Source organism: Scyliorhinus torazame, chromosome 5, assembly GCF_047496885.1.
Source record: "Scyliorhinus torazame isolate Kashiwa2021f chromosome 5, sScyTor2.1, whole genome shotgun sequence".
Lineage (NCBI taxonomy): Eukaryota > Metazoa > Chordata > Chondrichthyes > Carcharhiniformes > Scyliorhinidae > Scyliorhinus > Scyliorhinus torazame.
The window spans coordinates 276,837,912-276,910,000 of NC_092711.1; positions in this window are offsets into that span (position 1 = coordinate 276,837,912).

Here is a 72,089-nt window from a genome sequence, read left to right on the forward strand (position 1 = left end):
GGGACAATAATAGAAAGATAGTTCTGTGCAGAAGCACACAATTTAGATGGCTGAGCTTGGAAAGACTGACATTGTCCCATTGCAGGAAGTGGGAGGGCCTGTTAAACCTGTGACAGTAGTGTCAAGCATGATGTGTCGAGGGCATGGTGATGACTCACGCAAGTAGATTTTGGTGGTGTCTGGCTTTATACTGGGCCACACATGGCATAATTACACTTCGGGAAGGCATCTGCAGCCTTTAGATGGGAAAGAGATAAGGGGCAGTATTCTCCAATCCCGTGGCACAGAGAGTCCACGCCGTCGTAAACGCTGTCGCATTTTACGACAGCGTGAATGGGCCGCTCCCACGACTAAGTCTGGCCCCAACAGGGGGCCAGCACGGTGCTGGAGCGGTTCGCGCCGCTTCAGCTGCAGATACGGCGCGAACTGTGTGCCGCGGGATCCACCCATGCGCAGTTGCGCCTGTGCCAACGAGGACATGCGCAGTGGCGTCGGCACCAACGCGCGCGTGTGCAGTGGCCTCCTTCAATGCGCGGGCCCCGACGCAACATGGCGCAGGACTGCAGGGGCCGGAGAATTTGGAGACTTCACTGTATTAGCACTCTCATGCGAGGCTAATTCATAATTGGGCCATTAAATGGTCTCCTTGCCAAAACTCTTTGTCCAACTCTTGGCAAATCCTGGGTGGGACTCCTAGTGGCTGACAAACTCTTGTCGATCCAAGTGCCTGTCCAAAATACAAAGCACTGTCGTTGTAGTCGCATCTATTGGCTGGGCGGGGCGGGGTAGAGCTTCAGGTGATCCTGAAGTCTGTAACAGCACTGCCAAGGGACTACTTGGGATGTAATGGCGATAATGGGACAAGATGCAAGAGAATTTACGTTGCATCTATCCATATAGTTTATTTATTCATCTGACCTTGGCATTTCATTTGCGGTTTAATCACTATTAGAACATAGAACATGCAGAGCAGAAGGAAGCCATTCAGCCCATCGAGTCTGCCCCGACCCACTTAAGCCCTCACTTCCACCCTATCCTTGTAACCCAATCGCCCTCCTAACCTTTTTGGTCACTAAGGGCAATTTATCATGGCCAATCCACCTAACCTGCACGTCTTTGGACTGTGGGAGGAAACCGGAGCACCCGGAGGAAACCCACACAGACACGGGGAGAACGTGCAGACTCCACACAGACAGTGACCCAGCGGGGAATCGAACCTGGGACCCTGGCGCTGTGAAGCCACAGTGCTATCCACTTGTGCTACCGTGCTGCCCAAGACGATGGTGGTGAGCCGTTTTCTTAAACCATTGGAGTCCGCATAATAAAGGCACATCCAAAGGGAATCCCAGGCATTTGACCCAGTAATGATGAAGGAACGATGATATATTTCCAAGTCAGGATGTTGTATGACTTGGAGGTGTACTTGGAGGTGATGCAGTCCCTGTGTAATTTCTGTCCTCCCAGCGGTAGAGGTCGCAGGTTTTGGGAGGTGCTGTTGAATTGCGTCTGCAATCAAAAACATTGCGACGGTTCCAATAATCTATATGGTAGTGCTGGTTTTTCACTGCAGTATCTTCCTTCAGCAGCTTCCTCAGGTATTTCTCTTACAGTCTGTAACATATAGCAATTGTTGATCTTGTGAACAAAAGCAAAACTTTTTTTTTAGTTCAATTCGATTTTCAATTCAGCATTGTAATTCCAAACTTACATTTCTTGGGGCAACCAATATGGCTGCTTCAGATAAGAAATGTATAAAATATTAACTAACAAACCTGGGGCAATGGATAAATTGATCTTGGGCAGTGGTGCAAAATGGGCAATAGCAAATTGACACTTAACTTTTAAAATGGCGGCTGGTTCATTTTGTTTTCTGTGCTGCAAACCCCACAATTATTTCACCTCCAGATAATCTCTTTTTCCCTGAATGGAAATGAGTCGAACTGCCAATATAAGTCATCATAATAATAAAGATAGTTGTAGATGGATTTTTGGATTAGTGTGGCAGGAAACCTGCCATCTGTCAATTTTGGAAAATATTTTCTGTAACTGTGTTATATGAGTGGCACAATATCAAATTGTTTGTTGTATGAGTGACATAATACAAATTGTTTGTTTAATGAATTACAGGAGCGAAAGGAATGCAGTGGAAAACAACCTGAAATCTAACCACCTCACAGATTAGAGTTTCTAAGGTGATGATATTGATGTGTTATAGATTGTCAGCACCTCACCGTATCCTATAGCTCACTGATTATAGAGTTCCCTGTGTATGCTTTTGCATCTTGAATATAAATTACCAGATATAGTTGAGTAGCTAGCTGATGTTTCTCATGAAGAGGGGAAATGTTAAGGAATACTAGTCGATAAGGCATTAATACACCTCCTAAAAACCCTTCTCCCAGTGAATTGACACTGGAACACTGTCACTGTGGTGTAGGCACTGTGGTGTAGGCAATGTGACCAGCTTGAGTTTTAAAACTTTCGAAATAAAAAATGGCCACAGCTACCCAAGCACTATTAGAACTCCTGCAAGTGCAGAAGCATTCGACTCATCGGCCGGGATTCCCCGCCGGCGAGATTCTCCGTTATGGCGGCGCCCGGCGGTTTCCCGACGGCGTGGGGATGCCCCACAATAGGAAATCCCATTGACCGGCCGGCGTAACGGAGAATCCCGCCAGCCGGTATGGGCAGAAATGTGGCGTGGCGGGGCGGAGAATCCCGCCCTTCGAGTCTGCACCGTCCCACGAAAGAGCACCCTACCTAGCTCACCCACCCGCCCTGCCCTGTCCCCGTAACCCCATAACCCCATCTAATCTGCACATATTTTGCCTCTCGTGGCTGGGAGACCAGTCAACTGCTTCTGGTCAATGGCCAGAGGTAGATATAATCTTCGTTATCAGGGGATGGATGGGGAATATGGAACTCAACACAAACAGATCAGGCAAGATCTTATTGAAAAAGTGGAGAAGGATCAACGAGCCAAATGGCCTACTTCTGTCCCTATTCTGTACGATTGTATCGTCCAGCCTCCAGGAAAATGGAGGGTGGAAATTTTCAACTCACGTTTTCTGCATTATTAGTCCAACCATCTGGATTATTAGGTTAACATGCACTCACCTGTCCCTGGTCCCACCATAATAGCCTCCGAGAATCCTGCCTTAAGAGTCCAAAGCCTCGGCAGTCATATGCAGATTGGTAGATTGACATCTGGTGTGAGCTGACCACAACACTCCCAGTGGAAACATGACAAGAGTGTCAGCTACATGAGGTTCACAAGGGACATGGGTTCCTTTGAATGTAATGCTATTTTGAAAGCATGTTATAAGCAGCTTCTTAGCTTTCACTTTTTAAGTGATTAATTAGAAACTAAAATTTTCTACAGCAGCTGAAATTTTCTGCTGCTTTAACTTTGAGAGGGTGGGGGGGGGAGGTTGGGGTGGTAGGGGGGATCCATAACCCTCTCGTCAATTGCTTGTTCAGCTCCTTGAAGAACTGCAGAACTTCAGTCTTCACTATAGAAGACATAAGAAACATCCCAGAAATAGCTGTCCATCAGGAAATGGAAGGAAGAGAGGACGTCATGAACACTACAATCACCAGGGAAGTGGTAACGAGCCAATTGTTGGAGCTGTGGGCTGATAAGTCCAAGGACTTCATCCTCGGGTCTCAAAAGAAGTAACTCTTCCAGTGAAATACTTGATGCGTTAGTTTTCATTTTCCAAAATTCCCTAGATTTGGGGAAGTTCCATTAGATATGAAAATAACAAATGTAACTCCTTTGTTTAAAAGCGGGGGCGGGGGGGGGGGGGCGGTGGAGAGTAAAATCAGAAAGCTACAGGTCAATTAGCTTCGCATCTGTAATAGGAAAAATGTTAGAAACTATTATTAAAGATGGCCTAGCAGGGTACTTCAAAAAGTTTAAGGCAATCAGCCTAAGTCAATATTATTTTGTGAAAGGCAAAACATGTTTAACCAATTTATTGGAGAATTTTGAAAAAGTAATATACTCTCTGGAGAAAGGGGAACTGGTGGATGTACAGTACGTAGATTTCCACAAAGCATTTGATCAGGTGCCACAGCAAAGGTTATTGTTGAAAATAAAAGCACATGATGTAGGGGGTAACATATCAGCATGGATGGAAGATTGGCCAGCTAACAGGAATCAGAGAGTGGGTGTAAATGGGTCATTGGGGCGGCAGGGTAGCACAATGATTAGCACTGTTGCTTCACAGTGCCAGGGACCCCGGGTTCGATTCCCGGCTTGGGTCACTGTCTGTGCTGAGTCTGCATGTTCTCCCCATATCTGCATGAGTTTCTTCTGGGTGCTCCGGTTTTCCCCCACAAGTTCCGAAAGACTTGCTTGTTAGGTGAATTGGACATTCGGAATTCTCCCTCTGTGTACCCGAACAGGTGTCTTTGATAAGGTCCCACACGGAAGGCCTGTCCAAAAGGTTAGAGCTTGTGGGATATAAGGCAAGTTGGATTCAAAATTGGCTTATTAATAGGAGGAAAATGGTGATGGTGGATAGGGTGCTTTTGTGATTTGAAGCCTGTGACCAGGAATCGCTGCTGACACCCTTGCTGTTTGTTATCTATATTAATGACTTGTAGAATGTAGAAGGTATAATTAGTAAGTTTGCAGATAACATGAAAATTGGTGGTGTCATTGATAATGAGGAGGATAGTCTGAGGCTTCAGATTGATATTAATCAGCTGGTAAGTCGGGCAGAGTAATGGCAGATGGAATTTAATCCTGATAAATGTGAGGTGATATATTTTGGGAGATCTAATAAGGGTAAGATATACACAATGAACTGTGGGTCCCTAGAGAGTATCGAGGAACTCTGGTTAGGCCCTCAGATGGAATACTGTGTGCAGTACTGGTCATCACACCATTGGAGGGACGTGATTGCACTGGAGAGGGTGCAGAAGAGATTCACCAGCATGTTGCCTGGGATGGAATATTTCAGCAAGAGGAGAGACTAGACCAGCTGGGTTTGTTTTTCCTGGAGCAGAGGAGGCTGAGGCGAGGATCTGATAGAAGTATGCAAAATTATGAGGGGCAAAATAAGGTCGATCGTGAGGATCTTTTCCCCATGGCAGAGATGTCTAAGACCAGAGGGCATAGGTTTAAGGTGAGGATTAAATGATTTAGAGGGGACCTGAAGAAACATTTTTTCACCCAGAGAGTGAGTTACCTAAACAAGCATTTAAATCGCCAAGGCATAGTAGGCTATGGCCCAAGTCCAGGTAAAAGGGATTATTATGGATTGATATTTGATTGGTTGGCATAGAGATGGTGGGCCGAAGGGACTGTTTCTGTGCTGTCTGACTCGATGACTCTCTTGAGAGCTGCAACATTACACTTGCAGCAGAATTCCGTCAATTGATCTGATACGTTTTGTGTTACGGGAAGTTTCTACACTGCTGTGGAAAACTATCATTCAAGGATGGTCTGATTCAATTCAACTTGTCCACGAGCACATTGGTTTGACCATAGACACACAAAGGCACAATGGTGAAGCATAACCGAGGACAAATTAGATCCATTCTAGCTACTCAGCCACCGTACAGTCCTACAGTATCTAGGATGAGATCCCAAATGCAACCAGGACTGGCATCCGCGGATGACAACCCCACAGGTTACTGTGAGAAATTTAAGTCACCTCCAGACATGATTACCATTGAAGATCTGGGTGTAGTAGTAGGTTACCTCTACATTTTAGCAACTCATAGATTCATCAGTTCTATGCACTTCTGGTAACTAAACATAATCATAAAGGGGGATGGATCATTAAAAGATAGGGAGCTGTTGCAGTGTGCATTTAAGGGATAACAGCATGACATCTCTAGAATGGAATTGTGTCCTATGATCCAGTCCTATTTTCACTTTTGCTTTCAGCACAGCATCCACACAGTTCTGATGTCTTCAAATTCTCTACCTATGTGTACCTGTTCTCAGGGGCCTAGTCTCGATGAATGAACCCACAACATAATCTGCAGAGGAACGTGGAATCCCTGATGAGCAATTAGGTATTATGTGATTATCATAACATGACACCCGTGACCCCACCTGCCATCACTCACCTTTGGCCTGGGGTTCCATCACAATCCTGGGTCTCTGGTGCATTGCTATCAGGGGTTTTCATTCCTGCCAGCACTGGCAGCAATGATGAACTGCCAGTCTCTAATTTTCCAGCTGGTGGGACTCCCACTCAGTTGGCTAGACGGTTGGTTTGGATCAGGTTAATGCCAACAACATAGGGTTCGATCCCCTTTCCAGCAGAGTGGGGATCTGCCTCCTTGTCCTAGCCATGGTGAAGGTCATCTTGGAGCCAGGCCTGCCTTTGGGAAGGGAACTGAAGACACAGAAGAAGACACCATGACAAATTGAAATTAATTTGGAATCTTGCTTTGCTGACTTCCATAGACGGTTAATGGCGAATTGACATTCCCTCTCATGTACATTGGGCACCCCTTTTGCATCTCATGAATGCTGATTAAAATCCCAACAGACTGGAGCCTTGTTCACCCATTTCATTTTCCGTCGCAGCAGTGGGGGTTTAGACTGTTTAATTTCACAACTCAGCATAATTGGTGTGAACCTGGCAAGGGAGACTTTCAAAACTTGCTAGGAACTCAACACTGTCTACATTATCCCCAATAGCAGCTCTTGGGTTCTGGAGAAATGCTGGAGATGGTATGCATGGGAAGAGGGGAGTTCAGGGCACAAAGTGGAAGTGGAAATCTGCAGAGGAACGTGGAAGGCACAAACGGGGGTGGAAGTCGACAAGGGATAGTGGAAGGCGCAAATCGGGGTGGAATTCTGCAAGGGGTATGGAGAGCACAGCATGTGGATGTGGAAATCTGCAAGGGAGGGGCAGCGTCTAGAAGGGGATGGAAGGCTGGTAGGGAGTGTAGTGTCCGGGTGAGAAGGGTGAGTGTAGTATAGGGTGGTTGGGATAGGGTGGGATTTTCCTGCATGTTATAAAATCTCCAACATATGTCCAAGGGCCGGTTACAGATACTCATCATTTGAATTGGACTCTGTCGGAGTATGTTCTCCAGCAGTTCTCTGACACTTTCACTGCATCCGGCTGCTGCTGCGAACACTGGTGAGTGACGCCGGGCCTATTCTTCTTGAACTATGACACACCAATGTGTGCGTTTATGCACTAGTAAGCAGGTCAACGTTGTGATGGTTCTGCTGGTGTAAAAGGGTCTTCTTCCCTCCAGGTGGCCTGGGAGCTGGGAATTTCTTTTGTGGAGTACGCTGTCTTCCTGCTGGCACCTGGAATGAGTGACTGCCTCGGCTGGTTGAAGTTGTCTCTGCTTCCTCACTGGGAATGGCCGATTTTGCCATCCTCTGCCCTCTCCTGCTGGCTCTGCAGCCTGCTGCTCAGATTGGTGAGGTTTCCAACTCTGGCATTTCACTTACATCCACCCTCTCTCTTCTGCCATGGGACATCTTGTCCTGTTTGTAGACAGGTGGATTGAGTGTGAGCACGTAAGATGAACAAGCAGGTCAGAGGTTACAAATCCAATCTACATTAACTTGCCTCTTGACCCACCTGCCCCCAAAGCCTGTGCAGCATCTACAAGGCGTAAGTTAGCAGTGTGATGGATTACGCTCCACATGCCAGGATGAGTGCAGCTCCAACAACAATGAAGAAGTGGTCACCATCCGGAACCAATTTTCCTGCTTGAATGGCACCCTCTCCGCTACCTTCAACATTAACTCCCTTCATTACAGTCGAGCACATACAAGATGCACTGCAGCAACTCACTTAGGTTCCTTTGATAGCACGTTGAAAGCTGCAAGGACATGGGAACATGGGAATACTACGACTTGCAAATCACACATCATGACTTGAGGCTGCTCCGCTGCTTGTGGACCACAATCCTAGCACTCCCTCCCTAATAGCACTGTGGTTGCACCTAGTCACATGGACTTCAAGAATACAGCACATTCTCACGTTCTTAAGGGCAATTAGGGATGGGCAACAGAAATGCTGGCCCAGCCAGCGATGTCTACATTCCATGAAAGATGAACAAAAAACATTGCTGATGTGAGTTTAGAGATTAGAAAGTTCACATGCCCTTGTGGAGTGGATGAGATCAGTCATCCATTTCCTGCACTGCAGGTCAGTCCTCTATTAGACCCTATTAGGCTCTGACCACTCTGGCAATCTCCCCCCAGAACACTGCGACCAGAGGGAAAGGGATTTCTGCTCCCATCCCTTGGGAAGGCGACCTCCCACCTGTGCTCAACGGCTTGGAGGAGACTCTCCGGGGAGGCATCAGTGAAGGGTGAGGCCAGAGCTTCTACCTGACAGTTTTGGCCGATGAAGGTCTTGGCTCAATGACTGACAGTCCAGGTGACTTTTAAATATGGTGCCGAGACCTGGCCTGAGATGCAATGTGACACGAACCTCACGGCTGCATAATGTATCTGGTGAACAGCATGTGATTCGGCACGCACACACCCACCCTGCTCTCCAGAGCACGTCCCGCTCCTGCCACCAGGCTTGGGGAAAATTCTGATCCCTTGCTTCCCATGGCACACGCTCCCTAATCTTGGTTTTTTTAAATCAATTCCTGCTAAACAATTTTTTACTGACTCTTTTTCAACTTATTGTTGCCCTACACAATTTATTTCAATATCATTTTTGTTTTAAAAAAAATTTCTAGCCTCTGGTCAGGTGATTTGTAGTCCTTCTGTCCTTCACATCTATCGCCACCTTGAAAAGAATATATCCTTAAAGGGAGCCAAAAGGTCAGGAAGTGTAAGTTGCTGATAAGTGACTTTCATCGTTTTGCTCTTCAAAGTCAGTAAGACAAATGGACTCGGCCAGCAAATGTTATTCAAAAGAGCATTGGTTTTATAGTTTATTTTAAAATTACATGATGAGGATTCCTTTCCATGCATTGGTTCAGTGCATTGCATTGGTTAGATGAAAACCCTGGGGCCCTATTAACCATGACAGAAAATAGACGAGAAACTGACAAATTAATGTCCATGTAAATTACCCAGACAGCCCTTTAGAAATGCATTAATTCTGAAAGGTTAGATGTACACTTCCTTCCATGACAGTGCCATTATATTCTGGACTTCTCATTTGTCTTTGTGTCAGTTTGGTGCCTGGGATAACATTGTATGGATGGCACCCTCCTTCAGAGTGGTTTCATTTTCTGCAATCATTTCAGAATACATTTTCAAACAATTAGGACCAGAAATGCAAAGCCATTGTCAAAATCTGAAACAGAAAAGACAGCTGAACAATTTCAGTGAAGAACTTTCAATGGTACATAATCTTCAATTACATTTTATTTTTTCAAAAGAGCATCATAAGAAGTCATAGCAAGAGTAGATCATGCAACCCAGTGAGCCTCTTCCACCATTCAATAAGTTCATGGCTGATCTGAGTATGGCTGAGTTCACTTGGCCCCCTTGTTGATCTAAAGTTCAAATCAAACTTGAACATATTCAATGACCCAGCCTCCGCTGCTCTCTGTGGAAGAGAGGTCCAAAGACTAACAGCCTTCCGAGAGAAGAAATTCCTCCTCATCTCCATCGTAAATAGTAGACCGTTTATTTTCAGAATGAAACCTGTTTCTAAATTGTCAAGCACCTTAATAATAATATAATAATAGCTTATTGTCACAAGTAGACTTCAATGAAGGTACTGTGAAAAGCCCCTAGTCGCCTTGTTGCTAACTTTCTCCTTGGTTCAATTGCTCTGTTTTATTACCTTTGCTCTCGAATCGCCAGGTATCTTTATGATACCGCCATGAGGTTCAAGTCCGAGTAATGATCAATGACCCAATACACCGATTAGTAAGATTCAAATCAAAGGACATTTATTATACACAGTAATCGCTACTCATGCACAAATTCTACGTCTAAGCTACTTCTACAACTAACAGGCCTATACTTAACTTCGGACTGGCCCACCAGGTCAGGGGAACAAATGGCCTTTCGTTTGGGTTCTGAGTCTGCGGGATTCGAAGTTGGTACGGATTGGTAACTAGGAGCGCCTATCTTGAAGCGAGCGTTGAATTTAGACTTACTTTGTTCGGTGGTCACTGCACCGGTCACTGTTAATGTTGGTTCGTGTTCCTGGGTGACCCGGGCAGGACGCAGAGGTGAAGAGAGTGATTTGAACTTGGGGCTTAACTCTTATAGTCCCCAGGGGCTTCCCGCCTTTCGGGGCGGACCCTGTACCTGGTCCCAAGTGATTGGACTTTGTCCCAATCGCTTGGTTCGATTTCTCCAATACTGGAGCAGTTCCCTGATCGATGGGCGGTCTTGAGGTGCTCGTTCACCTCCTTTGTGTTGGCTCCTGCTGGCGCCGAGGAGTCTGGCTTTGCTTTGTGTGTCCAAAATTTTACTTATTGTTCCCGGGGATTGCTCATCAGTATGCAGATGGCTGCTATATTGTTATGCTCATGGTCGCTGGTATCGATGTTGTCTGGCCTTTGCAGAGGTAAATACACAGCAAACCTGCACCTGCCAGTTTCTGTCTATGTTGTCTGACTTTCCCATCAGCCTTTGCCGTTCTCCATTTTAAATCGGGAGTTGGCCAATTTAGGTGGCTACAGCCTGTTCGGGGAGGCCGGTACAGGAATTGAACACACACTGCTGGCCTTGTTCTGCATTACAAGCCAGCTGTTTAGCCCACTGTGCAAAACCAGCCCCTAGGAATCTTGGGTGGGATTCTCCATCCCACCGTACCAGTTTTATGGTGCCGCATGCCCCCACTGGCAGCGGGAATCACCGTCCCACCAGCCAGTCAATGGGATTTCGCATTGTGGGCAGCCCCACACCGTCGTGAAATCCCCGGATATGGGTGCGTTGCAGACGCAACGGAGAATCCCGACAGCGAAGATTCCAGCCCCTTATGTTTCAATAAGATCACCTCTTACTCTTCGAAACATCAATAGGTATAGGCCCAATCTGCTCAACCTTTGCCCATAAGACAACGCCTTGATCCCATGAATCAGCCCATTGAACCTTCCCTCTAATGCAAGTATATCTCTCCATAGGTATGATGACCAAAACTGTACACAGTGCTCCATGTGCAATCTCAGCAATACCCTGTCAGCTGTAGCAAGACTCGATGGGCTGAATGGCCTCCTTCTGCACTGATAATTCTATGATATAGCTCTGCCAATCCCCTGCTTCCTCTGCAGTGGGGCTGTGCTTCTGAAGAGTGCCAACACCTGGTGGGCTAGTGATTGAACTTGGCTACACCCATCCCCCTGCTGATCCTACTGGAATATGAGGGTGTCCAGTGGGGCGGCCTGGGTGGGCTCTCATATCCCCAGAGGCTCTCGGAACATTTATGGGACAAGGTGAGGACTCAGCAGTGTGAGCGGCCAGGAACCTGGAAGTGGCACGAGAGGGGTGTGTTTAAAACACAGATTGCAGCAATGACGGTCTGAGCCACGCCATCCCGATCCCAATGGGGGGCACTTTGTACCAAGTCATTCTCTGCTACTCCCCATGGCCCAGGCAGCCACCCTCCTGCAAGCCTGACAATATTTGAGAGATTTCGAGAGTTCTTTTAGCCTCTCGTTTCCCCTCATTAGCCATAGCATCCAATCCCCTGTTGTAAATACTTGCACCAATTTGCGCGTACGTGACTTATAGAATCATAGAATTTACAGTGAAGAAGGAGGCCCTTCAGCCCATTGAGTCTGCACTGGCCCTTGGAAAGAGCACCCTACTTAACCCCACACCGCCACCCTATCCCCGTAAACCAGTAACCCCACCCAACCTTTTTGGACACAGGGAGAAAGTGCAAACTCCACACAGACAGACCTCTGTCTGAGAGAGGTGGAGCATCGCCGAGTGGTGGGGCATGAAGTGTCCAACCCACGAATGAGATTTAAATCCATACAAATGATGGTTTTGCATGGACCTGTGGGGTGTAAACATCGTTCATGCCACCAGCAGGGGACTGGAGCATGGCATTGGAATCGGCGGGGGCACAGATCGCAAAGTTTCACTTGCATACTGTTTTCCGGCCGATCGCAATTCCCGCTGCTGACAGCAGGAGGCGGAGAAATCATCCCAGTACATCCATCTATACCTATCAATTTGCACACTTCGAAATTCATTCTTTTACACTGACAAATAAAGATGTAGTCATTAGTCAACATGTACATACCCACTTCCTCTCAACATAAGGTGCAGAGAAGCACCGACAGAGCAAGAAGGGAAAGAACAATGCATTGCTGACCAAGCTATATTGAATCATCCAAATTCAGTTGTCCAGCTCATTATCATGATATGCAGACATGCAGATAATGATATACAGACAGGCACAGACAGGCAGCTAATGAACACAGAGAACAGGACATGACCAATGAGCAGGCAGGACACTCAGGGGTGGTATCTCACTATAAAAGGCACGAGGCACTCACACTCTGCTTCTTTCCACTGATGAACATCTACAGAGGGAGTCAGGGTGTATGTACAGTATCACACCTCCAGCACGTAGCTAAGAGCCAGTCTGGTTCAGTCAGAGTAACCACACTTAGGTTAGCAGAGAGTGGAACTCATAGAGAACTGTGTGACTGGTTCAATAAATCAGATTGAACTAACTTCAAGGTCTGGAGTATCTTTTGGTTATAGCTGTATCCAGTTGCAGCCTGCGTTATCCCAGAGTACATGATCTCATTATCCAAGAACGAAACACTAGCAATGATCATTATTTTCAATGGACACTGTACATTTTGAGTAATGTTGTTACTATCATACATACTGCGGGCTGCATTGAAAGAAAGCTGCACAATTGAATGTTTGAGCTGAATTGTTGGAAGTTTCAATCTTCAGCTATTCCCAACTTGATGAGGCTGTTTTTTTTTTTAGGAGAATGTACTCAGGTTTTGTTTTTAATTGAAGCTGTCTGAAGTTATTAAAATTAGCCCATGGGAAAGGACTGTTACTTTTGAAATGAGTGTTGCCAATTACTGTTCTATCCCTCTAAGCATTTCAGATGCATTGTGATTGCTGTTTTTAAATTCCAGAATATGCGAAGTGCCTCCTCACTAATCCTGACCTCCCCACGCTTTTAGAGGTGGGAATTGTGGGCTGTGTCAGCAGATCCGTCTCCGTATCAGTGGTGCCTGCACACACTGTTTTCACTCTGGAGACGTGGGGGTCCGATTGAGCCGGGTCTGCCAACCCCAGAAACATTTCAGACGCATCCATGGAGGCGGCTGAGGTGGACTGTTTAGGTCTGCGGGGGCGGAGAATCCAATTTCACGCCAAAATCAGGCCCGGCGCCGGTCCAACGATTCTCCAGGACCCCAGAATCGGTGTGATCGCGGAGTACTCCGCACGGCTGTGGCCCCATTGACAGATGCCAGCCCAGCCGCATGGAACTAAGCTGCTATTGCCGGTTGGGATGCTCGCGTGGCGGTTGCGGACTCTGGGGAGATCGGATACCGGGGGGCAGGCCATTGAGTATAAGAATTGGCAAGTCATGTTGCAGCTGTACAGAACCTTAGTTAGGCCACACTTGGAGTATAGTGTTCAATTCTGGTCGCCACACTACCAGAAGGATGTGGAGGCTTTAGAGAGGGTGCAGAAGAGATTTACCAGAATGTTGCCTGGTATGGAGGGCATAAGCTATGAGGAGCGATTGAATAAACTCGGTTTGTTCTCACTGGAACGAAGGAGGTTGAGGGGTGACCTGATAGAGGTATACAAAATTACGAGGGGCATAGACAGAGTGGATAGTCAGAGGCTTTTCCCCAGGGTAGAGGGGTCAATTACTAGGGGGCATAGGTTTAAGGTGAGAGGGCAAGGTTTAGAGTAGATGTACGAGGCAAGTTTTTTACGCAGAGGGTAGTGGGTGCCTGGAACTCACTACCGGAGGAGGTGGTGGAAGCAGGTACGATAGGGACATTCAAGGGGCATCTTGACAAATATATGAATAGGATGGGAATAGAAGGATACGGACCCAGGAAGTGTGGAAGATTGTAGTTTAGTCGGGCAGTATGGTCGGCACGGGCTTGGAGGGCCGAAGGGCCTGTTCCTGTGCTGTACATTTCTTTGTTCTTTGTTCTTTGTTGTTCTAGGCGGCCAGGGTTAATATCCATGCGGTCAGATCTTTGGCCGATCCGGGGCGGTGTCTAAATTTTATGTCCGCGGTCCGAGTCCGCCATGGTGTTCGGCGCGGCCGCTGGTGGCCGCCGCCATGCGCAAGCGTGGACTCAAAACTGGAAGTGTGTGGGGGCCCGTATCGGCAGTTAAAGCTGCGTGAATTACTCTGGGTCCCTGCTCGCCCCCTGCAGGGCATAGAATTAGCTGATCTTTTTTGCAGGAATCTCCAGAGTAACTCCCCAGCATTTTTACGCCAGCGTGGGGACAGAGTCCCATTTTGGGAAAATCCAGTCCCTGGCATTTGAAGATGAGTAGTCTGACCTTGATCACTCATGAGGGGTGGGATTCTCCTCTAACGAGCGGGGCGGACCGTACCGGCGCCGAGGGGTGGCGTGAACCACTCCGGCGTCGGGCCGCCTGGAAGGTGCGGATTCCTCCGCATCTTCAGGGGCTAGGCCGGCGCCGGCAGGGTTGGCGCCATGCCAACCGGCGGCGAAGGGCCTCCGCTGGCCGGCGCGAGATGGCGCATGCGCGGGAGCGCCAGCGTGTGCTGGCGTGATCCCAGCGCATGCGCAGGGGGGTTCTTCTCTGCGCCGGCCATGGCGGACCGTTACAGCGGCCAGAGCGGAGGGAAAGAGTGCCCCCACCACATAGGCTCGCCCGTGGATCGGTGGGCCCCGATCGCAGGCCAGGCCACCGTGGGGGCATCCCCCGGGGCCAGATCCCCCCCCCCGAGGACTCCGCAGGCCGCCCGCAGAGCGAGGTCCCACCAGTAAGGACCTTGTTTGATTTACGCTGGAGGGACTGGCTGAAAACAGGGGGCCACTCGGCCCATCGCGGAGTGGAGGAGCGCCGGGGTGGCCACTGCCAATGGCCCCCGACCGGTGCAACGGGATTCCCGGCCCCGCAGAGAATCTGGCAGCCTGCATCGAGGCGGCGGGGCGGGATTCACGCCACCCCCCGGTGATTCTCAGGCCCAGCGGGGGTTCGGAGAATCGCGCCCCACGTCCTTAAACCTGGAGTTAGAAGTTATGGGGTGGGATTCTCCGTTTCTGAGACTATGATACCGGTGCAGAATTCATGGAGTTCCACGACAGCAAAACTAGTGCTTCACCTGGACCGATTCAGCTACTTTTAAGAGGCTAGCACCGGGACCACATCGAACACAATCAATTCCAACGAGAAACGGTGCTGGAGGCTGATGAGTTGCAGCCGTATATTCACACTTCACTCCCCCCACACACCATCCCAGCCAACAAGATGGCAGCAAGACACGAGGTCCCATGCTTCACGGATTCCGAGCTGGAGACCCTCCTGGACGCAGTAGAGGAGAGGAGGGTGACCCTCTACCCCGACCTGGAGAAGAGGCTACCAGCGCTGCCATCGCCGTGCCTGGGCGCAGGTGGCAGAGGTAAGAAGCGCCATGGGCAACACCATCTGGACTAGCCAACAGTGCCGGAAGACACTCCACGACCTCCTCAGAGCGAGCAGGGTGAGTAGGCAGCACTGTGCCCCTCGCACTAACCACCCAACCACACACCCGTAACCCTCCCCCCCTCCCAACCCGGAGGGCGGCAGGCCCCATCCTGCATGACATGCCGACACCCATACCGGCTGCCATGGCCAGCTGCCCTGGCCACTGAGACCACCTGCTGCCCAAGCACTGTCTAACACTGTTATTTTCCGTTCCCTGCACACCCCCCCCCCCACCTCTTTGAGAAGGCAGCCTGATGCACGATCAATTGCACAAAGACGAGAGGTGAATACAACTGAGGCTTTATTACACTAAGATGTGTCGCCTCCTACAGAAGCTGGCGAAATGGCTGCTGTATGGGGAGCACACATATTTACACTCCGCCTACTGGGTGGAGCCAGCAGGCAGGGAATACCCCCGTACCTGTAGTACAGGGCCTTACCACACATCTCCTAATATATACAACAGTGGTGATTACCACACAGCCCACAAACACCGGGAGTGGAAGAAGACTGGAGGGAGACCGCTGAACTTGCGGCCCCTCAACATGGCAGAGCAGAGGGCCCTGAACATGGTCAGCGGCCCGGAGGAAAGAAAGGGAGGTCACCGGGGTGGAGTTCAGCTGTAGGCGAGGAAGTGAGACCCTGCTGATTTGCAGTGTCCCGTGACTTGTGTGTCAACATCCCCAACTCACCCCCACACCTCCTCATCCACACCACCCTCACCCCACACCACCCTCACCCCACACCACCATCATCCCCACACCACACTCACCCCCACCCCTGGTCCCCGGCCCGCGGTCTAATCATGCATCTTGTCTTGTGTCTTGCAGGACCTACTGGAGATGGGGCGGGTACATTTGGTGTCCCCCACCCTCAGCCAATGCCATTGCCAAAGTCCGCCCTGTAAGCTGAGCACCGACGCTGGGAGCAGCTTGCACGCCAGCCCTCCATCCAAGAAGCAGGAAACCCTGGACGTCCCAGCACAGCGGTCTCCAAAACCCTCCGCCATTCTAGTGACACTCACCTCGGTTGTCAACTCAGTGAAGAGGCTCCTGGGACACTATCTGGTGCGCACCACACAGCTGATCCATTACAGCGGATGGAGGTAGGAACACACAGGGGTTGATGATCGTAGGGGAGGCCTACCCCAGGGACTAGCTGCCATCCAGACTTCTGAAAGGGAACGTCCCATTGATTGTGGAGATGAAGTCGCAGAGCAAGGGACGACATGAGGGGTTGTCGGCGAGCATCCAAGAAGTCCAACCACGTGCAGAAGCAGGAGGTGGTGCTAAATATGCATGCCACCCAGGCCAACACCGCATGGGTGGCGTCCGTGGTGGAGGCATTGGGGGAGTCGGTTTTGGCTATGGATCAGCATGTCCAAGCCCAGGGCTGGAATTCTGTGCAGATGCTGGCCAAGGCCCAGGACAGGGTTTCCGCCTCAAAAGCAGCCATGCGCCAGAGCCACTTGGAAATTGCAGAAGCGCTCTTGAGCGTGGCCCAGTCACAGCAGGCCATGACTGGGAACATCGGCGGCATTGCCCAGGTGCAGGCACAGAGGGAGATGGCTCAGTCACTGGCTGATGTGACACAACCCAGAAGGTGGCACAGTCAATGGGTGATGTGGCACAGTCCCAGACGGAGATGGGTCACTCCCTGTGCTCCATGGCCACAAGCATGCAGACCCTGATAGAAACCATTAGAGATTGGGCCTCCAGGATCGGCAGCACAATGTGTCAGGCATCCTCAGGGGATGGCTCCGCTCGCAACCCCACACCCCCACCCCATGGAATAGCCCGGGAGACCATTGGGCAGCCCGAGGGAGCAGGAGGTGATGGGGCCTGTGCCGGTGGCTCCCGCAGAAGAGATGCTGGAACACCACAGCACCTCGCCCCCCCCCCCCCCCCCCCCCCCCCGTCCCTGGTGCATCTGTGGGCTGTGGGCAGAACGGGGCAGCACCTTGCCACCTGGGATGCCCAAGCAGCAGCTGGGCACATCAAGGCCCGGGCACCCCAGAAGATGGCCGCTAACGGGGACCCTCGTCGCAGGGCAGGAATCACAGCGGGCTGCCTCCACTCCTGCTGTACCATCTGGGCATCCACCAAGACATAGTTTTAGAGATCATAAGACCAGAAAGTTAAGTTGGCATGGGTGAAGGGCACAGTTTAGTTATAGGGGCTAGGGCACAAATCTGTATATACGTTGTCACGTTAAACACCTGTTACCACTGTTACAACTGTCTCGGTGTTCTGTCAGATGTGTGTGGGGGGTGGGCTGGCCTGGTCTGGGCAGCCAGGGAGGGGGGAGGGGGAGAATAGCCAGATGCTGTCAGTGGCCTGGGCTCCCTCCCCCCACATCCTCCCATCTGCCCTCACCCCTTCACCCAGGAATTCAATGACACCATGTGATGGAATGGCCAGATCGCATGCAGGGATCACCCAGGTGGATGGTGGAAAGCGCTACCGTGGGCAGGAGTCAGACGTTGTCAAATGATGTGCAGCTCGAGAGCTCATCACAGAGCGGGTTGTCACCATCTTCCATACCATGGACCAGACCCATGGTGTACTGTCAAATCAGCGCCCGCACCGTAGTGCGGCGTATATATCACATAGGGGGTTGCAGGCCAGTTCCTCGCCGCCTTCCAAGTGGGTGAACCTTTTGGCAATCAGAGCGTCCCTTGCACGTTGGCCCACACGCACACCCTTGCCTCCCTGGGCTCCATGTCTCCACCCTCCCCCTCTACCGCAACCTCCTCGTCGGACAAGGCCTGGAATTCCTCCTCCTCCAGCACATCGCGCCTCTGCTGCAGATATTTTGCAGGACACAGCAGGCCGCCACGATGCGGGCAACAATCTCAGCATCATACTGGAGGAGCCCTCCAGAGCGGTCCAGGCACCTGAACCACATCTTCAGGAGGCCAAAGCACCGCTCGATCACGTTGCTGTAGGAGCATCGTTGTAGCGGGTCTCGGCATCGGTTTGTTGCCTCCGGATAGGTGTCAGCAGCCACGGCCGCAGTGAATAAGTCCTGTCACCCAGGAGCCAAACCCCCAGCTGCGGGGAGAAGTCTCAAACATGTCAGGAATCGTCGAGCGTTCACGGCGCCGAGGACCTGGGTTTGATCCCGGCCCTGGGTCACTGTCCATGTGGAGTTTGCAGATTCACCCCAAATCTGCTCACCCTCTCAACCCAAAGATGTACAGGTGGATTGGCTAAGCTAAATTGCCCTTAATTGGGTACCCTAAGTTTATTAAAAAAAAAGAAAAGAAACCGTCAAGTGTGCTAGGATGAAGGCGTCGTGCACACTGCCCGGGTATCGGGCAAAGACGTGGATGATGCGTAGCTGATGGTCACATATCAGTTACATGTTCATTGAGTGAAACCCCTTTCAGTTGGTGTTGAGCGGCTTGTCATCTGCAGGTGCTCCAAGGGGGACATGCATCCCGTTGATCACCCCCTGGACCCAGGGCATCTCCTCGATGGCTGCAAACCCTGCTGCTCAGGCATCCTGGTGGGATGTCATCACCCTACCCCTACACCCATCCCACCCTCCCTGCACCCTGCCAATCCATCCCCCCCCCCCCCACCATCCCCTCTATACCCCCACCCCCACCACCGAACACACACTCCAATGGTGCCACCTTCACCACCACCCGCCACCCCAACCCAACGTGGTCCAATCATGCGTCATGCCTTGTGTGTTGCAGGATCTCCTGCCGATGAGGCGGGCTCTTCTGGTGCCCCCGACACCAAGCACAACCCCAGAAGGAGAGCAGCAATGAGAAGGAGGAGGATACATTCAGCGATGGAGCCCTTGACCCGCAGCTAGAGACACCCCAGAGCACCAGTCCGGGGATGACACAGAATTTGAGTCACAGTTGGCTCCAAAACCCTCCACCATCCCGGAGACACTCACCTCGGTTGGGCACTTTAGTGAAGAGTCTCCTGGGGCATTATCTGGTGTGCACCTCGCACGTGCTGCAGTACATCAGGTGGAGGTAGGAACCCTCGAGGGGCAGATTGTCGGAGAGTGGCCCAAACCCAGGGATGAGCAGCCTTGCGGACGGGATTTGGGCCTCCAGAAAGGACGTCCCATCTATAGTGGAGATGCAGTCGCAGAGGTAGGAATAAGGGGTGCCAGCAACCATCCAGCACCCATCGGTGCAGTTGGAGGAATCCAACCGCCTGCAAAAACAGAAGGTCATGCCGGCCATGCGTGGTATGCATTCCAGCACCGCATGGGTGGCGTCTGCGGTGGTGGCCTGGGGGGTGAAGGTTTTGGCCTTTGGTCAGGATGTTCAAGGCCTGGTGCATTCTGTGAGGGCGGTGGCCAAGGCCCAGGGCAGGGCTGCCCTATCAAAGGCAGCCATGTGCCAGGACCTGGACATTGCAGCGGCGCTGCAGAGCATGGCTCAGTCAAAGCGGGTCAAGGCTGAGGGCATCAGCAGCATTGCCAGGGTGCTGGCTGATGTGGTACAGACCCAGATGGAGGTGGCGCAGTCACTGGCTAATGTAGCATAGACTCAGTAGATGGTAGCACATAACAATGAGCTATGGCACAATCCCAGAGGAGGTGGTCTACCCCCTGTGCTCCTTGGCCGTGAGCATCAAGACCCTGGTTGGTGCAGGTGTGGGCTTCCAGGACTGGCAAAGCCAGGTGGCAAGGGAGCCTCAGGGGTTAGCTGTGCTCATACTCCTGCCCCATGGAGTAGCTCAGGGGACATCCGGCACCCTGAGGGAGAAGGAGGTGATGGGACCCATGCCAGTGATTCCCACAGGAGAGGTGCCTGAATGCCACAGCGCATCGGACTCTTCCCCCCCACCCCGTCTCATCCCTGACGCAACTGATGGGCACCAGGCAGAACAGGGCAGCGCCATGCCACCTGGGACACATGAGCGCCAGCCCGGCCTATCCAGGCCCGGTCGCCCCAGAAGGCAGCTGCCAAAGGAGACCTTTGGATTCCATGAGGAAAAAGTAAACGGAAGATTTTCTCTCGCTTGCAGCTAGTAGAACACATCTACAATGGTCCTCACAGAACATTGTGAAAGAAAGCAGTCAGCAGAATTATCTTGGAAAGCTCTGAAAAGGATGTTGTGTATCTGTTGCCAACCTGAACAAGACCCTAAGGTATCCACAGTCATGAGGTCTGTAAAGAAAAGGTGGAGAGCCATGTAGACAAGAAATTAATGGAAGGATCCCCAAAGAATCTTACCTCAGAGAATTGGAGGAGAAAGTAAAGTGACTTTTAGAAGGCTAAGGCATACCTTTGGTGCATGAAACTTCAGGGTTATTTTAATATATAAGGGAGATTAAGTAAAATCGGAACTGAGTTTATAGCATAATTATTATAACTACAGTATTACGTTAATGGTGCTTGGTCTGTTTATTTTCTCTTTACATATAATAAAGTTTGTTTTATTTAACAATGTGAAAATTTAAGGCATGGTTCTGTTTGTTATGTCTGAATTTCTTCTTTAAACATTCAGAATCCCTAACAGGACCATAAGAATAGCACAAGAGTGTTAAAGAGCACAAACTATCAATGTGACATTAAATGCACAGAAGGGAGGAATTTAATGGCTACTATCTGCCTAACTGGCCACTTTTTTGTATCAGTCAAATTTCTACTGCTGAGAAAGTGCCTTCAGAGACTCGGCAGGGTAGGTTAATACCTGTCAGCAGTGTGGAGCTTTTATTTCACATTTCCTACTGCTCTTTTGTGTATTGTCTGTAAAAGTCATTTGACAGTGATTCTAATCAATATTCCTTCAGATATACATCCATCACTCAAAGCAACAATGCTGTAATATGGAGTGTAACTTTCAGGACACTCTGCTGTAATTTATTCCATCCTCTCACATCTTGTCTATAGAAGCCATTTGTCTACATTTGTGATCAATACCACTGTTTAAATGTTTCTACGATTTTCAAACTTTACTTAAGAAGTATGGCTACTCAATTTAAAAGGCCTACAAGCCTGCGGCCCGACAAACTGTTCCACTCTATTTGCAAGCAATCAGAATGATCTGCTTTATGGCACTAATAGTACAATGTGTGGTTGGTAGACAGATGAGAAAATAAATCCACATCTACAGTGAAGCTATCGCTTTCTTAGAGAGATTTATTGGCAATCAGTTCAGCACACAGAAAAAGCCATGATCATCTCAGAGAGGTGTTGCTGGCACAGCAATGATTCCAAGCACATCTTGCGGAAGACTTCCTCCCTGTGTAAAAGTCTGAGGTGATTCTTTGCAGACCAGTTTAAAATGTTATTAATCAACTGGAGGGAATCCTCCTTACTGAAATTACGGGAGGAAATTCCGATGGTGAAGCCTACCACTGCATCATTCACTTTAATTTTTCTCCTCGTATTTTAACAATTGAAATTCTGGGCCTGTGGCCTCTTAATGGGCCCTGAAATAACCACTAAAGCAAAAACAAAGTCTGGGAGAGTGTAATGTAAACAATGTAAACTGATTAGGAACCAAGAGTAAAGGTCACAGTTTTGCAGAGAGCTCATGAATCACTTTTTTTTCTTGCAATGTATCAGTCTGTAGATCCCCTGTTAGCGCAATAGATAAAAGCATTGCCTAATGGAATAGTAATCCATTCAGACCTGTGGATTGGATTGGATTGGATTTATTTATTGTCACGTGTACCAAGGTACAGTGAAAAGTATTTTTCTGCGAGCAGCTCAACTGATCATTAAGTACATGGGAAGAAAAGGGAATAAAAGAAAATACATAATAGGGCAACACAAGCTATACAATCTAACTACATAAGCACCGGCATCGGATGAAGCATACAGGGTGCAGTGTTAATGAGGTCAGTCCATAAGAGGGTCATTTAGGAGTCTGGTAACAGCGGGGAAGAAGCTGTTTTTGATTAAGTTCTTGCGTGTTCTCAGACTTCTGTATCTCCTGCCCGATGGAAGAAGTTGGAAGAGTGAGTAAGCCGGCTGATGATATGCCATCAATGAACACACGACGAGTGGTGAACGTAACTGAGGCTTTAATAAACTAAACAGAAAGCCTCCTGGCCTCTGATCCTGAACTGGATCAGAGGCGGAGACCAGCCACCTTTACACCGGGCCCGAGGGGAGGAGGAGCCATCGGGTAGTGGTTTACCACATTACATCTAATACAGTGCCCATTTACCACAATACACATATTATACACTACAGTGGTTTACAACATTCACCCCCTGTTAAAAAAAAAGCCCAGCGGGGGTGAAGTGGACTTAAAGATCAAGTCTGTCGGGGGCCTTGACCTTCAGCCGTGATCGCCTCAGTCCTGGCTGTGGTGTGGACACCCATGTCGAGACCTGCGCGTCCGGGAGTGTGTCGTCCTCTTCTTCACCCAGTTGTTGAGTCGGTGGAGGAGGGGGGCGGTGTATGGGCGGGGGTGGTGGTAATGGTCGCTGGTGGGCCTGCGGATGCCAGTTCTTGAAGTAGGTGGGTGGAGACGGTGTAGGGTCGGGGGTGGTGGTGATGGTCGCTGGGGAACCTGCAGGTGCCAAATCCCGGACGGAGACTGTGTCCTGTTGCCCGTCCTGATGTGCCACGTAGGCATATTGTGGATGGGCATGGAGGAGCAGGACTTTCTCGACGAGGGGATCAGATTTATGAGTCCTCGCATGCTTCCGGAGGAGGACAGGTCCCAGGACTGTCAGCCAGGACGGGAGCGAGACCCTGGAGGTGGACATCCTGGGGAAGGCAAACATATGTTCGTGAGGGGTCTCATTGGTAGCAGTGCACAGGAGCGACCGGATGGAGTGGAGCGCATCGGAGAGGACCTCCTGCCAGCGAGAGACTTCTAGACCGTAGGGCCAGGAGGACGGCCTTCCAGACCGTCGTGTTCTCCCTCTCCACCTGTCCGTTGCCCCCGGGGTTGTAGCTGGTCGTCCTGCTGGAGGCGATGCCCTTGCTGCGCAGGAACTGACGCAACCCGTCGCTCATGAAGGAGGAAGCCCGATCGCTATGCATGTAGGTGGGGAACCCGAACAAGGTGAAAAGACTGTGCAGGGCCTTGATGACGGTGGCAGAGGTCATGTCAGGGCATGGGATGGCAAAGGGGAATCTTGAGTATTCGTCAACAATGTTGAGGAAGTACACGTTACGGTCAGGGGAGGGGAGGGGCCCTTTGAAATCGATGCTGAGGCGCTCAAAGGGAGGCATTTACCAGCTGCGCCCTGTCTGGCCGTTTGCACTCCCAGTAGACCTGGCAGTCCCTGGTCACGGTCCTGACCTCCTCGATGGAGTAAGGCAGGTTGCGAGCCTTGATTTTGCCCCGCTGTGGATTGTTAAACATGAAGGCAACTGACCGTTGGTCAGTGAGGAGAGTGAATCGCCTGCCGGCCAGGTAATGCCTCCAATGTCGCACAGCTTCCACTATGGCTTGGGCTTCCTTTTCGATGGAGGAGTGTCAAATTTCAGAGGCATGGAGGGTACGGGAGAAGAAAGCCATGGGCCTGCCCGCCTGGTTGAGGGTAGTGGCCAGAGCAAAGTCCGACGCATCGCTCTCCACCTGGAACGGAATGGACTCGTCCACAGCGTGCATCGTGGCTTTGCCAATATCTGCCTTGATGCGGTTGAAGGCCAGGCGGGCCTCAGCCGTCAGGGGAAAAGCGGTAGATTTAATAAGTGGACGGGCCTTGTCTGCATAATTGGGGACCCACTGGGCATAGTAAGAGAAGAACTCCAGGCATCTCTTCGGGGCCTTGGGGCAGTGGGGGAGGGGGAGTTCTAGGAGGGGGCACTTGCGGTCAGGTCGGGCCCTAGGACTCCGTTTTCCACAACGTAGCCAAGGAAGGCTAGGCGGGTTGTGCGGAAAACGCATTTTTCCCTATTATAGGTGAGGTTCAGTAGTTGAGCGGTGTGGAGGAATGCCGGAGGTTTTCGTCATGGTCCTGCAGGTCATGGCCACAGATGTTGACATTATCTAAGTACGGGAACGTGGCCCGAAGCCCGTACTGGTCAACCATTCGGTCAATTTCTCGTTGGAAGACCGAGACCCCATTGGTGATGCCGAAGGGGAAGGAAGTGGTAGAGGTGGCCATCTGCCTCGTAGGCAGTGTATTGGCGGTCCTCCGGGCGGAGAGGGAGCTGGTGGTACGCGGACTTCAAGTCAACAGTGGAGAAGACTCGATACTGCGCAATCTGGTTGGCCATGTCAGATATGCGGGGGAGGGGGTACGCATCGAGCTGTGTGTGCCGTTTGATGGTCTGACTGTAGTCGATGACCATCCGGTGCTTCTCCCCAGTCTTGATGACCACCACTTGGGCTCTCCAGGGGCTGGTACTAGCCTCAATGATCCCCTCTCGTAGGAGTCGCTGGACCTCCGACCTGATAAAGGCCCTGTCCCGGGCACTGTATCATCTGCTCCTAGTAGCGAAGGGCTTACAGTCCGGGGTGAGGTTAGCGAAGAGCGAGGGTGGGGCGACCTTAAGGGTCGCGAGGCGACAGATGGTGAGGGGGGGCAGGGATCCACCGAACTTTAAAGTAATGCTTTAGAGGTGGGAGATTTTTTGGGTCGTGCGTAAAATTGGGAGAGAGTAGCGCCTTACCGTATCTGGGCGTATGAAGCTGTCTGTGCTCCCGGAGACGAAAAGGCAGGCCGTCTCGTGCCCGTTGATCTGGACAGTCATTGTAGATTTCGTGAGGTGATGAGGCCGGGACTGGTCTAGCGTGATGGAGGCGAGATTTGGAAGGTGATGGGTAGGCAGGTCGGAGGTAGCGGCGGCCAGTGTACGACCGGGTGAGCAGGGCTCCCGGGAGGCTGCGGAGTGGTCCCAAGATGGCGGCCCCCATGGGTCGGGCATGGCGGGTGGAGTACAAGATAGCGTTAAAGATGGCGGCCCCCATCGGTCGCACGTGGCGGGCGAGATCGAAGATGGCGGCAAAAATGGCGGCGCCCATGGGTTGCACGTGGCGGTTGGCGCGGCAGCTGGGGGCGGCCCCGACAGGCAGCGCTGCTGGGCCTAGAAGTTTTAGGGAGAGATCAGGCCTGGCATGCTTTTGCGAAGTGGACCTTCCTCCCACACCCGTTGCAAGTCGCGTTCCGTGCAGGGCAGCGTTGTCTAGGATGATTCCCCTGGCCGCAAAAGTAGACTTGCGGGCTCACCCGTGCATTGAGGATCTATTTCTTTTGGCGGTTGGTGAAGTCTTCGGGGGAGGATCCGAGGTACGCTTCGGAGCAGCTTAGCCAGTGCTCAAATGTTGCAGTGGCATCGGCTGCCTGTGGGTCCAGCTCCAGGCGATCAGGCTTGAGCGATGAATTCATCTTAGTAGTTAGTTTATTAAATTGATGTGCCATCAATGAACTCATGACGAGTGGTGAACATAACTGAGGCTTTAATAAACTAAACAGAAAGCCTCCTGGCCTCTGATCCTGAACTGGATCAGAGGCGGAGACCAGCCACCTTTATATCCGGCCCGAGTGGAGGCAGAGCCATCGGGCAGTGGTTTACCACATTACATATAATACAGTGACCATTTACCACAATACACATATTATACACTGCAGTGGTTTACCACAGGTGGGAGGGGTCTTTGATTATGCTGGCAAAGAGCACCCTACCCAAGGTCAACACCTCCACCCTATCCCAATAACCCAGTAACGCCACAAAACACTAAGGGCAATTTTGAACACTAAGTGCAATTTATCATGGCCAATCCACCTAACCTGCACATCTTTGGACTGTGGGAGGAAACCGGAGCACCCGGAGGAAACCCACGCACACACGGGGAGGATGTGCAGACTCCGCACAGACAGTGACCGAAGCCGGAATCGAACCTGGGACCCTAGAGCTGTGAAGCAATTGTGCTACCCACAATGCTACCGTGCTGCCCATGTCAGGCTGTAATGCAGCCAGATAGCATGCTTTCTATGGTGCATCTGTAAAAGTTGGTAAGGGTTAAAGTGGACATGCCAAATTTCTTTAGTTTCCTGAGGATTTATAGGCGCTGTTGTGCTTTCTTGGTGGTAGCGTCGATGTGGGTGGACCAGGAAAGATTTTTGGAGATGTGCACCCCTAGGAATTTGAAACTGCTAACCATCTCCACCTCGGCCGTACATGCTGACAGGGGTGTGTACAGTACTTTGCTTCCTGAAGTCAATGACCAGCTCTTTAGTTTTGCTGGCATTGAGGGAGAGATTGTTGTCGCTGCACCACTCCACTAGGTTCTCTATCTCCCTTCTGTATTCTGATTTGTTGTTATTCGAGATCCAGCCCACTGCAGTCGTATTGTCAGCAAACTTGTAGATGGAGTTGGAACCAAATTTTGCCACGCAGTCGTGTGTGTACAGGGAGTAGAGTAGCGGGCTAAGTACGCAGCCTTGTGGGGCCCCGGTATTGAGGACTATTGTGGAGGAGGTGTTGCTGTTCATTCTTACTGATTGTGGTCTGTTGGTCGGAAAATTGAGGATCCAGTTGCAGAGTGGGGAGCCAAGTCCTAGGTTTTGGAGCTTTGATATGAGCTTGGCTGGGATTGTGGTGTTGAAGTGAGAGCTGTAGTCAATAAATAGGAGTCTGATGTAGGAGTTCTTGTTGTCGAGATGCTCTAGGGAAGAGTGTAGGGCCTGGGAAGTGGTGTCTGCTGTGGACCGGTTGTGACGGTATGCGAATTGCAGCGCATCAAGGCGTTCTGGGAGTATGGAGGTGATGCGCTTCATGATCAACCTCTCGAAGCACTTCATTACGACTTAAGTCAGGGCCACCGGACAGTAGTCATTGAGGCACGTTGCCTGGTTCTTCTTTGGCACCGGTATGATGGTGGTCTTCTTAAAGCAGGTGGGGACCTTGGAGTGGAGTAGGGATAGGTTAAAGATGTCCGCGAACACCTCTGCCAGTTGTTCCGCGCAGACTCTGAGTGCACAACCAGGGATCCTGTCTGGATCCATCCCCTTCCGATGGTTCACTTTCAGGAAGATCGATCTGATTTCGGAAGCTGTGATGGTGGGTATGGGTGAGTTATGGGCTTTGTAGCCCGTTATGTTGTTTAGTCCTTGCCACTACTGCCGAGCGTCTGTCTGTGCTCTAGCTTGGTTTGATTCCCTCTTGGCATCTCGGATGGCTTTGTGGAGGTCGTACCTGGATTTCTTGTATAGGTCAGGGTCGTCTGACTTGAACGCCTCAGATCTGTCCTTCAGTCGGGAGTCAATCTGAAAATGAAAATAAAATGAAAATCGCTTATTGGCACAAGTAGGCTTCAAATGAAGTTACTGTGAAAAGCCCCTAGTCGCCACATTCCGGCGCCTGTTCGGGGAGGCTGGTAGGGGAATTGAATCGTGCTCCTGGCATGCCTTGGTCTGCTTTAAAAGCCAGCTATTTAGCCCAGTGTGCTAAACCAGCCCCAATCTCGCGATTGAGCCATGATTTCCGGTTGGGGAACTTAAGTACTGCTTTCTTTGGCACGCAGTCGTCCACACATTTACTGATGAAGTCTGTGACGGTGGTGGCATACTCATTTAAGTTGGTCGCTGAGTTCTTAATGTGGACCAGTCCACTGTCTCTAAGCAGTCACGTAAGAGCTCTTCCGTTTCCTCGGACCAGCACTGCACGACCTTCTTAGCTGGATTCTCCCGCTTGAGGTTCTGCTTGTATGCCGGGAGAAGGAGCACCGTCTTATGGTCTGATTTCCCAAAGTGCGGTCGGGGGATCGAACGGTAGGCGCCCTTGATTTTTGAGTAGCAGTGGTCAAGAGTGTTGTCGCCCCTGGTGGGACAGGAGATGTGCTGGTGGAATTTTGGCAGTACACTCTTGAGGTTGGCCTTGTTGAAGTCTCCGGCCATGATGAACAAGGCCTCCGGGTGTTCTGTTTCGTAGTTATTTATAACTGTGTACAGTTTGTCCAGCGCCTTCCTCACTTCTGCCTGGGGTGGGATGTAGACCGCTGTGATAATGGCTGCAATGAACTCACGTGGAAGATAGTATGGGCGGCACTTCACGGTCAGGTATTCCAGGTCCGGGGAGCAGTATGTCGCCAGGGTCGCCACATCCATGCACCAGGAGGAGTTGATGAGGAGGCAAACGCCTCCAACCTTCGCTTTGCCTGATGACGCGTTGCGATCCGCCCGGTGAATTGAGAAGCCTTCAGGTTGTAAGGCACAGTCAAGTGAGGCGGGGGTGAGCCATGTCTGTGAAACAGAGCACACAGCAGTCTCTTACTTCCCTCTGAGATGTAAGTCTGACTGTAAGCTCATCCAGCTTGTTTTTGATCGCTTGGATGTTTGCCAGGAGTATGCTGGGAGAGGGGTCTTGAAACAGCGTTACTTCAGTCTAACCTGCATACCGCCGCGTTTCCCTTGCTTCCTCAGTCGGCGGCTGTGGCTGGATGATCCTGGGATCCGATGGGAGAAGCCTGCTCTTGTGGAAGGCAAGTGGTTGCATCTGGCGGGGTCCAGGGCGTTGGCGGGGACCAGGGAGCTGGTTACGTTTCCAGGGTCGCATCTGGCAGGGCCCCGGGAGCTGGCTGAGGTAGAGGGGTTGCTAGGGAGGCATGTTTGCGATCCGGATGGGTCCCGGCATTCTGCGGGCACGGGAATACCTTGCAGCGCGTTCGGGTCCTCGCGTGGGGTCTCTGCCATTTCGGGGGTCCTGGGTCATGGGCAGGGGCTTCCTGAGGCAGGTTGAGCTGAGTCCCGTGGTATATTCCCTCCCTGTACACGCCTGGGGTCGGGTCTTTGAGTAGGCATCTCCAGATAGGTCAGGATGCTGGGCGGGCTTTTCTCGGTCGGGTCACTGGGCGGGTCTCTCGGGGTCGAGTTGGGCCGGGTCTCATCGTGGGGGGTCGGATCAAGAGCTCCGGGGACTGGGCCGGGCGATTCGGGGCTGACGGCCGGATTGGGAGCTCCGAGGTCCGGGTCAGATCCAAATCGAGGTCGGGGCTGATGTGTTATGTGAATTGGTTCAACGTTGACTGCAACTGGATGCAGTGAAACTAGAAACAGGCTTCCGACACAGGAGATGGTCCAACACTGTTTTATTTAACTTCCTGATTGCTGTACATAATCTGCTGTGGGTTGACACTCTATTAATCTAACTGATAACCTCCTACTGGCTTGAGCAGACTAGCTCTCTACCTCATGGAGATGGTGCTCACTGGCTTGTGCACTCAAACTATCTCAGTACCTGTGTCCTGTGAGAGAGCGTCTTAATGCCCTGTCGGCTTTATAGTGGTGGTGTCCTGTCTGGTGATTGGTTGTTCTGTGTCGTGTGTGTTCATTGGTTATCCTGCGTGTCAATCACTGCTTGTCTGCATCTCAATATAACATGAGTGGATATTATGACAGGGGCGTCACTTCCGTTTTGGGCCCGATCCACTTACAGGTCGTGGAGGTCAGGTTGGGTCGGGTCTGTTGCTCTCTTTGGTAGTTTCTAAATATGGCGGTCAATATGGTCGCCTTCCTTAATTCTAATTACGTTTGCTTTAGAGTCGCCAGGTATCTTTCGATACCATCACAAGGTTCAAACCTGAATACTGATCAAAGAGTCGGTACACCAGTTGGTTAGTTCAAAGTCAATGCTATTTATTTACACACAAAGCTATATCTACTCATGCACGAAATACTACAGACTAAACTATCACTACTGCTAAAGCCTATACTTAGCTTCGGGCGTCCACTCCGTCAGAGGAACAATGGCCGTTGTTCGGTTCTGAGGCTGCTGGGGTCGAAGTGGTAGAGGGGAACTGCTAAGGTCGTCCGTCTGGTAGCGAGCGTTGACCTTGGACTTACTTGCTTCTGGTGTAGCTGGTGGAAGGGTCTCTCCGCTTTGAGAGCCAATTCCAAGAGAGCGATTCTCTCTTGGGGCCTTCTTCTTATACCCGAATGGGGCTTTGTGCACATTTGGGTGGGCCTTGAACTTGGCCCCAATCAATTGGGCCATTCCTTGATCATTCGAATTGATCCTGACCAATAAAGGGGTGGGTGCCCTGATGGCTGGGCATGTCCTAGGTGGCCGTTGGCCTGCTTTGTATTCTGCTTTTGGTCTGGGGAACTGGCGCTGCGAGGTCTGGGGCCAGATCGGTTACTTAAGTATCTTCCTTTGTTCCTGGAGATGGGCCATCCATATACTAATGGACCTACCATTTCAGTCTCATCTGGGAGCTGTTTCTCCAATATGCAGACAGGCTCCATGCCTGCTTGCTTTCTTAACATTGTCCATTTTTCCCTGCAATCTTTGCAAATGTCCATTTTGTATTCTGGAAGTGGCCATCCCAGGTGGCTGCACTCCTTCCTTGTGATCCTCAACGCGAAGATGCAGGATCACATTACCGCGTCATCTTCGTTCCTCTCCTAAGTCGGGCACCCATAAGCACTTGACAGGCTCTACACTGCTCTGTCCTATGAATTGCAACATTTACCTAAATCACTTTATGTACATACATCATTTTAAAATTCTACGGGGCGCTATGACATTCAGGCATGCATTACAAAATTTTAAAAATTGGAACCTCTAACTGTCCTTAACTAAACTAACCTCAATCAATCAAAATAATTTACAACATTTTAAACTGTACAATAGCAGCAACACAGGTCTCTCTGGCTTGGCAGTCAAGCACAGAGTTTTACATGTCTTTGTTAGAACGAAACGAACACACAAAAAAAACGGATGTACTTTAATTCACTTAAAGGGGTTGGGGGGGGGGGGGGTCTGTTGAAGTCCGAAAATAGGGGATCTGAAGGTGTATACCGGGGATGCGGGAGGCTTTCCTTCGCCATTTCCTGAGTCTAAGGGTCTGAACGGTAGCATAGTGATTAGCACAATTGCTTCACAGCTCCAGGGTCCCAGGTTCGATTCCCGGCTCGGGTCACTGTCTGTGCGGAGTCTGCACGTTCTCCCCGTGTGTGCGTGGGTTTCCTCCGGGTGCTCCGGTTTCCTCCCACAGTCCAAAGATGTGCTGGTTAGGTGGATTGGCCATGATAAATTGCCCTTAGTGTCCAAAATTGCCCTTAGTGTTGGGTGGGGTTACTGGGTTAGGGAGGTGTGCGGTTGGGTAGGGTGCTCGTTCCAAGAGCCGGTGCAGGCCCGATGGGCCGAATGGCCTCCTTCTGCACTGTAAATTCTATGAACTATGAACGGCACTGCAGAGTATCGCCAGTACTAACAGTGCTTCCCAACGTAGGACAGGGAATACCAGGTGATGAACTAGTCACACCAGGTCGGTGTATCGGTAACTATCTTGGGGTTTAGTGTATGGCAGGGGTGGGAAACATTCACGGCCTGTGTGGTAGGGGTCAGGGGGGTAGCGTCCGCACGCAACTGGAGGGATCCAGCTAAGATCCAACTGTAGAGCATGACGGTTGTCTTCATCTTTCCTTCTTCTTTCGTCTTCTTGAGGCTTCTGTGGTTCCGGAGATCTATGGACACAAGCATAATTTCTGTTATTATCTTGCTTAAGATCTCGTTCTGTCTGTCCTTTCATTGCCAATTACTCATTATAATTGGTCACCATCTGTGACTCCCTTATTTTTTAATTTTTTAAACCAAATATTTGGGACAAGACATCCGAGAAAAATACTGACACAGAGCGAGCCGTCTCGCAGCCTGTGTAATCTACCATCCTAGTGTTTGAGGATGTAAATAGCATCTGGAAGCAACCTAAGGGTTGCCATAAACAACCAAAAGAGTTTTGAACTTAAAGAGCCAAAATGGTGTGCGTATGGGCCACGGCGGATAAGAATGGGTGGAATCCCCGGGTAGGATGGTGACCAGTGCCGTATGTGCTCTTCCCGAGCATAGCTGACCGGAGGGGGTCCTCAGGGAGGGCGGAGACCAGTGCCATTTCTCCACTGCCTGAGCGACCGGCAAGAACGGTACGAATATGTGGTCGTTGTGTGGGCTGCCTCTTATGATAACCTTCGAATCAGAAGAGTAGCTATGATTGGTTGTCTGCCGACAAACTAGTTCCTCTAACAGCCATTGGGCGTCAGAAGGGTAGTTCTGCCTGCATCAAGATGTGGCGTGGGGCCATGAAAACTTTAAATTAACAAACAACATTTAACATTCACAATAACGAACAAACATTCATAAGAAACATGGTGCAGGTTCCATCAGAAAGGACACCGTAACTCTCCATCGGTTCCTTTTTACCAACATCTGGACACCTCATTGCTCTAAAGTGAACAGAGTCGCAAAGGGATTTGTTTGGTGGGAGTCAGACTCTATGTCATCATCTTCTCCCGGCTGCCATACTCTTGACTGGAGTAGGTGCACTAAAGCTGCTTGGGGCAAATTGGGGTCCATCTCTCATTCCGGATCAGCCTGAACAAATTGTCTCGGTGCCAGAATCTTGTGTCGAGGTTGGAGCTGCAAGGGTTTAATCCGTAATCATTGGGTGGTGGGTCTGGGTCAGGGGCTTTAATGTATGTTTTCTCAAGGGGGTTGCTGGAATCATGTTCGGAATCGCTGGGAGTGGGGCCTGGTGCAGGGGTGTAATCGTAACGTGGTGTGCTGGGGCTGTCGTCATCGCTATCGCTGTTGCTGTCACTGCTGGTTGAAGGGAGGGAGAGGCGGAGTCGTGCCTCTGGGGGTGGAGTCGAAGTCGTGTCTGAGGATGGGCTGGACAGGTTGGGGGAGGGTAGGAATACATCGTTCGTGGGCGGGGCGTGCTCATCTGCTGCTGCAAGCGAGATGTGGTGTGCATGGTTGTTCTGCGAGCCATAAACCTTAAGCTGGTTTATGTGAAACCACGCAGACTTGCCATTCGGATAGGTGTTCTTATACACAGAGGGGCTGACTTTATCTGAGATGGAGTACGGTCTGGAAAATTTGGGGGAAAGGAATGAATTGGTGTTGTATAGGGATAGCATCACTTGCTGCCTTACTGCAAACTTGGTGGCGTATACCGTTTCGTCAAAGCAAGCCTTGCTTTGCTTCTTGTGGGTTCCTAGCCTGACGGCTGCTGCAAGCTGGGTGGCCTTCACATTTTCAATAACCTGTTGTACTGCTTTCTCATGCGTGAAGGCGGTGACTGCGGGGCTGGCTAAATCCAGTCCTAATAAATATTCTGTGCCTTTCATGGGGGGTCCGGTCATGAGGATGTGGGGGGTGTATCCTGTGGACGTGGATGCTGTGTTTCGAATGAACATTAATGCAAATGGGAGAACTGCGTCCCAAGTGCTGTTGTGCTGTTGCACCATTTTTCTGAGGGTGGATTTAGAGTTCTGTTCATCCTTTCTACAATGCCGCTTGATTGGGGGTATGCTATATGAAATTTTTGCTTTATTCCGAAAATTGTGAGGACGTTTTTCATCACTTGTTCTGTAAAATGGGAGCCTTGATCGGACTCTAAACTGCGTGGGAGGCCCCATCTTGTAAAGATGTGCTGGGTTAGGATTTTAGGGGCTGGGAAGTTGCCTTTTAAATCTTCTCTGAGCTTCTCATCTTCCTTTTGAGCCTTTGCTAAATCTTGAATGTTGGTCTGTGAGACCTGAACCGCGTGTACTGGGGCACTTTCGGGGGGGGGTTCCAAAAGTGACGATGCCTGGAACCTGCGTCTGCTTTAACGTTAGCAGGGGGGGAAGAACGATGATGACTTCGAACTTTGATAATTCCATATTTCCTATCTTTGGCCGTTTTCAGAATATGTCGGAGTAATGGGGCTGAGGGTAGGGGCTTTCCGTCTGCGGAAACAAATCCTCTAGTTTCCCACAGGGGCAGGAATTCTGTTAAACTGTTGCAGACATATAAACTGTCCGAATGTATTTCGGCTGGGGTCAGAAATGAGTCGGGGTGATCCACAATATACACTATGGCTGCCAGTTCTGCTGCCTGCGAGCCTAAATGTCCTGGCAATTTCAACGAAATCTCTTCGAGGGCACGTCCCTGCGCGTCCTCTACATAAATGCCACAACCGGTGATTCTTTTCCCATTTAAAACTGTGGAGGAGCTATCCACATAGATTCTAAGGGGTGCACATGTATCTGTGGGCTGGGGTCTCTGGGATGTAGTACCTGCTTTCCTGGGGGCTGACTTTGGTATAAAGGATCCTGTATTATGCTTTGTGGTGATTATCTCATACACATGTGGGGTACCTGCATATTGTAAGTTATCGGCTAGGAAAGTGTAGGTCTTGGTTCTCTTAACCGTGATGTCCCATCCCTGTAAAAGAAGGGTCCAACGGGCTGCGCGGATTTGGCCATCCTTAAGTCGACCATCTAGTAATCGCAGTGTTGGGGTGTGTTCAGTGAGAATGGTGATGGGGTTGAGTCCTGTGATGTAGGCAAAGTATTGTACTGCCCAAAAAAACTGCGAGCAGGTGCCTTTCGCAGTCAGAAAATCTTTGCTCTACTGGATCTATTACGCGCGAGACGTATGCCACGGGGCCTAATCGATCATATCGTTCAGCAATACTAAAGAGCTGGTCATTGACTTCAGGAAGCAAAGTACTGTGCACACCCCTGTCAGCATCAACGGGGCCGAGGTGGAGATGGTTAGCAGTTTCAAATTCCTAAGGGTGCACATCTCCAAAAATCTGTCCTGGTCCACCCACGTCAACGCTACCACCAAGAAAGCACAACAGCACCTATAGCTTCCTCAGGAAACTAAGGAAATTCGGCATGTCCACATGAACACTTACCAACTTTTACAGATGCACCACAGAAAGCATCCTATCCGGCTGCATCACAGCCTGGTATGGCAACTGCTCGGCCCAGGACCGCAAGAAACTTCAGAGAGTCGTGAACACCGCCCAGTCCATCACACGAACCTGCCTCCCATCCATTGACTCCATCTACACCTCCTGCTGCCTGGGGAAAGAGGGCAGCATAATCAAAGATCCCTTCCACCCGGCTTACTCACTCTTCCAACTTCTTCCATCGGGCAGGAGATACAGAAGTCTGAGAACACGCACGAACAGACTCAAAAACAGCTTCTTCCCCGCTGTTACCAGATTCCTAAATGACCACATTAACACTACACCCTGTATGCTTCATCCAATGCCAGTGCTTATGTAGTTACATTGTATATGTTGTGTTGCCCTATTATGTATTTTCTTTTCTTCCCTTTTCTTCCCATGTATTGAATGATCTGTTGAGCTGCTCGCAGAAAAATACTTTTCACTGTACCTCGGTACACGTGACAAAAACAAATCCAATCTGATCCAATCTTGGAGGAGCATGGCCGAAAGGGTTCGGTCGGTAGTTGCAACCTCAATTGCTTACGGGGAAAGTGGATCTGCAACCTGTAATGCGGGGGTTGTGCTGAGGGCTCTTTTTAAAGCATCCACAGCATCCGTGTGCTGTGGAAGCCATTCCCAAGGTGTTTGTTTCTTGAGAAGTTCAGATAGGGGCGCTGCTTTTGTGGCGAAACCGTCGATATGGTTTCTGCAGTCGCCAACCAGTCCTAGAAATGACCGGAAGGCTGAGACATTATGGGGCTGGGGTAATTTGACGATCGAGTCAATTCTTTTCTGCTTGATCTTGCGTTTGCGATGTGTGATTACTGTACTTAAGTAAATTACTTATTCCTGTAAAACCTGGGCCTTCTTGGGATTCACTTTACAGCCAATTTGTTGTAGGAGCCCTAAAAGTTCGTTGAGAAGTGAAATGTGCTCTCCCTTTGTGTCCGTCTGTAGTAGCAGATCATCTACATATTGGACCAGACAATCTGGTCGGGAAACTTTTGCTGAACCATTTGCCAGCTGTCGGTAGAAAATGGAGGGGGAGTTGTGGAAGCCTTGTGGAAGGCAGTATACTACTGTCCTAGGAATGTGAATGGGAATTTATATTGGCATGCTTTATCCAATGGAATAGACCAAAAGCCGTTGCTAATGTCCAAAACCGATTTTTTTTTTGACTGTAGTCCCTGTTTGAGCATGGTCTCGGGTCTCGTGGCTATGGTGGGGGCTGCTACTGGGGTTACTTTGTTCAGTTCCCGGTAATCAATGGTCAGTCGCCATGATCCATTGGGTTTCCTGACGGGCCAAATTGGTGCGTTATTCGTGGAGGCTACTGATCGGAGTATGCCTTGATCAAGCAAACTCTGTATTACTTTTGAGGTTTCTCCCTCTGTTCCTTGGGGAAAACCATATTGTTTTTGGGGACTGGTGTCGGGACCTGTAATATTCACCAAGCCAGCGATCTTGCCACAGTCGTGCTTGTGCTGTGCAAATGCTGCTTTGTGTTGCTGCAGGACTTCCCTAACTTGTTTGTCCTGATTAATGGCTCGAGTGTCGAACCAGAAGTCTCCTAATGCGCTGATCCTTTTTTTAAACTCTCCAACTGTGAGCGTGGCGGGGGCTCGTGCTGCCTTTGCCATTCTCCATACATATTTATTTACCGGATCAAATGAGAGGTTGTGGGAGCTCATGAAGTCAATTCCTAAGATGTGTTCGGCTGTCTGGGGTAGATCGACCAGAACTACGGGGCGTTTAGTTTTAATGTTCCCTATCTCGATTGTTATAGGGGCTGTAATGTGTCCCTGCTGTAAATGGTCTGTAAAACCGCTGAGTGTAATGGTGTCTGTCGTGGGCCACGTGTCTAGCTGAAACATTGTGGAGGAATTGAGCATGGTGCGGGACTCTCCTGTGTCCCAGAGGAATTCTACGGGGTGTCCCCGGACTGAGCCTGCCACTACCGGTCTACCGGACTTGTCCTAAAGGATGTCGCAGACCCAAGTTGTGGAGCCCAAACACCATCAGACGGTGTCGTTCATATCTGTGTTCTCAGAACGGGTGCTAACGCTATGGATTGGCTTTGCCCTATTCTTATTTAGGGTGCCTGTCTGTTGGTTTCTTTGCTGCTTCTGGGGCGCTTGACATTCTCGTGCGTAGTGTCCTAATTGTCCACAATTGTAACACTCCTGGGATCTGGGTTGCTGTGGGCTGTTCCTGCCCTCATTTTCCCTTGCAGGGTTCTCGTGCATCCTAACTGGATGCATGTCTGCCTGTTCTTCCTGTTTTAACAAATTCAGTTTTGCCTTGGATGTCCCGACCCATTTCTCATTGTGGGCCTCGTCTGAGGGGTCATAATTTGTGCAAGCTCTCTGTCCTGCCTCTGTCGCATGAGAGACTAGGATGCGAGTCCATCTGGCCATATTATCTGCGGACAAATGGATGTGCGCTTATTCTCCGAACACTGCAGTAAAATGTATCCACAAGCGTCCAGCAAACACTGTGGAGTGCTCTGTTTTCTTTTGCCTACACTTGTTTAGGCCTTCTACGGGGTCTCCTTTGTTATAGCTGATTGCATCTAGGATCGCTGTGTGCATTTCTTGGAGTGTGCCTCCTACATTCTGTGGGTCGGGAAGGGCTGCCACGACTGAACGGTCGAGGCTTAAAACTGTGAACGTCACTTGTTCCTTTTCATCCAGGCCGTACATGGTCGGCTGCTGCTTTACTCTAGCAAAGAACTGGTGGGGGTCCGATGTGGGGAGGAACAGTGTCATCTTATCACACACATCCAGTAATTGGGTGACGGTTAATGGGATAGTGTATAGGAAATCTGAGTCTCCTTCTGCTGTGGCCCTGCGATGTGTGGTTACAGGGTTCATAGGGGTGTGTTCTGCTTGTGCAGCCGGGGGTAGGGGTGCTTTTCGTTTCTGGGGTTTTTCCTGTGTACATGTCCCATGTACATATCTGTGGGCAGTCTCATTTACCTCCTGCCAATCGGGGCCATTTTTCTGGTCTAACTGGGGTCCAAACGGGCTCTGAAACCTATTCTGAAAAGAAAGCAGAGATTGCAATTCTGTAATTTGCTTCCGGCACTTTGCGTGATCTACCTCATTCTGCCTTTGTTCCATTGTGGAAATGTGGAGTGCTCATAGGGCTGCTTTTGACTCATTGCACTGTTTCTGCAACTGCTCAACCTGTTGTTCAGTTTCCTGTCTTACCAACACCGTGCGTTGCGTGTCCTGGTAGGCTTTGTCATATTGGGACTGAAAGCTGCTCAAATGGGCGAGACAAGACTGGTGTGCCCACTTGGCATCGTCCACCTCCTTGTCCCTCACCGCAAACTGCTCTCTCAGTTCCTTGTTCTCTCTCTCATATCCGTTCACATCTCCTTCACTACTCTTGTCACTCTCCTCAATCTCTCTACGGAGCGTCCTCACAACCTCCTCTATGCCTCGCAATTGTGCCAAGCAGGAAACGATTGCCATCGGCTTGCGAGCTTTCCCTTATGGATCTCTGTCAGGTTCTTCTTATTGATCTCTGTCAGGTTCTCCCACCAAGTACACCCTATACTCCCGGGACCTGTTTCATCATTGACGCAGTATTCACTCCAAAGGGGCCATCCATACCCTTTGAGATATTTTCTGATTTCTTCTTCCCATACGGGACACTGTCCTACTCTACTGGTCGCTGCGACCTCGAATTCCTGGGGGTTCATAAGGCGTTCCATTGCCTTCATTGCAATTTTTCTCTATTGATGGGGTTTCTACCGAATTTGGAACAGGGGGTGATAAAGTGGTAATGTAAACACGGGTACGGCTTAAGCTAATTTCCGGCCTACAAACCTCCCGACAGTTTTACGCAACAAAATCTCTCAGGTTTACCTTATATCCCTGTTAGTACGCACGCATTAACACACTTCCGAATCTTGGAGTTTTGATCAGTATTGTTTTCAGACTTGTGGTTTTTCTGTTTCCAATTGGAATCCAATTCAAATTTGGGTTCTCTCGGAGTGACTAGGCCACTTCTAGGTCGAATCCCATCAGAGTCGCCAGTAAATGTTGCTCTCTTTGGTTGTTTCTAAATATGGCGGTCATTATGGTCGCCTTCCTTAATTCTAATTACGTTTGCTTTAGAGTCGCCAGGTATCTTTTGATACGGCCACAAGGTTCAAACCCAAATACTGATCAAAGAGTCGGTACACCAGTTAGTTAGTTCAAAGTCAATACTATTTATTTACATACACAGCAATATCTACTCATGCACGAAATACTACAGGCTAAACTATCACTATTGCTAAAGCCTATACTTAGCTTCGGGTGCTCACTCAGTCAGAGGAACAATGGCCGTTGTTCGGTTCTGAGGCTGCTGGGGTCGAAGTGGTAGAGGGGAACAGCTATGGTCGTCCGTCTGGTAGCGAGCGTTGACCTTGGACTTACTTGCTTCTGGTGTAGCTGGTGGAAGGGTCTCTCCGCTTTGAGAGCCGATTCCAAGAGAGCGATTCTCTCCAGGGGCCTTCTTCTTATACCCAAAGGGGGCTTAGCACGCTTTTGGGTGGGCCTTGAACTTGGCCCCAATCAATTGGGCCATTCCTTGATCATTCGCATTGATCCTGACCAATAAAGGGGTGGGCGCCCTGATGGCTGGGTGTGGCCTAGGTGGCCGTTGGCCTGCTTTGTATTCTGCTTTTGGTTTGGGGAACTGGTGCCGCGAGGTCTGCGGCTAGATCGGTTATTTAATTATCTTCCTTTGTTCCCGGAGATGGGCCATCCATGTGCTAATTGGCCTACAGTTTCAGTCTCGTCTGGGAGCTGTTTCTCCACGATGCAGACAGGCTCTGTGCCTGCTTGCTATCTTAACATTGTCCATTTTTCCCTGCAATCTTTGCAAATGTCCATTTTGTATTCTGGAAGTGGCCATCCCAGATGGCTACAGGTCAAAAGGTCTCCACGGGCCTCGGAAGATGTTCAAGCCTGCAAGAAAAGATAAAAGAGAGAGGTTAGTAATAATGTTAGTATTAGAATTAAATTTTAAATGATTAGAATGAGTATAAATTAAGTAAAAAGTGGATCTGTTGGGGAGAGCTCGCAGAGAGTCGCCTCGCTCTGGGACCATCTTCTGATGAGTACGACCTGTATCTGTGGCTGTGATACCTGCTTTATCTTTAATTGGCTGATCTCAACAGAGTGCAGCAGGAAGGGTGTATCAATTGGCCAGTGTGATCAAGTTATTGTCCAATAACCCCTTCAGATGGTGTAAGCATATCAACATTGGATGAATTCAAGATTTGCTTGTCTCTGATAATTGAATAGTCTGGCAATATTTGCTGTCCAGTCTCACCCATGAATCATCACTTTGGCACGGAACTGGGATGCAACCAGTCCCCCCTGTCATAATATACACCAGTATATCATGGTGCAGACACACACTGATGGACACACAGCAAGACCAATCAACACACTCAACACCGCAGCCAATCACCAGTTAGAGCACACGCTCAATAAAGACGGGGCATCAGAGTTCCCGCTCATTCGAGCTGCAGCCTCCTAGTAGGACAGAGCGTACAGCTTGCAGCACAGATCTTCACCATGTGCTGAGTGCATAGACTGGTTCGGACAGGCATAGGTCTTTAGTTCAATCTAATATCGTGTTAACCCACAGTGAAAGTATGTTCAACAGTTTCTGACGTAATAAAATAGTGTTGCACTATTTTAAGTGTTGGTGGCCTTTATGTGTTCCACGGATCCAGAGCACCCAACACATCATGGTACCAGTAGTTGAGGGATATTAGAACTTCTTAGACCTACCTGCAAGTGATCTGCCTTCCACCAGCATACAGCCATCCTGCAAAATGGACAGCGTCTGCCCGCCGCCGTCGCTCCGCATCACCGGTAACCTAGGGGCCGACTGGAAGATATTCAAACAACGCTTCCAGCTCTACCTTGAAGCCACAGACCGGGAGGATGCCTCGGACACCAGGAAGATCGCTCTCTTCCTATCCACGGCTGGGGACCATGCCATCCACATTTTCAATTCTCTCACCTTTGTGGATGGTGAAGATAAAACAAAGTTCAAGACAGTCCTCCTCAAGTTTGACACTCACTGCAGCATAAAGGTGAATGAAAGTTTCGACCGCTATGTATTCCAACAGCGTTTGCAGGGTAAGGATGAACCTTTCCAATCCTTTCTCACCCACCTCCGCATCCTTGCACAGTCCTGTAGCTACGGGCCCACCTCCGACTCCATGATACGCGACCAGATCGTTTTCGGAGTTCAGTCGGACCCCCTACACCAGCAGCTCCTCAAGGTAAAGCAACTCACCCTAGCGACCGCCATCGAGACCTGCGTGCTACACGAAAACGCCACTAGTCGGTATGCCCACATCCAAGCGGCTGAAACGGCGTGGCAAGGTCCCCATGACACAGAAATGACCCAAGCAATTGAGCAACTCTAGGGCCTCAGCCTGGATAAGGGCGGCCATTTTGCGCGCTTTTCATGGACTCCCACGCTTGTGCGCACCAAACGAGGGGACGGCGACGTTGATGAACGTAATGCGCAGGCGTGCACCACGTACGACTGCACCGCGCAGCGAACATACTGACGTGCGGCAACTGTAGCTCCGCCCATTTAAAGCGGCAATACCCTGCCAAATCCCGACACTGCATGAGATGTGGCAAACTTGACCACTATGCCTTTTTATGCAGAGCAGCTCAGACTGCCAACTCATATCGCTTCAGCCAGCCTCGCAGGAATGTCCGGGCCATTCAACCCACGGTCACCGAGTCCGATGCGGACCCACTACCCAACATTGACACCGAGGACCCGAAGGCACCTTTTCGCGTCGGTATCGTTACAAAAAACAGGGTGACCCCGAAGCAAAGAATCCAGCCTCTATCGGTATACAGCATCGATTCAGACGATGAGTGGTGTGCCACCCTGACGGTCAACTGGTCCCAAATACGATTCCGGCTGGACACTGGTGCCTCCGCCAATCTCATTGCGTGGTCTGACTCCAAAGCCTTTGTGTCAAACCAGCCACCCTTCCATCAGCCTGCCAGCTATTAGATTACAATGGCAATGCCATTGCTGCCAGCGGCTCGTGCCAACTTGAAGTGACGCACAGGTTATGCAAAGCCATACTTCCCTTTGAAATTGTGGGCTCCTCGAAAGCCTCCCTGCTTGGCGTGCAGGCATGCAAGCTGTTGAACCTAGTTCAGTGAGTTCACTCTCTCTCCTGCTGATATGTCTGCCTTTCAGGACACCGGCTTCAGGGCGCAACTCGGTGCCATTATCAACCAGCACCACGACATCTTCGAGGGCATGGGCACGCTCCCATACACCTACAAGATCTTATTAAAACAGAATGCCACGCCTGTGGTGCACGCACCTCGCAGGGTCAGAGCACCCAACACATCACCCTCCTGTAGATTTATACTTCAGCAAGACCCCATACCTTAAAGAAGGAGGAGAAACATGTTGGTTACTATTTTTCCATCAAGTTATAGTGGGGGAGATGGGCAGTTTTCTTTCACCCTCGCCATGGTTACACCTAAAAATCGGGCAGTAGAGGGGCCAAAATTGACTCAACAACTCAGCACTGACTGTCTGTCTATTCAGATTCTTGGATCGACGGTGATTTAGGTTGTGTGAGATTATGTCTGAAATTAACTCAGCCCTTGTTGATAAGCGAGGCAGCTGATGCCAATAATGCAGCTCTGACCCAATGCCATTTTCATCCCCACACATGTTGGGCTGGGCGGGATTCTCCGAAAATGGGGCAATGTCCGCATGCCCGCCGGAAAACAGGCACAAATCACTCCAGACTTTTTTCAAAAATTCCGGAGTGATTCTGCGCCGTTCAGGGGGCTGGCAGGGCCCCGGCATGCTCCCCGCAGCTGCTGTTGCAGATACGGAGCCCTGCACCTCCGGCCGCGGGACGGCGCAAGTGCGCGACGGGCGTATTCGTGCCGGCTACCCCACACCATGGCGGAGACCTACAGGCGGAACATAGGCCCCTCCCGGAATGAACGCGCCCACCGATCAGTAGCCCCTGATTGCTGGCCTGACCACCGTTGGGGCCCCCCCCCGGAGTCAGGACCCCCGCCCCCCCCACTCCCCCACCAGGACGGCCCCCGCAACCGCAATGCCGCGTCCCGCCGAGTGGGACCATACGCAAACGACGCAGGCGGGATTCGGCGGGCACTCGGCCCGTCGAGTGCGGAGAATCTCCGCGGGGGCCGCTTTCAACAGCCCCTGACCAGTGCCGCGTCGATCACACGCGCACAACTGGAGCCGATTCACCGGTCGCCGGAGAATCGTTTGCTGGCGTGGGAGCCTATTATGGGTAATTTTCCGTCCCCGCGCCGAGCAAGATTTAGGCATGGAGGGTCAGAGAATCCCACCCGTTATTCACCATAGTCGCTCAACCTCCTCGAAAACCAAAGTTGGAGGGAGCCATTTCTAACCTGCTCTTAGTTGAAACATGTAACTCATGTCTGTACATAGAACATACATACAGTGCAGAAGGAAGCCATTCGGCCCATCGGGTCTGCACTGACCCACTTAAGCCCTCACTTCCACCCTATCCCCGTAACCCAATAACCCCTCCTAACCTTTTTGGTCACTCAGAGCAATTTAGCATGGCCAATCCACCTAACCTGCACGTCTTTGGACTGTGGGAGGAAACCGGAGCACCCGGAGGAAACCCATGCAGACACGGGGAGAACGTGCAGACTCCGCACAGACAGTGACCCAGCGGGGAATCAAACCTGGGGCCCTGGCGCTGTGAAGCCACAGTGCTATCCACTTGTGCTACCATGTTCACTCCTCTCCTCTGCCCGGGCCAAGGGTTAGATACCAAAATATTATTAATTGTTTGCTATTTTCACCATTTTCAGGAATAATTAAGGTGGAATTATTTTGGGTAATGTTAACTCAGTGAAAATAAATAGATAATTATTCTATGTACTCATGGAAACTCTTCTATTAAAGTCATGGATGGGCGAATTTTAGTACTTTCGAATTGTATAGGGATTGCTTACATTGGTACAAGTAAGAATATGAGCTTCGTACATAGTCGTTGCAATCGTTATGTTTCTAAAAATAGTGTAAATCATAAGTAAAATATGGTGCATTTTATGATTATTTACCATAAAATAATATAATACATAAATATAATAGAACTGTCATTTCAAATACTGAGTGCCTCGATAATTACAATAAGTCTTGTCGCTGTTTTCAACCATTAATGTGAATACTCATTCAAGAAGAGTGCTTGGTTAGGCATCTTTTCATTGCTGCAATATTTTATTTGTTTTTTTAGCTAAAATGATTGGATGAAGTGAACATTTTCTTCACTACAGGAGTGTTCCCATTAGAACGTCTTTACTTTTAAAAAAAATGAGTTTTCATGTTTATGGAAGTATTGGAATGAAATGTTTCAAATAAATAAATATTCAGTTAACAGCTCAGGCTTGAAGCTTCCTAAATCACCACCACACAGGTAGCAATCCTGCTTCCAGTTACTGGGACCCTTGCACTGCCTCATCAATCATCAGGCCAGCATTCCTGCCCTTTCACTGAGATTGCACCTACCGCAAACTATCTGGGGTCATCGAGAGGTTGCTCGCCATCAGTTAAATGTTTTAACAAAAAGCAGGTTAGAATCAACAGTACCCCTGTCACTAGGGGCGCATCTAACTCATCTGCCATTTAAAACAAGAGACAGGACAGCAGCCCAGACTCGTGGGATTTTGGCTTCCCCATTGAAACTTTACTTATTTTGCCACAAACAGCCTCATTTGCGATGCAGACCCTGCTCCAATGGCCAATGGCACTGTTTGTGACAGAGATTGCATCCTTAACAGATTGGTCAAGAATATCTTTCCGACTGTCGAGCACTCTGTAATTTCTGTCAACACCCCCCCACCCCCGACCCGCCAGGAGAAGGTGCCCCACAAACACCGAGAGCAAGAGAAAGCCGGAGGAGGACCGCTGGACCTGACCGCAGCAGAGCAGCGGCCACTGGACCTGATTGGTGGGCCCGGGGCGAGGGCAGTCACCGAAGCGGAGCTCGGCATCGGCGAGCCAGTGAGATCCCGCTGAGTTGCAGTTTCCCATGGCATGTGTGTGACCACCTCCTCCACCACCACCATCCGCCACCCCCACACCAAACCCTCCCCACACTGTCCCCTCCACCACCGCCAACCCGCCGCCCAATCATGCATCTTGTCTTGCAGGCGCACCTGGTGACGAAGTAGACCCTTCTGGTACCCCTCGACCTCAATCCCAACCACAACCCCAACCCCAGGAAGAGAACAGCAAGGAGGAGGAAGACACGGACATGGATGGGAATCCTCAACCTGCAGCCCGAGACACCCCAGAACACCTATCCAGGTACGACTCTGATGTTCTGTCACAGCTGTCTCTCCCCCGCCCCCGCCCCCGCCCCCCTCCTGTTTCTGGTGCGCATCGGGCAAAAACGGGCGGCACCACCTGGGACAACCATGCAGCAATCGGGCCCATCGAAGCCTGGTTGCCCCAGAAGGCGCCCGCCAATGGGGACCCAGGTCACAGGGTGAGAATCACAGCAGGTGGTCGCCACTCCTGCTGTACCATCTGGGGATCCACCAAGACCTAGCATTAGGGCTCAAAAGGCTAGAAAGCTAAACATAAGTTAAGTTGGCATGGGTGCAGTGCACAGTTTAGTTATAGGGGCTCGGGCACAAATATGTATATACATTGTCACGTTAAACACTGTTATAACCTTCTTCAGTGCTCTGTCAGATGGGTGTGTGGGGTGGGCTGGTCTGCGCTGGCCAGACAGGGCGGACATTGTGGGTGGCCTACTGTCCCCACCACCGTCACCCCAAGGATTCGATGGGACTGTGTGATGACATAACCAGCTCACATGCATGGATCACCCTAGTCGCGGTATGGCCATCGTTGGAGCGGGTCTTCGCGTTGGTCTGTCGCCTTCAGATAGGTGTCATCAGCCATGACCGCAGCGGATAACCCCTGTCGCCCAGGAGCCAACTCCTTAGTCAGAGGGTGGCGTCTCTGAACTTTCCAGGAATCCTTGAGTGTGCCAGTATGAAGTAGTTGTGCACGCTACCCGGTATCGAGTCCAGATGTTCATTGAGTGGGACCCCTTTCTCTTTGTGTATAGCGGCCTGTCACCTGCAGGTGCTTATAAGGTGACATGCATCCCATCGATCACTCCCTGGACCGGGGCACTGCGTTGATAGTGGCGAACCCCGATGCCCGGGCATCCTGGTGGGCTCGGTCCACATTGAAGTGGATGTATTGAGGTGCCGGGGCATAAAAGGGGCGCGATTCTCCCCTACCCGGTGGGGCGGGGTGTTCCGGCGTAATGGACTGGCAGGAACCACTCCACCGTCGGGCCGCCCCAAAGGTGCGGAGACTTCCGCACCTTTAGTGGCCAAGCCATCACCTTGAGGGGCTAGGCCCACGCTGGAGTGGTTTCCGCTCCGCCGGCTGGCGGGAAAGGCCTTTGGTGCCATGCAAGCCGGCGCCGAAAGGTCTTTGCCGGGCAACGCAAGCATGGGAGCGTCAGCATCCCCGCGCATGCGCAGGGGAGGGGGTCTCTTCCGCCTCCGCCATAGTAAAGACCATGGCGACGGCGGAAGAAAAAGAGTGGCCCCACGGCACAGGCCCGCCCGCGGATTGGTGGGCCCCGATCGTGGGCTAGGCCACTGTGGGGGCAGCCCCCGGGGCCAGATCGCCTCGCGCGCCCCCCAGGACCCCGGAGCCTGCTCGTGCCGCCTTGTCCTGCCGTTCAAAAGGTGGTTTAATCCACGCCGACTAGAGAGGGTTGACAGCGGCGGTCCTTCGGCCCATCGCGGGCCGTAGAATTGCTGCGGGTGGGCCCGCCGACTGGCGTGGCGCGATTCTCACCCCCGCCGACCTGCGCGGTGCGATTCCCGCCCCCGCCGAATCTCTGGTGGTGGAGAATTTGGGACACGGCGGGGTCGGAATTCACGACAGCCCCCGGCGATTCTCCGACGAGGTGGGGGGTCGGAGAATCGCGCCCAAGGTCTCTGTGATGGCGCGGATGCACCGATGCACCAAGGTTTGCAAGATCCCAGACAGATCCCCTCTAGGCACCTGGAAGGATCCCGTGGCATCACCTCGACGGCCACCAGGAGCAGGTGTCCACCCCCATACACCCAGGTGTGCCATGATCTGGTAGATATGTTGCACTGTCTCCCCACTGAGCCAGAATCTTCGACTGCATGACCAGTCTGGCAGATCCTCGAATGAGATTCACTACCGGTACACACAAGGCTTCATGTGGTGCCTCCTTCACAACTCCTCCTCCTCGGTCAGTTGAGAGCTCAGCTATCCATCTTGTGCAGCTGCCTCCTTTTCCTCTGGGGCACCCTCACCTGCTGCACACTCTGCTGCTGAAGTTTCCTCCTCCTCCTGGAGCAGCGCCCGCTCATACAGCCACAGTGTATCCCCGAGGGCTGCAGCGACGAGCAGGATGACCACCACTGCTGGTTGTTGAATTACAGAATCCATTATCAGAGCTGTGAAGAAGGCCTATGGTGTGCTAGCGTTCATTAGCGGGGGGATTGAATTTAAGAGCCGTGAGGTGCTGATGCAGCTGTACAAAACCTTGGTAAGGCCACATTTAGAGTACTATGTACATTTCTGGTTGCCTCATTTTAGGAAGGATGTGGAAGCTTTGGAAAAGGTGCAAAGGAGATTTACCAGGATGTTGCCTGGAATAGAGAGTAGGTCTTACGAGGAAAGGTTGAGGGTGCTAGGCCTTTTCTCATTAGAACGGAGAAGGATGAGGGGCGACTTGATAGAGGTTTATAAGATGATCAGGGGAATAGATAGAGTAGACAGTCAGAGACGTTTTCCTCGGGTGGAACAAACCATTACAAGGGGACATAAATTTAAGGTGAATGGTGGAAGATATAGGGGGGATGTCAGAGGTAGGTTCTTTACCCAGAGAGTAGTGGGGCATGGAATGCACTGCCTGTGGAAGTAGTTGAGTCGGAAACATTAGGGACCTTCAAGCGGCTATTGGATAGGTACATGGATAGGACATAGAATGATGAGGTGTAGATTAATTTGTTCTTAATCTAGGACAAAAGTTCGGCACAACATCGTGGGCCGAAGGGTCTGTTCTGTGCTGTATTTTTCTATGTTCTATGTTCTAACTTGTGAAACGTTGAGATCTGGATCTCGCCCACAAAGGTCCTGACGTGCATAGTTAAGTGAGCTCAACTAGATCTAACCGGTCTCTGGGATGTACCTGCCTTGCCGAGGAGACTTTCAAGCAGCACTTGGAACTGGTCCCCACAAACAGGAACCAGGCGGAACAGCACTTGGTGGGACCTCAGAGGCGATCGGAGGCACACAGGTGGTTGAAATCTGGACCGAGTGGCACCCTGGGCCTTCTGATGCCATCCTGGCACTGTGGCACCTGGGTGCCACCCTGGTGCTGCCAGTGCCCAGTGGCACAGCCAGCATGCCAGGCTGGCAGTGTCAAAATGCCAAGGTGGCATTTTGCCTTCGCCGGGGATTGGGCCCAGCCCGTATGAGGTGGGGCCTGGGGGTGCTCGAGGGTCTCTCAACATGTGAGTTGGAGCATTGGGGGAGGGTCATGTTGGGGGGGTCGATAGATTGATTTAAAAATGATGCCCAAATCTCTTCCTTCACTGGCAAGCGGAGCTCCTCAGTGACTGAGTGTGGCCTCAGTGTGGCGTTCCCCACTGGGGCCCGAAAAAAATAACAGAGTGCCGTTTGATAGTGGGGTCATTCTCGCTGTTACAAGTGCTGGGAGCAACCCCACTAATCCCACCCAGGACGGGACTTTTTTTTTCATTTGTTCGCACCCCAGATTTGTGGTCGATGATGTGGTGTTATGTAATTTGGAATAACACAAGCTGCCACTTGATGCAGTTTTGAGTAAAAGAGTCGCCAGACTTTGAAGTGATTTCAATGTGTTTTATTGAACTATTAGCACAGTTCTCAATGAGTTCAACTCTCTGCTAATCTAAATGTAGTATCTCAGTCTCACTGAACCAGCCTTGCTCCAAACCACGTGCTGGGATCTGATGCTGAGGATACACCCTGTCTCACTCTGTAGATGTTGGTCTGTGGAAAGAGTGCCTCATCCCTTTTAGAGTGAGATGAGTGTCCTGACTGCTCATTGGTCGTGTCCTATTCTATGTGTTCATTAGCTGCATGTTTGCATATCATGACATCTCCCTTTTTTTAATGTTTTGTTGGCGTATGTGAATGTATTTACATGTGAATGAGTCTGTCTAACGTGACTGACGGAGGACAACAGAACAGAGCAAACAAAACAAATGTTCACAAGTCCAGTCTCTGAGGCTTGCGTCTGATCCTGGTCGACCACCGGAGAGGTGGCGGAGGGGATGACAGTGTCTTGACAGGCGGGATGGAAGCCTGACTGGTGTCCTCGTGGTGCAAGGTATCAGGAGGTGGCAATTCAACATATCGAAATGGAGAAGAAAGTGGTTGCGGGCAGGCAACTTTGCGCAGTGCCCGTCGATTCCTTCGCACGATGGAGCCATCAACCATACGTACAACATAAGAGTGGGGCGCAGCCTGTCAAACAACGACAGCCGGGGCAGACCACCCACTATCCGGTATCTTGATCCTGACAGTGTCTGCCGGGGATAGCACGGCCAGATTGGTGGCATGGGCATCATAGCCCTGCTTTTGACGATCTCTGAGCTGCTGCATCTTCTGCAGCACCGGGAAGTGATCCAGGCTGGGCAGGTGTATGGCTGAAAGTGTCGTCCGCAGGCCCCTGTTCATTAGTAGTTGAGCCGGCGACATGCCAGTGGACAATGGAGTTGCCCTGTACGCGAGCAGCGTAAGGTGTATGTCGGAAGCAGAGTCTGCGACCTTGCAGATGAACTGTTTTACAATGTGCACCCCTTTCTCGACTTTTCCATTGGACTGCAAATAGTGCGGACTGGAGGTGAGATGCTGGAAATTGTATGACCTGGCAAACGTGGACCATTCTTGACTGCGAAAGCACGGGCCATTGTCGGTCATGACGGTGATTGGGATGCCATGCCTTGAGAACGTCTCCTTACAGGCTTTGATGACGGTCCGAGAGGTGAGGCGGTCCGGGAGCTTCAGCACCTCAGGGTAATTCGAGAAATAGTCGATGATCAATACGTAGTCGCCAACCTTGGACCACGAGAGGTCACTATGTCATGCTGTTGGAGCGTCTCCTTGCTCTGCGCTGGCTGGAACTGCTGACAGGTAGCACAGTTCAGGACAATGTTCGTGATGTCCTGGCTGGTGCCCGGACAGTAGACAGCTTGCCAGGCTCTGCGCCTGCACTTCTCGATGCCCAGGTGTCCCTCATGAATCTGGTGCAGCACCAAGCTCTGGAGACTGAGCGGAATGACAATCCTGTCCAGCTTGAGGAGGATACCATCAATCACTGTCAGATCGTCCTTCACATTGTAAAATTATGGGCACTGCCCTTTCTGCCAGCCATTGGTGAGGTTGTGGATGACGCGCTGCAAGATGGGGGTCTTTCGCTGTCTCATCACAGATGAGAATTACCTTCTCATCTGTTGCCGGGAGAGTGCTAGCACACAGCTGCAACTGCGATTCGATGTGCTGGATGATCTCCAGCAGCTCACTGGGCGAGGTGACGGAGCAGGACAATGTATCAGCGATGATGAGCTGCTTGCCAGGTGTGTGCACCAAGTTGAAGTCATACCTCCAAAGTTTAAGCAGGATTCTCTGCAACCGAGGAGTCATGTCGTTCAGGTCCTTGTGGATGATGTGGACCAGAGGCCTATGATCCATCTCGACAGTGAATGTCGGCAGGCCGTAGACATAATCATGATATTTGAGGATGCTGGTGAGAAGATCCAAGCACTCCTTCTCAATCTGTGCATATCTGGTTTCAGTGGGCGTCATCACCCTTGATGCGTAGGCTACTGGTGCCTAGGATGATGTGTTATCTCGTTGAAGCAACACCGCACCAATGCCATCCTGACTCGCATCTGTGGATATCTTTGTCTCCCGGATCGGGTCGAAGAATGCCAGGACTGGTGCAGTGGTAAGCTTGGCTTTCAGCTCCAGCCACTCTGTCTAGTGTGCCGCCTTCCACTCAAAGGCAGTTGACTTTTTCACCAGGTTTCGCAGGGCCGTGGTGTGTGTGGCCATGTTTGGAATGAACCCAGAAAATTGACCAGACCCAAGAAGTGCAGCACCGCCTTTTTGTCCTCAGGGACCTTCATTGCCTCGATGGCCTTGATTTTGTCTGTGCCCGGGCGCACACCATGCTGTGAGATCTGGTCTCCTAGGAGCTTAGCGTCGATGTGCCAAAACAACATTTGGACCTATTTAACATTAGGCCGTTGCCATGTACACGGCGGAATACCTGCTGGAGGCGGGACACATGTTCTTCAGGGGTCGTGGGCCATATGATGATGTTGTCCACGTACACACGAACCCCTTCAATGCCTTCCATCATTTGCTCCATGATGTGATGGAATATCTCCAATGCTGAGATGATGCCAAATGGCATGCGATTGTAGCAGTATCTGCCAAAAGGCATGTTGAAGGTGCAGAGCCTTCTGCTGGACTCTTCCAGCTGGATTTGCCAAATTTGGTGCATCCAATTTGGTGAAGAAGCGCACATGTACCATCTCACTCGTGAGTTCCTCCCGCTTCGGGATGGGGTAGTGTTCCCACATGATATTCTTATTGAGATCCTTGGGATCAATGCAGATGCGCAGGTCTCCCGAAAGCTTCTTTACGCACACCATCGAGCTGACACAGTCAGTCTGTTTGGTGACCTTGGATATGATGCCATTTTGCTGAAGATCCTTGAGCTTTTCCTTCAGGTGCTCTCTCAGTGGAGCAGGGACTCGTCGTGGTGCGTGGACCACTGGCTTGGTATCAAATTGTAGCAGAATCTTGTATCGATACGGCAGCGTGCCCATCCCGTTGAACACATCTGGATATTGGGTGAGGATGTCGTCGATGCCGGCCTGAAGACCCACATGGGAGGATGTCGTGGTGTAAACCCTTTGAATGAGGATCAGCTGCTTGCAGGCGCGCGCACCTAGTAGGGATGGCCTGTCCGGCTTAACAATTTCAAAGCGTAACCGTGCTTGTGTGTGTCGGTTGGATACGTGCAGATGGCAGGATCCCAGTGCCGTGATGGCATTCCCGTTGTAATCCTGGAGCTTGCAGGCAGCTGGAAGGACCTTGGGGGGCTTCTTAATGTGTCTGAAGTCTGCCTGTGAGAGGAGGTTGGCAGAGGCACCTGTGTCCAGCTTGAACTAGATGAGGCAGTGGTTGACCTTCATCACTGCTCGCCATTCGTCCTCTGAATCCACAGCTAGGATTGACTGGACTTGCGATGAGTCTGGTGTGGCATATTCACACGTTGTAATAATGCCCACACGGTAGGTATTGTCCAGGTATTCATCATCTGGATCCGTTGCACTGCTGGGATCAGAATCCTGTAGGCGTTATTGGACACTCCGGATGCGCTATCGTCGGAATTGGGAGCGCTGGCTCCTGACTGGTGGTGCAGATCTGCACAGGGCTGCATAGTGGCCTGGCTTCCCGCAGTTTAAACAGCGCCTGCCTCTTGAAGGGCAGTGTTTCTTTAAATGGGCGGTGCCACAGTTCGAACACGTCATGACATCAGCGTCCTGACGCTCCGTGCGTCGTTGCACATGTGCAGTGCGGTTCTCAGACGTCTGCACCTACGCAGTGCGGGTTTCGGCCGCTTTGTTATCCCGTTCGCATCAGGCATGCATCGGGCCCTGGGAAGAGCGCACAAAATGGCCGCTTTCATCAATGTTGAGGCGCTGCATCCGGGAGATGGCCTGCACACTCTCCGCGTCGTGGGAGGCTAGTCTATCATTTTCTGCCGTTTTGTACTGGGAACAGCGAGTTTTAGCGTGCTCATGGACTGTGCATGTTTCAATCGCGACAGGAAGGGTCATATCCTTGATCTTCAGTAACTGCACTCTCAGAGGATCAGAGTGAACTCCAAAAATGATTTAGTCTCTGATCATGGAGTCAGTGATATCACCGAAGTTGCAGGATTGCGCTAGCAGTCTAAGGTTAGTTAAATATGAGGTGAAGGATTCGTCTTTACGCTGCTTGAATATGTAGCGCTCGAAGATTTCATTGGCATCCACCTCACAGAGGCTATCAAACTTGTCCAGGATGGTCTGAAACTTTGTCTTTTCCTGATCTTCGGCGAAGTGAAAGGAGTTGAATATTTCCAAGGCGTGATCACCCACTGTGGTGAGGAAAAGAGCTACCTTCCGTGCATCAGACGCACCATTGAGGTCTGATGCTTTGACATAAAGCTGAAATTTCTGCTTGAATGTCCGCCAGTTGGCACTGAGATTGCCAGAGGCCCTGAGCTGGTGAGGAGCCTGAATCTTTTCCATTGTGCCGGTATACATTCACCGGTCGTCACGAATCTTACTGAGTTGAACTAACTAGATTGAACAGACGCCTGGTATCATGTCATGTTATGTAATTTGGAATAACACAAGCTGCCACTTGATGCAGTTTTGAGTAAAAGGTGCCCCAGACTTTGAAGTGAGTTTAATGTGTTTTATTGAACTATTAGCACAGTTCTCAATGAGTTCAACTCTCTGCTAATCTAAATGTAGTAACTCAGTCTCACTGAACCAGCCTTGCTCTAAGCCTCGTGCAGGGGTGTGATGCTGAGGATACACCCTGTCTCACTCTGTAGATGTTTGTCTGTGGAAAGAGGCGGGGTGTGAGTGCCTCATCCCTTTTATAGTGAGATACCACCCCTGAGTGTCCTGACTGCTCATTGGTCGTGTCCTATTATATGTGTTCATTAGCTGCATGTTTGCATATCATGACAGATGACACTTCAGTTCAGATGCTGTCTGACCTGCTGAGCATTATCAGCATTTTCTGTTTTCTTTCAGATTTCCAGCTTCAGCTCTGTTTTGCTTTTGTCGTGAGAAATGAAATATGGTGATTCGAATTAGAGAAAGAAAAATAAATTAAGTGAAGGAATGAAGGAATGGATTGCAAGCTAAAAAAAAAGACAGAAAGAAAAAAATTCCTAAATTAAAATGATTCCATGTGAGAAACCTCAAGCAGCAATTTAGTACATGCAGGATTGAGTTCCCAGTTTAATTTATCCTCTTTCTTGCCTGCCAAGATCGAGTAGCATGTAAGTACCATAAATCATTCCATTAACAGAATCCTAATGACATGAACTAGCGGTGCTAACTTTCCACGATGAGTTTAATTTATATCTATGGTGCAAATTCAGCAAATTCTTGACACTCAAGCGGATGTTAACAGCAAATTCCTATTCTTTGTGAGGGTAACAGTGGAGTGGTGCAGATTGTCCTAAAATCTGTGTTGAATCTCAATTTAAACTTCATCTTTCCTTCACCACAAATTTATACTTTTTATTATTCACTAATAAATCATGCACTATGAGCACACCATTATTTTACCAGCAAATGTTGGGAATTTATAAAATTTGCATTTATTATTAAAACTAGATTTTTTTGAATGTGGATTTTATTTATTGTGCATTCTGTGTTGCAATAAAACTCACATTTTCGTATCAGCATTATGTCAATGTAATTTATCACCTGGATCATTTATCGTTGAAAAAGAGTGATGTTGGTTCACAAATCTCTTCCACTTCGAAACTCAGGTTTCTTTTTCTGAATTTCTTGTTTTATGGGGAACTTGCTTAACGTTCCAACTGTTGTCTATCCTTCACCGAGAGGATGTTGTGAAACAAATTCCTCAAGGAGGCGACTGGATCAGAGATTACTAATGGATCAAGAGCCAACTGGATACACCTTCTGGGAAAAGAAGAGATTACGGAATAGGATGAGAAAATGGGCAGCAAGATTGATCTATGAAATCAATGAATGAAAAACAGTGCACGAATGCCTGTTCCTTTCCATATTGCTTCAATTGACCACATAATCCTTCTGTGCTTCCATATTCAGCTTTATATTTCCTTATTTCTGACTGATACTCCCCTGCCACTTTCTCCCAATTCCCACTCCACTTGATGAATATCAAAAATTGATTTTCAAACTTTGTAACAGCAAAAACAATATTTGTTTCTGTATCCAGCTACTTGCATTGAAGTGTGCACATCCTTTTCCACTTTACAATAGCCAGTTTTTTGCATCATTTACCCCTTCCATCCCTGATTAGGTTACATCTGAACAAAGACAGATTTGCGCAGGCTGCTATGAATAAACATTGACACAATATTGCCAGCACTCTGCTGTTTGTGAGTTTTGCACCAGCAGCTATTCAGAAATCTCCAAGCTTGGTTTAGAATGCAAAATATGTCCTTAAGTGAACTCTGAGTTTCCATAGGTATTGTCCACAAAGACGTTCCTGCCACACTCTATGCTGCAGGTAGAGACGTCAACCAAACTTTAAGAAAACATTTTAGGGGATAGCATATTTATGATACCGGGGGCGAGATTCTCCGACCCCCCGCTGGGTCGTGGAATCACCGGGGGCTGGCGTGAATCCCGCCCCCGCCGGTTGCCGAAGTCTCCGGCACCGGATATTCGGCAGGGGCGGGAATCGCGCCGCGCCAGTTGGCGGGCCCCCCGCGCGATTCTCCGGCCCGAATGGGCCGAAGTCCCGCCGCTAAAATGCCTGTCTCGCCGGCGTAAATTAAACCACCTACCTTACCGGCGGGACAAGGCGGCGCGGGTGGGCTCCGGGGTCCCTGGGGGGGGCACGGGGCGATCTGGCCCCGGGGGGTGCCCCCACGGTGGCCTGGCCCGCAATCGGGGCCCACCAATCTGCGGGCGGGCCTGTGCATGGGGGCACTCTTTCCTTTCCGCCTCCGCCACGGTCTCCACCATGGCGGAGGCAGAAGAGACTCCCTCCACTGCGCATGCGTGGGAAACTGTCAGCGGCCGCTGATGCCCCCATGCATGCGCCGCCCGGAGATGTCATTTCCGCGCCAGCTGGCGGGGCACCAAAGGCCTTTTCCGCCAGCTGGCGGGGCGGAAATTCGTCCGGCGCCGACCTAGCCCCTCAATGTTGGGGCTCGGCCCCCAAAGATGCGGAGCATTCCGCACCTTTGGGGCGGCGCGATGCCCGTCTGATTTGCGCCGTTTTGGGCGCCAGCCGGCGGACATCGCGCCGTTTCCCGAGAATTTCGCCCCGGGTATTACAAGTGCTGTTTCACTTATAAAGTATCCACTGCACTTGTTCCTACACAAACTATGGGACGTGATTCAACAAAAAATTTTGAAGTCCGGTTTTAAGCTCATTTGACGGGTTGTTCGCAACGGCTGCATTGATGAGATTGCGGTCCATATTCAACGACAGTTAGTGCTAACAATGAGCCAGCACAAGAGTCTCGACATTACTAGCTGCCTCGCCGTCTGATTACCCCGACTCATGCCACAGCAACTTGCCACTAACAATGGGGAGCCACTTTTAAACGTTCCATCACTGCTCACTCGCAACACACAAGCATGGCAGCGCGCAGACCAGACCTCCTCCTCGCTTTGGGGATGGCCAACCCGGAAGGTTTCTCATCGCTGTGGGTGAGAGGCGGGCCAACCTGTTCCTCCAAGGGGGTCAGAGAACCAGCAACAGGGTGAGAAATGCCACCTGGGAGGAAATAGCAGCAGCTTTCAGCGTGGGTAGCATGACAAGGTAAACCGCTGTCCAATGTCGGAAGAAGACAAATGACCTCCAATGAGCTGCAAAGATGGCTTACCGCCTATCTCCAGGCCTCAGTTCTGCCTGCCCCCTGTCAAATTACCAAACCCCCATACCCCTTTCCCCCAGTTCACTGGCTGACACCTCACACCCTCCCCACATCCGATACTTGTTCTTGTTGCTCAGAACCCCTGGCACCTACCAGCCCAATCCCTTCATGTCCAAATATGGTGCCGACACATGCCACTTGCTGTAGATCCCCCCGACCTATCGAGTGTGCGGCTCACGCTGTCCTCCCTTTGTCCCCATAGAAGAAGATAGCCCATAATAAATGTGAAAGGGCCAAGACAGGGGGCGGAGGGCCTGATATTCGAGTCCTTACCCTCTATGAGGAACAGGCCTTGGAAATCGCAGGGTTGACCGAGGAGAGAGCAGTCTCCGACAGCGATGTTGGCCTGTGCCACAGGGGTAAAGATCCACCCAGATGACCTGTCTAAAGTGAATAGTTCAGACAAAATGATCCGCCCGTCTCACTGGCCACATGACCATTGTCACGCAGGATTTCCATCCAATGAAGTAGGGCCATCTGCAGTAAATCCTCTCCACCATCCAAGAGACCACCTCAGAGGAGAGCTCTGAGGACCAGCTATCACCCCACCTTCCATCAGTGCCGTGACACACACCTTGGTTGACAACATCAGTGGACAAGCTTCTGGGGCACAATCTGGTGAGCACCACACAGTTGGCTGTTGAACATCTGGTGGAGGCAGGAACATCCAAGTGAGCCAGTAGTCGGAGTTTTGTTGGATGCCAGGACACAGCTGGGTCCCAGCCAGATGCTGAGCCTCGGCACAAATTTGTCTCAGAGCTGATGCAAATGATACAGATTTAGGAGGAGGTGTCAGCAACATTCCAGTGACTGCAAGGCCAATTGGAGGAGTTCCAAAGGCTGCAGGTAAAGGAGATGTTGCCGGAAATGCGTGGCACCAAGGCCAACATTCCTAGGGTGGCGACCGCAGTTGAAAACATAGAGCATGACATCCAGGTTTTGAGTGGTGGTGTTCAAGGTATAGCTCGATATTATGTCCCAGTTGCTGAGGGCCATATCCCAGACACAGGTGGACATTGCCAAGAGAGTCAAGAGCATGACCCAGTCACAGAGAAGCATCATTGAGGGCATCGACACCATGGTGCAGACAATGTGGAGCCTCTAGGACTGGCAGTGCCAGAAGACTCAAAGGCCTATAGAGCTCACACCAACTGTCCTTCCATCCCATGGTATCCAGCAGGCATGGTCAGGGAGGAGGAAGCACTGGGGGCCAACACAGAACTTTCCAACAAGGAGTTGGCAATAATCTCCAGTTCTCCTGAATCACCCCCTTCTGACAATGGCGCTTCCTCAAGGGCAGTAGGCAGAACACGGTGGCATGGCAAAGCCAGTGACACCAGTATGTCGGCCAGGTCCCTACAGCTCCAGTCCCTCCATACATAGTTTGTCCCTTGTTTATTTCCTTTTATAATTTTTGTACCTGGACAATTACTGGGACCTATACCTGTAAGATGGACTTCGCCTTTAATTTAAAAAATAAAGGAATCCAACAGGATGTGCTGGCATTGGTGATGACTCAACTTGATTAACTTGGCTGTTGGCCAATGAGCTGTTTACTTTGCCGAGCTCTTTGCTCTTAGTCTATGCTGTTTGGTGCTGACTGTTCCAGAATGTTCTGCCAAAGACAGGCTTCATCTGGTGAGCTGAAGATGGATCTGAGTTACTCTCTCTCTGAAGGGGTAGACCTCTCTCGAACACACCAGTTGGTAGCTCTGTTTTCTCCTCGGCCAAGATGGTCAAAATGCTAGTGAGACTGGACACCAAGTAAGGATAAAATCCAAGCTGAGAGCTGGATTTGTGGGGAGACATGGAAATGTAAGGATCCAATCCAGCCACTATCTGAAAGCAGGGTTAGTTGTTAAAACACTCATCTTGCAATTTCATGTGGAAAATTCCATTCTCTCCTCAGAAAGGATGTTGGTCATTCTGGTGGAGTTGGAAACAAGTCAGAATTAAACATACCTGAGGTGGATCCTTTAAGTGAAGGCCTAGGTTAATAAGAGTTAAAGTACCTCCTCAGGATAGAATAATAGGATGAACAGACAGCCAGTCCAATGACTAGGTAGGGGAAAGGATAAGTAAAAAATCAAATTGTAAAGTGACTGTGGGAGTGAAAATTGGGGATGAGGCTGAGTGTTATCAGAGATTAGTAAAGGAGGTCAGAATGTGTAAAATGTGTGCAATAAGATCCTGCAAGAGGAAGACAAATCATGGCACATATTTAAAAATCTTAGGCGGGATTCTCCGCCCTGCCGTGCCACGTTTCTGCTTCACTCACGCCATCGGAAAACCCACGGGCTGCCGGCAAAACGCGCCTAAATGCACATAGAATTTGGAATAAGGTCAATGAGCTGACAGCATAAATAGAGACAAATGGGTATAATTTGGTGGGGATTACTGAAACATGGTTGCAGGAGGACCGGGACTGAGAATTGAATGTCCAAGAGCACTCAGTATTCTAAAAGGATAGACAGGATAGAACAGGAAATGGAGTTGCTTTATTGGTTAAAGATTACATCAAGCTGTATTAAGAAATGATGTTGGCACTAAGGGCCCAAAATGTTGAATCGATCTGGGTGGAAATAAAAATAAGGGAAAAAATGATTTGTTAGGAGTAATTTACAGGCCTCTGAGCAATATTTCCATCGTCGGGCATAATATAAACCAAGAAATAATGAGGGCTCGTGAGAAGGGCACAACAATAATCATGGGTGATTTTAATATACAAATTGACTGGACTAATCAAATTGGCAAGGGTAGCCTTGAAGGAGATTTTATAGCGTGTATGAGCAATATGTTATGGAGCCAACCAGGGAACAGACTATTTTAAATTTTGTATTATGTAACGAAGAAGGGTCGGTAAATAGTCTTGTTGTTAAGCATACTCTTGGATGGAGTGATCACAGCATGCTAGAATTTTAAATTCAGATTGAGCAAGAGAAGACAGAGTGCCATACTAGAGTTTTAACTTTGGGAAGAGGTATTCCTACAGGCCTGAGGAAAGAGTTGGTCCAAGTAGACTGGGCACAAATAATGGAGGGTAAGACAGTTGAAGAACAATGCCGAATGTTCAGGGAGATATTAAATACCTCTCAATTAAAGTATGTTCCTGAGAGGAAGAGGAATTGTAAAAGGGAGAAAAATGTTCCATGGCGAAACAAGGAAGTTAAGGAAGACATAAAGGGCATACTATACTGCAAAAGCTAGTGGTAAACTGGAGGATTGAGAGAACTTTAACGTTCAGCAAAAGGCTACTAAATATAAAACCAAAAGAGCTAAGATGAACTATGAAAGGAAACTAGCAAAAAACATAAACACTGATACCAAAAGCATCTGTAAGGATATAAAGACGAAGAGAATAGCTAAATTAAATGTTGGCCCTTTAGAGGATGATACTGGTGAGGTAATAATGGGGAACACAGAGATGGCGGAGACACTGAACCAATATTTTGCCTCTGCCTTCATGGTGAAGATAACAAACATTTTCCAAAAACTGCAGTTAATGCAGAGGAATTTGGTGCAATAACCATCACTAGGGAGACGGTATAGAATAAACTGATAGGAGTAAAGGCAGATCAGTCTCCGGGTGATGATGGCATGCAACCTAGGGTATTAAAGGAGGTGGGAGCAGAGATAGTGGATGCACTGGTTATGATATTTAAGAATTCCATGGATTCTGGAAGGGTCCCGATGGATTGGAAACACGCTACTGTGACACCCCTATTCAAAAAGGGAGAGATGCAAAAAATAGAAAACTATGGACCAATTAGCTTGACCTCTGGCGGTGAAGTTGTTGGAATCAATCATTAAGTAGGAGATGACTGAGCATTTGGAAAGACAAAGCTCAATCTACCATTGTCAGCATGGTTTTATTAAGGGTAAGTCTTAAGACGTAACCAGCAAGGTGGATAATGGGGTACCTGTGGATGTGGTATATCTAGACTTCCCGAAGATGTTTGACAAGGTACCACAGTTGTTCAGTTTTGGTCTCCTAATTTGTGGAAGGAGGTGGTGGCATTGGAGGCAGTTCAGCGGAGATTCATCAAATTGATTCCAGGAAAGAAAGGGTTGACGTATGAGGAGAGATTAAATAGTTTGGGCTTATACTTGCTGGAGTTTTGAAGGATGAGAGGGGAACTGAAGGAGGTATGTATGTCTGTGTGCCTGTCTTGTATGTATTTAGGTAGAGGGTGGGATGGCAAAATGGCGGGTGGGGAAGTAGTAGATTAGCAGGCCATTATTCTAGCATAATTATTGCATGTCTTATCGCTATTGTAGTTATAAATAAATAGTTGTGTTTTACTTACAAATCTGATGCCTATAGATCATTAGAACAGCCAAGGGCCAAAGGTTCTGTAAACTTTATACAAATTATTGGTTAATTTACTTGTGTTAGGACTCCGGGGCCTGTGGGGCTGGAATTGACCGCGTGCTTGAGCCGTTGGACCCAGTGTGTCTAAAAACAGAAAATAGAAGCAGGATGAGGCCATTCGGCCCTTCGAGCCTGCTCTGCCATTCATTATGATCATGGCTTTAATAATAATCGCTTATTTTCACAAGTAGGCTTCAATGAAGTTACAGTGAAAATCCCCTAGTCGCTACATTCCGGCGCTGTTCAGGGAGGCCGGAATCAAAATTGAACCCGCGCTACTGGTCTTGTTCTGCATTACAAGCCAGCTGTTCAGCCCACTGTGCTAAATCAGCCCCTTTTCATCAAGTTCAACACCCTGATCCCGCCTTTGCCCCATATCCCTTGATCCCTGCAGTCCCAAGAGCTGTATTTAATTTCTTCTTAAAATTACACAATATTTGGGCCTCAACTACTTTTTGTGGTAGCGAATTCCACAGGTTTACCACTCTCACCTCAGCTCAAAGAGGTTTATCCCTTATCCTCAAACTATGACCCCTTTCTGGGCCGGGATTCTCCGAAATCCCGGCCAAGTGTTGATGCCGGTGTCAAAACCGGCACAAGTGACGCCGGCGTCAACAAGCCCAGGCATTCACTCCTACCGAGGGGGCTAGAAAGGAGCTGGAGTGCTGTGCACTGCTCCGGTGCAGAAAGCATGCATGACACGGCCGTCTCTGCGCCGGGCCCCGGGCAATATGGTGGAAGCCCTACAGGGGCCCGGCGCTGAGAAACATGGGCCCCCCCTGGAATGAGCCTGCCTGCTGATCGGTTTCTCCCAGCCGTGGGTCTGGCCACTGTGGAGGCGCCCCCCGGAGTCGGCTTCCTCCGCACCCCCCCCCCCCCAACCAGGACGGCCCTCCCCCCCCCCCCCCCCCCAGGACGGCCCTCGCAGCCAGAAGGCCGAGGTCTCGCCAGGTAGGACCATATGTGAATCACACCGGCGGGACTCAGCGGAACTCAGCGGGCACTCGGCCCGTCGATCATGGAGAATCGCCGTGGGGGGGGGCACTTTCAACGGCCCCCGACCACGCCGGCGCGATTGGCACCGATTCTCCAGTCGGCAGAGAATTGGTGGCCCGGATTCGGAGCATTGTGGCGGGATTTGCGCGCCCCACCAGCAATTCTCCGAACCGGCGAATGATCGGAGAATCCGGCCCTGGACCTCCCCTGGAATCAGCCTGGTAAACCATTGCTGCACTCCCTCCCTCTCAGATGAGGACACCAAAACTGCACCGGTGTGGCCTCACTAATGCCCCATACAATTGCAGTAAAACATCCCTATTCTTATATTCAAATCCTCTCGCTATGAAGGCAAACATACCATTTGCCTTGTTAACTGCCTGCTGTACCTGCCGCTTACTTTCAGTGACTGAAGCATGGGGACACTAAGGTGTCGCTGAGTATCCACCCCTCTCAATTTCCACCCATTCAAATAATAATCTGCTTTACTATTTTGGCCACTGAATTAGATAACCTCACTTTTATCCACATTATACTGTATCTGCCATGCATATACACACTCACGCAGCCTGTCCAAATCCCGCTGAAGCATCTCCACATCTCCCTCACAGTTCACCCTCCCACCCAACTTTGTATCATCTGCAAGTTGGGAGATACTACGTTTAGTTCCTTCGTCAAAATCATTAATATATAATATGAACAGTTGGGGTCTTAGCACAGATCTCTGCGGTGCTCCACTATTCACTGCATGTCACTCGGAAAAATACTCATTTATTCAAACTTTTTGATTCCCTTGTATCCATCTCAAGACACTACCTGCAATCCTATGTGCTTTAACATTACATAGTAATCTTCGATGAGAGATTTTGTCGTAAGCCTTCTGAAAGTCTATAAAACCCACATCCTCTGGCTATCCCTGGTCAACTCTATTAGTTACATCGTCAAAGAATTCCAATAGATTTGTCAAACATGATTTCCCTTTCGTAAATATATGCTCACTTTGTCTGATTAAACCACTGTTTTCCAAATGCTGTGCTATGAAATCATTGATAATGGACTCTAGCAACTTCCCTACTACTGATGTTAGGCTCCCTGGTCTATAGTTCCTTTTTTTTTCTCTACCTCCCTTTTTCAATAGCGGGACTATACTAGCTACCCTCCAATCTGTAGGAACCATTTCAGAGTCCAAAGAATTGTGGAAAATGATCGCCAATGAATCTACTATTTCGAGGGCTACTTCTTTAAGTACTCTGGGAGTAAGATTATCAGGCCCTGGATATTTATCCACCTTCAATCCCATTAATTTCCTCAAAACCATTTCTTTACTAATACTAATTTCCTTCAGCTCCTTACTAAAACTTGTGATTCTCAAAGGGCAGCACGGTAGCATTGTGGGTAGCACAATTGCTTCACAGCTCCATGGTCCCAGGTTTGATTCCGGCTTGGGTCACTGTCTGTGCGGAGTCTGCACATCCTCCCCGTGTATGCGTGGGTTTCCTCCGGGTGCTCCTGCTTCCTCCCACAGTCCAAAGATGTGCAGGTTAGGTGGATTGGCCATGATAAATTGCCCTTAGTGTCCAAAATTGCCCTTAGTGTTGGGTGGGGTTAGTGGGTTATGGGGATAGGGTGGAGGTGTTGACCTTGGGTAGGATGCTCTTTCCAAGAGCTGCTGCAGACTCGATGGGCTGAATGGCCTCCTTCTGCACTGTAAATTCGATGATCAAGTCTGGCTCATTACAATTCTATGATCAAAACTTCCGGTACATTATTCATCTCTTCCTTTGTGAAGACAGAAGCAAAGTACAATCTTAGTTCCTCAGCCATTCCTTTGTTCCCCAATATGAATTCTGACTGTTAGGGGCCTACATTCATTTTTATCAATTTTTTTCTCTTTACATACCTAGAGAAACTTTTTACACTCAGTTTTTTTTTGTTCCACTCTAGCTTACTTTCATTTTGTATTTTCCCCTTCTTAATCAGTCCCTTGGTCTACCTTTGCTGCATTTTAAACTGTTCCCTATCCTCAGGTTTTTCTTGACAACTTGTATGCCTCTTCTTTGAGTCTAATACTATCCCTAATTTCCCTTATACACCATGGTTTGGCCACAGTTCCCTTTCTTCTGTTGCACCAAGTATGAATAAACAACTGTTGGAGTTCACCAATCCATTCCTTAAATCCCTGCCATTGTCTGTCCACTGTCCTTCTTTTCAATAATGTTTCCCAGTCCATCACAGCCAACTTATGCCTCATATTATCATAGTGACCTTCACTGAGATTCAGGGCCCTAGTCTCAGAATCAATTACCTCACTATCCACGATGATAAAGAATTATATCATATTATGGTCACTCATCCGCAAGGGTTCTCTCAATTTGATTACCAACTAATCCTTTTGCATTCCAGAACACCCATTTAAGGTGGTCTGTTTCTTTGTTGGTCCTCCAACATATTGGTCCAGAACACCATCCCGTATAAACTCCAAAAATTCCTTCACTATCGTACTGTGACTAATTTGAGTCACCCAATCTATATGCAGATTAAAGTCATCCATAATCTCGGGTGTTCTTTTATAACATGCATCTCTGATTTCCTGTCTAATGCTATTCCCAACATCACCATTGCAGTTTGGTGGTCTGTATACAACCCCTACGAATGTTTTTTTCCCCGTGGTGTTTCTTAACTCGATCCATAAAGATTACACATCGTCTGTGCTAATATCTTTTCTCAATATTGCATCAATATTTTCTTTCATCAACAATGCAACTCCACGACTTCCGGTTGCGGTGATGCACTGCTAAGCCGCATGTTTCGGCATCTCGTGTTCTAACGGACTTTTGGGCTCTTATCGGGAGCCCCAACGGAATTTTTTCCCGACCTAACCCAGTGTGGGGTGACGAAGGAAGGAGTCCCCCCGGGTGTGTATGGAAAGGAGCGGCGGTAGTGGCCTGATTATGAAGGATCCTCTGGAGCAGCGGCAGAGAAGAGAAGGGAGAAGCAAGATGGTGGCGGATGGAGCCCAGATGGCATGGGGCCCGGACCAGCAGGAGTTTCTCCGACGATGTGTGGAAGAGCTCAAGAAAGAGGTGCTGGCGCCGATGCTACTGGCAATCGAGGGATTGAAGGAAACACAAAAGGTCCAGGCGATGGAGCTCCGTGGAGTGAAGGCAAAGGCAGCCGAGAATGAAGATAAGATGCAGGGCCTGGTGGTAAAACGGAGACACACGAGGCACTACACAAGAGGTGCATAGAAAGGCTGGAAGCCCTGGAGAACAGCTCGAGGAGGAAAAACCTACGGATTCTAGGTCTCCCCGAAGGAGCAGAGGGAGCTGATGTTGGGGCTTATGTGAGCACGATGCTCCACACGCTAATGGGAGATGAGGCCCCAGCGGGCCCCCTGGAAGTGGAGGGAGTGTACCGGGTCCTCGTGAGAAGACCAAAGGCAGGTGAAACACCAAGAGCAATAGTGGTGAAGTTCCATCGCTACACGGACAGAGAGATGGTCCTGAGCTGGGCCAAGAAGGCATGGAGTAGCAAATGGGAGAATGCGGTGATACGTGTGTATCAGGACAGGAGTGCGGAGGTGGCGAGGAGGGCGAGCTTTAACCGGGCCAAGGCGGTGCTCCATAGGAAGAAAATAAAATTTGGGATGCTGCAGCCGGCGCGATTGTGGGTCACGCATCAGGGCAAGCACCACTACTTCGAGACAGTGCATGAGGCATGGACATTCATCCAAGAAGAGAAACTGGACTAGATTTGAGAGTTTGTTGTTTGGAGAGAAGCAGCGAGGTGGTGGTACAGGAATGTAAAGTGGGGAAAGGGGAGGGCTATTGTACAGCAATGTTGGACGGGGAATTTCTCTCCCCCCGATGGGGGACACACGAAGAAATGTGGGCTCCGGTGGAAAAAGGGACAGGGAAGGGGAATGAGGGAACTGCGCCATAGGGGGCGGGGCCGAGAGGAAAGCGCGGGTATTTTCCCGCGCTATGGAAATTATAGCGGGAAAACGGGCGCAGGAAGGAAGGGAGCCCCACACGCAGGGAGGTCAAAGAGTGAACGGGGGAAGCCGAGGTCAGCCAGAGTTAGCTCACTTCCGGAAGCAATATGGGGGAGTAACCAAGCTAGAGGGGGATCTAGCGGGGGGGGGGGGGGGGGGATTAACTGGGTTGCTGCTGTTGAGTGCAAGGGGGAGCTGGTAAGAGATGAGATGATCGGGGCAGGAAGGCGCTGCCTGGGGGACAGACGGGTGCGCAGGACCTGGATGAGGAGATGGCCTAAAAAAGGAGATGGCTAGTCGACGAGGGGGGGGCTGGTGAATGGCCCCCCAATCCGGCTGATCACGTGGAATGTGAGAGGCTTAAATGGGCCGATTAAGAGGGCATGGGTGTTTGCGCACTTAAAGAGACTGAAGGCGGATGTAGTCATGCTCCAGGAGACGCACCTGAAGGTGGCAGATCAGGTTAGACTAAGAAAAGGATGAGTGGGACAGGTATTCCATTCAGGGTTGGACGCGAAAAACAGAGGGGTGGCAATATTGGTGGGGAAACGTGTATAATTCGAGGCGAAGAATATAGTGGTGGACAGTGGGGGCAGATATGTGATGGCGAGTGGCAGACTGCAGGGAGAGGCGGTTGTGCTGGTGAATGTATATGCCCCGAACTGGGATGACACGGGATTCATGAAGCGAATGCTGGGACGTATCCCGGACCTGGAGGTGGGAAATTTGGTAATGGGGGGGGATTTAACACAGTGCTGGATCCAGGGCTAGACCGGTCCAGATCCAGGACTGGGAGAAGGCCGGCAGCGGCCAAGGTGCTTAAGGGATTTATGGAACAAATGGGGGGAGTGGATCCGTGGAGATTCGCCAGGCCGATGGCTAAAGAGTTCTCTTTCTTCTCCCACGTCCAGAGGGTATACTCCCGGATAGACTTTTTCGTTTTGGGAAGGGCACTGATCTCGAAAGTGGCAGGAACGGAGTACTCGGCCATAGCCGTTTCAGACCATGCCCCGCATTGGGTGGATTTGGAACGAGGAGAGGAAAGGGAGCAGCGCCCACTCTGGCGACTAGATATGGGACTGCTGGCAGACGAGGGGGTCTGCGGAAGAGTGAGGGGTGGATTGAGCGATACCTGGAGGTCAACGACGATGGGGAGGTTCAGGTGGGGGTAGTATGGGAAGCGCTGAAGGCGGTGGTTAGAGGAGAGCTGATCTCCATCAGAGCCCACAAGGGGAAACAAGAGGGCAAAGAACGAGAGAGATTAGTGGGGGAAATTTTGAGGGTGGATAAAAGATATGCGGAGGCCCCAGACGAAGGGCTATACAGAGAAAGACGAAGACTACAGACGGAGTTTGACCTGCTGACCACGGGAAAGGCAGAGGTACAGTGGAGGAAGGCACAGGAGATGCAATATGAGTATGGGGAAAAGGCGAGCCGGCAGTTGGCCCACCAACTTCGGAAGAGGATGGCGGCGAGAGAGATCGGGGGAGTTAGCGACGAAACGGGAAATATGGAGCAGAGAGCAGGGAAAGTGAACGAGGTGTTCAAGACCTTTTATGAGAGGCTAGAAAAATCCCAACCCCCGGGGGGAAAAGAAGTAATGTTACACTTGCTGGACCAGCTAAGGTTCCCGAAGGTGAAAGGGCAGGAGGTGGCAGGTCTGGGGGCGCCAATCGAGGTGGATGAGGTGATTAAAGGACTGGGGAACATGCAGGCAGGGAAGGCCCCGGGACCAGACGGGTTTCCGGTGGAATTCTACAGGAAGTATATGGATCTGTTGGCCCCGCTCTTGGCGAGAACCTTTAATGAGGCTAAGGAAAGGGGGATGCTACCCCCGACAATGTCGGAGGCGATGATATCGCTAATCCTGAAACGAGATAAGGACCCGCTGCAATGCGGGTCATACAGGCCTATCTCACTCCTAAATGTAGATGCCAAACTGCTGGCAAAAGTAATGCGACAAGGATAGAGGATTGTGTCCCAGGGGTGGTGCATGACGATCAGACAGGGTTTGTAAAGGGGAGACAACTGAATGTTAATGTACGAAGGTTGCTGGGGGTGATGATGATGCCCCCACCGGAGGGGGAGGCAGAGATAGTGGCGGCGATGGATGCAGAGAAGGCATTCGATAGGGTGGAGTGGGACTACCTGTGGGAGGTGCTGAAGAGGTTTGGGTTTGGTGAGGGGTTTATTAGATGGGTCAGACTCTTATATGGGGCCCCGGTGGCAAGCGTAGTCACAAACCGGCAAAGATCGGGGTATTTTCGGCTACATAGGGGTACAAGACAAGGGTGTCCACTGTCCCCGTTACTGTTCGCGTTGACAATTGAACCACTGGCCATAGCGCTGAGGGATTCTAAGAAATGGAGGGGGGTGCTTAGAGGTGGAGAGGAGCACCGAGTGTCGCTCTACGCAGATGATCTACTGCTATACGTTGTGGACCCGGTAGAGGGGATGCCAGAAGTAATGCAGATACTTAGGGAGTTTGGAGAGTTCTCGGGATACAAACTAAATATGGGGAAGAGCGAGCTTTTTGTAATGCACCCCGGGGAACAGGGAAGGGGGATAGATGCTCTGCCGCTGAGGAGAGTGGAAAGGAACGTCCGATACCTGGGGATCCAGGTGGCCAGGAACTGAGGAACCCTGCATAGACTTAACCTGCGCGACTGGTGGAGCAGATGGAGGAGGACATTAAGAGGTGGGATATGGTGCCGCTGTCGCTGGTGGGCAGAGTGCAGGCAGTTAAAATGGTGGTTCTCCCAAGGTTTCTTTTCGTGTTTCAGTGCCTTCCCATTCTGATCACAAAGGCCTTTTTTTAAAAAATAGACAGGAGCATTACGAGCTTTGTGTGGGCAGGAAAGACCCCGAGAGTAAAGAGGGGGTTCCTGCAGCGCAGTAGGGACAGAGTGGGACTGGCGCTGCCGAGTTTGAGCGACTACTATTGGGCCGCCAATGTGTCGATGGTCTGTAAGTGGGTGAGGGAGGAAGAGGGAGCGGCGTGGAAGAAGCTGGAGATGGCGTCCTGTAAGGGAATGAGCCTAAAAGCGCTGGTGACGGCGCCGCTGCCGTTCTCCCCGAGAAGGTACACCACAAACCCAGTGGTGGTGGCAACCTTGAGGATCTGGGGGCAGTGGAGGCGACACAGGGGAGTGACGGGTGCCTCGGTGTGGTCCCCGATAAGGAATAACCACAGGTTTGTCCCAGGGAGGATGGATGAGGGGTTCCAGTGTTGGCAACGAGCAGGAATTAGGAAGCTGAGAGACCTGTTTATAGACGGGACGTTTGCAAGTCTGGGAGCGCTAGAAGAAAAATATAAGTTGCCCCCGGGGAACGCCTTCCGGTATATGCAAGTGAGGGCATTTGCGAGGCAACAGGTGAGGGAATTTCCGCAGCGCCCGACGCAGGGGATCCAAGATAGAGTTATTTCGGGGGCATGGGTTGGAGAGGGCAAAGTGTCCGAAATATACCGGGAGATGAGGGACGAGGGGGAGGCGATGATAGAGGAGCTGAAGGGAAAATGGGAAGAAGAGCTGGGGGAAGAGATCGAGGAGGGGCTATGGGCGGATGCCCTAAGTAGGGTAAATTCCTCGTCCTCGTGTGCCAGGCTTAGCCTGATTCAATTTAAGATCCTACATAGAGCACATATGACGGGAGCAAGACTGAGCAGGTTTTTCGGGGTGGAGGACAAGTGCGGGAGGTGCTCGGGAAGCTCGGCGAACCACACACACATGTTCTGGTCGTGTCCGGCACGGCATGAGTTCTGGGGGGGCGTGGCAAGGGTAATCTCAAAGGTGGTGAAGGTCCGGGTCAAGCCAGGCTGGGGATTAGCTATATATGGGGTTGCAGAAGAGCCGGGAGTGCAGGAGGCGAAAGAGGCCGATATTTTGCCCTTTGCGTCCCTAGTAGCCCGGCGTAGGATTCTGCTCATGTGGAAGGAAGCAAAACCCCCAGGCGTGGAGGCCTGGATAAACGACATGGCAGGGCTCATAAGATTGGAACAAATAAAATTTGCGTTGAGAGGATCGGCTCAGGGGTTCTCCAGGCGGTGGCAACTGTTCCTTGATTATCTCACGGAAAGATAAGGAAAAGATAGAAATGACAGCAGCAGCAACCCAGGGGGGAAGGGGGGGCGGGGGAGGGGGGAGCACTATTATGTGTTTTTGCGATTTGTTTTTCTTTTTAGTTTTTGTTGTTAGTTCACTATATTATTTAAATAATGTTATTTACCAGTTAATGTATAATCCCTTGTTGAGTTGTAAAAACGGAAACATTTTTGTTTGAAAAATGTTAATAAAATATATATTTTTTTAAAAAAACAATGCAACTCCACCACCTTTTCCTTTCTGGCTGTCCTTCCTAAAAATTGGATAGCCTTCAATGTTTAGTTCACAACCTTGGAGCCATGTTTCCGTAATCCCACCTATATCGTTACCTTTTACTTCTATCTGTGCAACTAATTCATCCATTTTATTTTGAATGCTCCGAGCATTCAGGTACAAAACCTTAAGACTAGTCCTTTTAACATTCCTTGACCCATCCCTGCTATTTCCTACAGTACCATTATCTGATACAGGCCCTTGCTTTCTCTGTCTGTCTATCGCTTTTCGTACTCCCCTTGCTGTGCTTTTCTCTTGTTCTTGATTCCCCCTGCTCAGAATCCTTGCATAGGATGTGCATCCTGGGGACACACCTAGACGTGGCAGTAGACCACAGAGGTGCAAGAAGAGTGAGGAGCACTGAGTGAGCATTGGTGAGGTCACTATCTGTAGCTAGGGAGAATGGAAATCTGTCACAGTAAAATGTTCATTATTAAAACATGTCACGCCTCACACATATGAAGCCTCTGTCCGAGGAGAATCCAAAGGGGGCAAGGGCCTCCCTGGTCCTCCTCGCATGTTTGAGCCTTGCTACTGCCTGTCCTCCATCTTCCGGCTCCTCCTTGGGCTCGTCTTCCAGCTCCTGCTGGACCGCCTCCTCTTCCTCGTCAGATAAGGCTGCATGTCCCTCTGCCCCTCCTGCTCCTCCTCCAGCATGTCACCCCACCACTGTTCCAGATTGTGGAGGGCACAGCAGTCCGTCACAAAGCGGGAGACCCTCTGGGGTGTGTATTGCATTTTCAGCAGGCTGATGCAACGCTCAATGACGGCACAGGTAGCAACATGGGCCCATTATGACGGGTCTCCGCCTCGGTCTCCGGCACCCGCACTGGCATCACAAGCCATGAACACGGTGAGTATCCCTTGTCCTCTTTGAGCAAACCTGTCATCCTGGTCCTCAAAGGCACCAGTGCCGCTGGATGTAACTGTCATGCACGTTCCAGGGTAGTGGGATAAACGTGCATGATTCAGAGGTGGTGGTTGCACATGATCTGAACATGCAGGGAGTGAAAGCCCTTCCTGTTAATAGAGGGCTTTCAGTGATGCTCTGGCACTCACAGGGTGACATGTGTGCCATCGATTGCCCCAAGAACTGGGGCATTGAGGTGATGGGAGCAAAGCCTGCCATCCAGACATATTGATGAGCCTGGTCCAGCTGGAAGGTGACATAGTTGGATGCCCGGGCATAGAGAGCATCTGTTGTCTCCTGGATGCACCTGTGGGTGGAGGATTGGGATATGTCACACAGGTCCTTGCTTGAGCCTAGGAATGATCGGATGGCATAAAAGTACAAGACTGCAGTGAGCTTTACGCCCA